The sequence below is a fragment of the Mesocricetus auratus genome, unplaced genomic scaffold (assembly GCF_017639785.1).
Source record: "Mesocricetus auratus isolate SY011 unplaced genomic scaffold, BCM_Maur_2.0 Super-Scaffold_100013, whole genome shotgun sequence".
Classification (NCBI taxonomy): Eukaryota; Metazoa; Chordata; class Mammalia; order Rodentia; family Cricetidae; genus Mesocricetus; species Mesocricetus auratus.
The window spans coordinates 82,116,365-82,188,453 of record NW_024429196.1 but is presented as its reverse complement, the minus strand read 5'-3'; the positions used below and the strand labels follow the sequence as shown (position 1 = coordinate 82,188,453).

The 72,089-nt window shown below is 46.1% G+C and overlaps 2 long non-coding RNA genes across 2 annotated transcripts; both read right to left on the bottom strand.

Moving 5' to 3' along the window:
- Positions 1-31,564: 31,564 nt before the first annotated feature.
- LOC110342475 lies at positions 31,565-34,505 on the bottom strand. Its single transcript, XR_002384556.2, has 2 exons — positions 34,403-34,505; positions 31,565-31,855 (listed from the first exon to the last, which is right to left on the bottom strand). It is a non-coding gene; the product is annotated as an uncharacterized LOC110342475 (long non-coding RNA).
- Positions 34,506-40,634: 6,129 nt separating this feature from the next.
- LOC110342497 lies at positions 40,635-63,279 on the bottom strand. The gene is made up of 5 exons (XR_005881035.1): positions 63,247-63,279; positions 58,248-58,347; positions 58,019-58,154; positions 43,777-43,867; positions 40,635-42,612 (listed from the first exon to the last, which is right to left on the bottom strand). It is a non-coding gene; the product is annotated as an uncharacterized LOC110342497 (long non-coding RNA).
- Positions 63,280-72,089: the final 8,810 nt, after the last annotated feature.

Below are 72,089 nucleotides of genomic sequence, written 5' to 3'. Positions count from 1 at the left end.
ACCCCTGGGTACCATTCCATGAAAGACCAAGCCTTCCTGATAGAATCAGTCTGCAGAAGACAGCTTCCCCTCTCTGTAACCCCACATCAATAGTTTCATATTCTTGTTGTGATTTACATGAAGAAATCAATTTACACCACAAGCCAGCATGCAAATCAGCATAAACAAAGCAGAGTTATTGTGTTTGTTTTAATTGTGAAACTAAGTCCTGATGTTTTCAAGTCTCTTCTCCTTCTAAATGCCAGTCACAACCCTGCACTGATCTCAGAGCCGGTGTGGAGAAGGATCAGAGTCTTGGGGAAGTCAGGAGTGCTGGCATGTTGATGTGAAGTTAGTACCCAGGGGGACTGTCTCCAGTCCCCCTGCTATTGTCTTAATCAGGTGAGGAAGGCTTGGGGTTCTTGGTTATTCATAAAGCACCAACCATAATCTGCTAAGTATTGCTTCCCAGGGGAGAGTAAGCAAGTGGGGGGGCTGGGGAGATGGCTTACTGAGTAAGAACGATGGTCATGCAAGTATGAGGTCCTGAGTTCAAATCCCCAGCTCCCACATAAGATGCTGGTCATTGTCGTGTACATCTTTAATTCTAGTACAGGGACAGGAGGATTGCTGGCTTCCAGGAGGGCTCTAGGCTCTAGGCTCAGTAAGAGACACTGTCCTATGTGAACAAAGCAGAGTGACACAACAGGACACAGTTAGCGCCCTCCTCTGGTCTCCTTACACACACAGGGCTCATGTACCTGCACACATGGGCACATGGACCATAGACAGGGGGGGTGGGTGGGAGAAGTGTGTGAGTTCAGGAGAGGAAAGGCCTTTTGAAAACCTCGAGCTTTCCCAAACAAAGCCTCCAGGGAAGAGAAGGGAAACACAAAGGATGCAGTGAATACCAAGGGTTCTTTGGAAAGGGAAGCCCCATCCCATTGCAGCCTTTGGGAAGACACACACACACACACACACACACACACACACACACACACACACACACACACACACACAATCAGGGCTTGCTGGCCTCAGGGACATCTAGAGAGACTCTTTCTTGTTCCCAGAGAACTGGTAGGATGGCAGTTAGGAGCTAAGCGTGGACGGCATAAACTTTTTTTTAATGAAACAAGTCCCCAAGTATTTTTTTTCTCCCCGCTCTTGGGAAAGTAGGAGGAAATAAATTAGAGAGGCGCATGCTGGGACCTTCAACCTTCCCGCCTCCCGCCAACTTCTAGAACAACTAAACATCAAGCGTCCCTTAGTGGTTTCCTCTTTGTGTGAACATGCATGAGCGATGAGAAAGAGATATACTCAAGGCCAGTGCATTTTTAACTCCCTGGGAAGTATTTTTTTTTATAATCTAAACATGCCTTCATTTGGGCCTTCAAAGATGAAATAATGAAGCGGCTATACCCGAGTGCCAAATCTCATTCTATCATCAGCTTTTTATAGCCCCCAGGACTACGTCAGTTTAACACCTTTCAACCCAGGACCAGAGCCCTCCTCCTTCAGGACTATTTCTACCTGAAGGAAAACCAGATATGAAAAGCTGTAGCATCGCCCTGGATTCAAATGCTATTTATTGCCTAACCCAAAACAACAGCAATCAATCATATATGATGTGGCCATTGGAAGAGGCTAGTTTCAAAGGTGTGCAACACACACACACACACACACACACACCTTATTTATTTTTTAAGTGTGAAACTTAATTTCTTTTTTGAAACAGGGTTTCTCTGTATTGTTTTGGAGGCTGTCCTGGAACTCACTCTGTAGACCAGGCTGGCCTCGAACTCACAGAGATCCTCCTGCCTCTGCCTCCCGAGTGCTGAGATTGAAGGCGTGCGCCACCAACGCCCAACCTGAAACTTACTTTCTATTTGAAGTACCTTTTCCCACCAGATGTTAGAAGCTTCACTTTAATTAGTTAAGAGGAGTTGGGGCCAGTGGGTCCACCCCACTCCTCCATCTCATGTCTCCCCTGTCTGTATCTTCACTCTGGAGGCCATCCCCCTCCCTCCTGACGGACAGTGGCTGTCCCCTGCCGTCCCAGGAAGTGCAGACTCTCCTGACTCAGGCTGGGTGGTCCACACTACCTACCCTGTGATATTCCTCTCAGAACAATGAGTCCTTGGCAGTCCTGTCCTCCAACTTCGCCGTCTCCTTGGTTACGTTACGACTTCCCAGAATTCTGCCCGTGAGTGGAAAGAAATTCTCATAGGTCCCAGGGAAGCATATCGGAACCCCCGGACGCTGACGTCCAAAAGCCTACTCTAATGCATGAAACCAGAGGGTGGGAGATGGCTCAGCCAGTGAGAGTGCTTGCTGCGCAAGCACAAGGCCTGTGTTCAAATCTCTAGCATTCATGTAAAAATCCAGGTGTGGCTGCAGGTGCTTGTACCCCACCCCCCAAGAGCTGTGGAGGGCAGAGACAAGAGGATCACTGTGTTTTCTAGTCACCAGTATACCTTAAAGTTCAGTAAAAGACCCATACCACATGCACAAAACCTACAAACCTACAAAAAAGAGAAGAAGAAAAAGAAGGAGGAGGAGGAGGAGAAGAAGAAGAAGAAGAAGAAGAAGAAGAAGAAGAAGAAGAAGAAGAAGAAGAAGAAGAAGAAAGAGAAGGAGGAAGAGGAGGAGGAGGAAGAGGAAGAGGAGGAAAAGAAGAAATAAAGAAAACTTCTGTACTCTGATTCGGTCACTGTGCTGTATACCTGTATTGAAATGTTCTACTGTGCCGCCCAAATGTATGTGTTATTTCAGGTAGTTAATTTTGAACAATCTAGCTCTTGGGTTATCCAAAGCAGCTTGTGGGCGAGGTAGGTTGCCAGCCAGGCATCCCGAGCTGCTTCCCCTGGGTCCTTTTTAATCTTCATCACAGTCAGGAGCCCAGCCTCTTCAGTGGTTCCCCCAGATACCTGGCCTCTGACTCCCGTTCCTGCAGCAGGGTCATTGGCAGAAGATCAGAGGGCAGGGCGAGGGGGTGGAGATGCAGATCTTCCTGGCTCCTTCATTCTGAGTCACAGGTGGGCAGAGGCTACGATCCTTTATAGAAAGCTACATGCTCTTGGTGTGTAGGGGGGAGCAGGGGGAGGGCGGTCTCCCACACACACCTCTCAGGGATGGCCACCACTGTCTCTGGGCTCCAGGGACCATGCTCTACCTACCCTCTACCCTCTAAGCCCAGGGATAGTAAGGCTTACCAATGCAGTTGGTTCAAGGTGTGTCACCAGTCCTGGTGGCTTCCCTTCCCTGACAGCCACTTGCTGAAGATGAAACAGGCCTATCACACCTTCCTTCAAAAACGAAAGAGAACAGAGTCTGAAGTGCCTGACTCTGAAGTGGGCGGTGACCAGAACAGGAGCCTCAGACACAACCGAGTCTACGTGTTCGAAAGCAGGAGCCTGGGTCAGCAGAAGCTGCACATCAGAAGGCCAGCATATCGTGGTGAGGGGAGATCTGGAAACAACAGTGTGACCTAAACTAGACAGAGAACCCCCTATGTTGGAACATCCAGATGTGTGCTTGGAAGAGGCAGGGTGGCCCTCTTTACTGATTGCGCCGAGACTGTTGCAGTTGCTTAGATGTTGTACCTGCCTAGAACATCCTGGAAGACACTGATAGATGCTATGCTTGGCCCTGGGTGTGGTCCCTGAGAACCCCACATTCTTCCTGCTCCCGAAGCCCTGGGCCCTGTCTGAACAGCGTTCCCCGTTCCTGGATTCCTGGGAGATTGCCAAGCGGGGTCCTTAGGAGCCAGACTGTCTGGATTTCCCTTCCTGGGTTTCCTGCTATTTAACTATGTGGCCTCTGGGCAAATTCCTAACCCTGGAGCCTCAGTTTGTTCATCTATAAAATGGGGATGATAATTGTGTCGTCCTCACAGAATTGCTGTGGGAATTAAATGAGTTGACCTGCTGTACTTCCTAAAGTTAACACAACTGATACTCGTAACTAGACCTACTCCCCTGGGTATTTCAAAAGCAATGGGGGAGGGGACATCAGCATCTGTGTCAAGCCACCAAGTATCAACCATTAGCTTTTCAGCAGGGATGTGACTTTTTGGAGCTTACGGCGTTTTCAGTTTTTCTGTCTGCAAAACTGAAGAAGCAGAGCCCGTCTTTCAAATTCCCGGAAGTAAAGAGCCCCATGGTAAGATGGGGTAAGTCAGGTGTTTGTGGAGGGGACCAGGAGAGGCCTGGCTTGGGGTTTTGTCGCTCCTCCTTTCTAACACCCTGTAACCGGGTGGTGATAACACAGCTGAAGTTCAAAGACACCTATAGCAGCGGCACTAAGAATGGAAGCCCTCTGGCCCCTTCCTCAGGCTGAGCCTTTGGTCCATTCAGCCTAGTATTATCCAGTGTTCCCTGAATGCCTTCTTCTGAGCATCTGGGCCAGCTATGGGAAAAGGGAGGAAAAGCTTTTGACAGTGGGAAAGCCGTCAGAAGGGAGTCGACAGCAAGGTAAGGTGGCTTGCAGCACACCAGAAACCAGCCTGACAAGCCATAGCAGTCTTCCAGAGAGGCCCATGAATGACCACCAGAAAGCCCACAAGGAAAGGGAAAAAATCTCAGAGGCCTGCCTGAGTGCAGAGTACAACTGCATCTCTGTACCAGATGCTGCCCAGTAGGGCCTGACCTTCCTTCCTTCCTCCCTCCCTCCCTCCATTCCTTCCTTCCCTTCCTTTCCTTCCTTCCCTTCCTTTCCTTCCTTCCTTCCTCCCTCCCTCCCTTCCATCCTTCCTTTCCCTTCCTTCCTTCCTTCCTCCCTGCCTCCCTTCCATCCTTCCCTTTCTTCCTTCCTTCCTTCTTTCCTATCTTCCTGCCTTCTTTCCTGATTTCCTTCCTTTTTATCCTATTTCTTTTCCTTTTCTCGTGCGTGCGTGCGTGTGCGTGCGTGCGTGTGTGTGTGCATGTGTGCGTGCGTGTGTGTGCATGTGTGCGTGCGTGTGTGTGTGTGTGTGTGTGTGTGTGTGTGTGTGTGTGTGTGTACATGCTCATGCTCTTGTATGCAGTGTATGTGGATGCCAGAGGGAAACCTCTTGAGTGTCACTGCCCGGGTTCCATCTGTCTCCTTATTTTTGAGGAGAGTCTCTCACTATCTGGGGGACTGACCAAGTAGGTGAGGCTGACAAAACCCTGGGATCCGCCCCATTTCCACCTTCTGAGTGCTGAGATTATAACCTGGGGAGCAAACCCGGGTCTCCATGCTACAGCTAAGCTATTTCCCGAGTCCTCCTTTCTTTTCTGTCGTTTTGACCATATCACAGGAAACCCGCGAAACCCCCACACCATCATTCACTGGTAAAAAGATGACCGGCATTGTGACGTTATGTTTATAAAGTCAGACACGGGGTGCTGCTGCATTCGCCATGGCAACCTCACTCCAAAACCCCAGAGGCCCTACAGGCCTGTCTCTGTGTGTGTCTATTTACCAGCTTTGACTCTGAGACCCACTACTATGTCAGCCCCTGAGTCCTGAGCTCCAAACAGTGCTTTCAAACAGGAACAGCCTATGTCTAGCAAAACAGGCCTCCCAGTTTAGCTCCATGCCTCTCACCAGAGGCTGCACATGGGTACCACACACACATCTGCATCCCCATATCACAGCTGCATCAACAGAAAAGCACAGTTGAGGGACAGCCCTGGATCCCCCAGTGAGCCCCGTCCCAGCCAAGAATAAGATCTGGGCCTCAGACTCTGCTCCCTTAATGCTCTCTGCCCTTATAAGGTGATTAAATGGTTCTTTTTCTCCTTAAAAAGGGGTGGGGGTGGGAAAGTGGGGGGTAGGAGAGTGGAAGGGGCAAAATGAGCTTGAATGCAACTGTTTTTGCCGGAGACTTGGAGCACTGTAGTCCTTTTATTCGTTTGGAACGAGTGGGTATACAGAACAGCTTTGTTTTTCAATTCATTAACTTCCCCAGGAAAAAAAAAAAGGCCATCTTTTCTGTTTATACTAAGGAGCTGAATGTGGAGCCATTGCCATGTGTGTGGCGTAAATAAGAAAGGCCACCAATGGAGATCCGTCCCTTTCATGATGAGAAAGAGAAGAGTCACTTCCTTGGGTTGCAGGGGGACATTTCTTGCCAGATGTCAGCCCTTCGCTTTCATTATGAAGAAGTAAGGTAAATAGCTGTGGTTTTAAATTAGTGTCCTTTAATTTGCAGAGAGCCCAGGCGGGCCCTAAAAAAAAACGCTTCTCAGGATGTAAATTCTTTCACGGAGAAGCATGGCATTCAGGAAACTGGATGAGATGAGAGCCATTCCCAGAAGAAAGTGGGCTAGGTTATCACAGCTCCAGCACACCCATGGAGCCCTGAGCTCAGAGTTGGGTGTCAGCAGTTTACTGACCACAGGAACCGCGGCCCCCAGAGAGCGCCATTACTGCCACTGTAATATTTCAACGGCAAAAGAATGTGGTATTTGGATTCCTTCTGTTGTATACTAGCTGGCAGTGACAGGGATATGAGTAGCTTCCCCCAGGGATTTCAGACGTCCCCCTCTACAAGGTCACTTCTTTCCATGCTGGGTAGCCCCTCTTCCCCTGAAAACAGTTTTTGGCAAGGGTTTGCAATATGACAAATGTCCTGATCATTGCATTCATCTAGAACATTCCCGAAAACAACTTTTCACGATGATGTGTTTGTCTTTCATCCCCCAGTTACACTTACATAATTAAAATATACAGCACGAAAAAAATTTCTGTAATGTCGGTGGTAACCTTTGAACTTGCGCCTCATCCATCAGTGCTGCTTGATTTACAAGGAAGTGACAGTTGGTTTCTCCAAGCCTGTAATTTTCACCTAGATCTATCAGTGACCTTAAAGGCACAGGCCAAGTTCTAAGAATGAGGGCTGGAGGGGAGGGTCAGAGAAGAGGTTTCATGTCCAAGGGGGAGCTCAGGAAGCTTCCATGAGTTTATTTTTTTCTTCCTATTAAAAAGGTTTAACATTTTAACTGTGTGTGTGTGTGTGTGTGTGTGTGTGTGTGTGTGTGAGCACGCGTGTGTGCAGGTGCCTACAGAAGCCAGAAAAGGGTATCCCATGTGTCTTTGGGACCTGCCAGTTGTTAAGACCAGAAATGTGTCAGAGGTATCCTGCATGAAGGCCTTTGCATGAAGTTGTGAAGGTGAAGCCTGGATTGCCTTGGCGACTCCAAGATGTTGGAGATAGCAGAGCCCGTGGGATACCTGCCAAGGAGAGCTACTAGCAGGGAGTAGAACCAGCCCAAGAGAAAGAGAGATGTGTTTCAGACAATAAAGACAAAGGAGTTGGAGATCTGAAGAACATTTTGACATTAGATATGAAGATACAGGAGCTGATGTTTGCCCATCTGGTTTAAGTCTTGCTTTGGTCCAGTATTTCCTCACTATGCTCCCTTCCTTCCTTTTGGAATTGTTATGCATTTCCTGTGCCATTATGAGTTGGAAGCATGTGATCCGCTCTGTTTTGTTTTGTTTTTTAATTTTACAGGGATTTCAGAGATTGCCATGAGTCTCAGAAGAAACTTTGGATTTTTATACAATGTTGAGATGGTAATGGACTATGGGGACTTTTGAAGTTGGACTGAATGCAGTTTTGTGTTATGGTCTGGCTACAAGCCTATGTGGACCAGGGAATGGAATGTAGTGGTTTAAATAAGAATGGCCCCCATAGACTCATAGATTTGAATGCTTGGTCATCAGGGAGTAACACTATTAGGAGGTGTGACCTTGTTGGAGGAAATGTGTCATGGAGATGGGTTTCAAATGCTCAAGCCAGGCCCAATGTCACTCTCTCTTCCCGCTGCCTGCTAATCTGTACATAGACCTTTCCAGTACATGTTTGTCTGGGTGCTGCCGTGCTTCCTGTCGTGATGATAGTGGACTAAAACCTCCGGACTGTGAGCCCCAATTAAATGTTTTCTTTTATAAGAGTTGCTGTGCCCACTGGTGTCTCCTCACAGCAATTGAACACTGACTAAGATGCCAACTTCTCCTGTTGTAAGAACTGCTCATCATGCACATCTATCCCCAAGTCTTTCCCCCATCAACTCCAAGAAAAATAGAATTCCATTTCTCCCTGACTGAAACAGCTTTCAGACTGGTTTGAAGAATAAAGTCAAGCCAACAGACACCAGGCCAATCATGCCATCCACCAACCTCGGCCAGGAGCAGTTGTTCAGAAGCTAGCCTCAACTGTGCACCCAAATTATGATGGACACAAGAAAGAAATAGCTCAGAACAAATGAGCTTTTGGTGGCTCCAGTTTTCCAATGCTTATGTCATTAGTAAGTGCCGATGTTTTCAAGTTAGACTTCACGAGGGATGGTCCAACAGTACATGGCTGCTGCAAGGAGTCCTAGGAGAGTTCGGCACAGTGCATTTCCAGCTGATATGCCAGTGTGGATGAACCAAATCTCACTGGGGACCCCCCCACCTCTAGATGAATAGCTGAGAGAAAGGGAGAGCTGGTCTTCTCCAGGGCTGAGCTCCCTGATAGGAGTTATCCAATCGCAGGGGGTCAGTCCTAGACACATGTACACACATGTGACTCTAAATGGACTCAGCGGGTTGTATTTATAAATATGCATGTATGCAACCATAACAGAAAAGAAGGCCTCATGCATTTGAAAGGGAATGGGGGCACAGGGAGAGTTGGAGGGCAGAAATGATGAGACTATGGTATTTGTATATGAAATTCTCAAGAAGAATTTAAACTTTAGAAAAAGTTAAGTCTAACTGGTAGAGAAAGGAGAAAGATGAGAATAATTGAGTGGAGGGGGCAAAGGAATGGGAAAGGGAGAGAGGGGGAAGGAAATAGAGGTACCAGTCTTCCCTGATGCTATAGAGCTGAGCTTTGGTGACACTCTATCTTAAGATCTTAAACTCTTCTGAGACAGCTTGTTCTGTAACACTATACCCCTCACACCTCAGACCCGACAGTGTTGACATCATCTGGGACTTACCTAAAATGTATACTCTCACTCAGGCTTTCTCCAAACTGGTGGGTCAGAGTCAGTAAAAATACCTCAGGCTGTGTGTGTGTGTGTGTGTGTGTGTGTGTGTGTGTGTGTGTGTGTGTTAGAAGCTCTGCCTGGCCTATTGTCCAATGGTCTGGAATTATATAATCTGAATCTCTCTCTAGTGACCCCTAGTGGGAAAGCAAAAGGGCACCAAATTCTACGTAGAGACAACAATGTTTGTTCCTGACATTGAACTACCAACTCTCCACCCTTTGGTCAGTTGAGTCCATCAAGGTCCCAAGTGCTTGGAAGGTGAGACTCATACTGGACGTCTTCCTCTGAAGGGTCAGGTGTTTTCACATACTGATGCTGTTGAGATCAAAGTCAACATCCCTGAATGGAGTCATTCCATGCACAACTAATTTTACGTCCCTGGAACAGAGACACATCAAGGTGGTCCACAAGTCACATTGCCATAGTCCTCCTCTTGGATGAGCCCTTGCTATGAAGACTATTGTTTTAAGTTGTTCTTTCAGGGGGAAAATCAGTATTCCGATCTATAGTGTGGTTGGAGTTTTATGTGAAAACAGGGAAAGTTCAGGGTGTTCTATGCGGGGGAAAAAATTCTGTAAGCATCACCTTTGTTGTAGGACTTCTAGGCCTTTGTTGGCCTCATAGTGCATCTGCACACATACTTACACACAGGCACACACACATGTCTGTGCACATCGGCATATACCCACAGACACATACACACAAATATACAAAGGCACACACACACACGTACATACTCACACACAGACACACATACATACTCACACACAGGTACACACTCACACACAGGCATACACATAGGCGCACACAAACACATACTCACACATGAGCATACACACGCACACACACACACACACACACACACACTATAAATGTAGGAAGAGCTGGGAAGTATTCCACATTAGTCACTGTCCTCGGAGGAACATCCACACCCTCTAATTCTCAGGGTATTGCTTTGGTATGGGATAGTGTTTTTTTATTTTCTGTCATTTGGCTTTGTTGTTGCTGCTTTTGTGGTGAGACATGGTGTTGCTATATAGCCCAGGCTAGCCTCGTATTCTTGATCCTCCTGTCCCAATCTCCCAAGCGTTGTCACTAGGTACTCTGTTGCTGTATGTTGACTGTATGTTGCAGCTGAGCCCACTCTTAACAACCATGACCATATCCATTGACTCGGCTACCATTCTGCACTCTGCAGATCAATATTAAAACTGTAAAGGGGTGAAGAGCAGGAATAAAAGAAGAGGAAATCAAATAAGAGGAAAAAGGAGAGGTTGCAATACAAACTTGGCATGGTTTGGAAACTGGGCCTTGGAAACAGACAACCAAACAGAGGGCTGGAAATGTAACTCATTTGGAAGGGCGCTTGTCCAGCATGCACCAAGTCCTAAATTCAACTCCCAGTGCCATGAAAACTGGGTGACTCATGCCTGGAATCCCAGAACCTGAGGGGTGGAGACAGAAGGATCAGAAGTTCGGGGTATCTTCTGTTAGGAATAATGCAGCATGGGTTGGGACCACAGGTGGCAGGTCCCCAGTCGCTGGAACTTCTAGAATCGGGGTCCCCGGGCAGGTGATGGACAGCGGGAGGCTGGGGAAACAGAGACTTGTAGACTCATATTGAAAGTTTTATTGAGGGGGAGGCAAGAAAAGAGGTAAAGAGACATAGAGAGGACAGAAGAGAAGAAGGACACAGGAAAAGTCCTGTCTGCCCCAGGGGAACAACAGGATAGAGAGCGCGTAAGTTGGGGGGGGGGGCTTCTTGTAAAGGAGTCCTTTGCACCTGTGTGCAGACTTAGCCATGGAACCCTGGGCTGACCAGGGTACTGCCTGAATGCATTCTTCCAGGTGACAGGGGCAGGCCAGCATAATACCTGAATCCTTACACCTTCAACTACATAGCAAGTTCAATTCCAGCCTAGGCTAGAGGCCTCGTCTCAAAGAAATAGGAAAGGCCACAGCAGAACAACCAAGAGACTCTCTCATCTCAAGCAGTGAGCTTCTGTGAACTCGTAAACCACTAGGGCCCTCTCACAGAGTCCACAAGGACAGGCACAAAGCATCCTTCAGTTCCTGGCAGGCTGCAGTCACAACGTCTGTACCTGGCAATGCTCAGCCCTTAGGGACTCCTCAAGGTGATGACATCTGGTAGGCACTGTTGAACGCAAGCTTGAGGGTTGAAAACGTCATGCTGTCTGGTATGCAAGGCGTTTTATTTCTCATTAGATGATTCTGCAGCTTTGTATTGGGGTATTTCATTGTCAGGGACATCTGTCGTCCTTTCCTTTCCTATGTGAGTTCAAGTTGAAGTTAGCCAAAGCCACGCTGTTCAAGACTCTGGGGACCAAAGAGAAACCATAGCCACCCTACCCTGAAGGTTGTTATTGCACGTGATGAGAGGTGCCAGTGGATTCTGTTTGCTGTCCTCCTTCCCACTTTATATCCGCCTGCCCTTCCTCTCTGCCAGCCCTACACCAGGGGCACTGCTGTGAACTCACAGGGGTAGTAGCTCCAGAGAACCAAGAACCCATGGACTAAGGCCAACCCTGTCACCATTCCAAGACAAGATCACCAGGGTGTCCAGGCAAAATTTCCTATAAACTCTGCTTCACTCACTGGCACCAAGAATGGGGAGTGACTTTTATCTGCTACTTCAGTTTCCATTTTCTGCCAGCACTAACAACCACGTAATAAAGTACTAGAGTCTGGTAGTATTTCAGATTCCTTGGGTCTGTCGATTTGGGCCCATGGTGGCACAGTTCATCCTATGGTAGGGAACTCTTCTCCCCTCTTGTTGGCCAGGAAGTAAGGGAGAGAGAAAAAGGAGCCAGGGTCCCAACGTCTCCTTCAAGGGCACAACTGCAGTGAGCTGACTTTCTCCCACTAAGCTTCACCTTCTGAAGGTTCTGCTGCCTTCAGACAGTGGCTCCAGGCTAGTGACCAATCCTTTAACACATGATCCAAACATTATCAGGGGACATCTGGCTTCCTCCCCATCTTTCCCTTTGGCTTTGGACCTCCTGCAGATGCTGCCATTAGATATTGCTTCCTTACATAGTTTAGGTTCACTCTATTTTGTAGTCTTACTTTAAGTGGTGTGTGTGTATGTGTGTGTGTGTGTGTGTGTGTGTGTGCACACGCGCGCGCGCGCGTGTGTTGGGGCTGGGGGACCTGGGACCTGAAGGCCCTTTGGAAGAGTAGCAAGCACTCTTAACTGCAGAGCCATCTCTCTAGCCCCCTCTCTCTCTTTTAATTAAGGAAGCTGGTAACCGCCGGTACATTCATGCTACCTCAGGACTTAAAGGCCACAATGAGGAAGGCTTTACTTTCTGTAACTGGAACTTAGAATCAGGGGCCTGTAGTAGAAATAAAGATAATAAAATGTGGTTCAAAGAGCAGCGATCTCTCTAATTGTGGCTGTTGGGGGTGCCTAATTACAGGCTACAGCTGACCTTGCTTGAGGTGAGACCCTCCGGCTCTAAGCAGGACTCTTCAGTCCTGTGCGCTGGCCGAGGGCTGGGCTCTACACATCACCCTGGCATGATCACATGGTAGCGGGCTTCTTGGGAGTAAACGGGGGCCCTATTCTCTAGGAAGAACGCAGGACACATCGGGGGCTGGCAAGGCGGATGGGTGGGTGAGGGTGTTCACAGAAAAGCCCTGGTGACCTGAGTCTGATCCCTGAGGTCTATGTGATGGGAGGTGAGAGAGGCTTTCTTCAGCTGTCTCCTGACCTCAGCTGTGCGGTGGGGCTCACGCAGAGTCTCCTGTACCCTCACCTCCCCACCCCTGCACACACAAAGGGGAGGAATGACGGGATTTTACTAGGCAATGCTTCTGGGGAAACTCTGAAGTGGGTGCTAACTTGGGGAAACCCACTAGCAAGTCAAAGGAATTCTTGTTTGAAAAAAAAATGATTTTTATCTCCTAGAAATCCAGTTTGCCTTCATTTAAGTGACTATCCATAAACAGTTCCAAATACTACAGTGTACCAGAGAAAATTTGCATCTAACAGCAAGTTTTCACCAGTATTCCTTTGTTTGGGTGACTAAACGATTTCTGCTCTACAATTCCCTTTTGAGTGAGTCTACAATTTCCCTTTTGAGGGAACAGATAGAATTTAACATTAACAAATAATTTATAGTTTTGACAGGTATACAAGCATGTGTTTGTGTGGAAGTTACATTTATAACTTTTTTGGGGGGTGCAGGGTCTCTCTACGAAGCCCTGGCTAGCCTGGAACTTACTGTGTAGACCAGGCTGGCCCCTGTCTCACAGAGATCTGTCTGCCTCTGCCTCTGCCTCTGCCTCTGCCTCTGCCTCTGCCTCTGCCTCTGCCTCTGCCTCTGCCTCATGAGTACTGGGATTGAAGGTGTGTGCCACAGCACACACAGCCTACTTCATAACTTTTGAAAAGTGTGTTATATTCACAGCCTACACAACCATCATTCCACTGTTGCTTCAAAGCCCCTATCGCTCTGTGATAACGTCTGTGGGCAGCTTCCTACCCACAATAAGCGATGTCTCTCAACTATCCTAGAGCGACACACACCCGATGCCCACCTGTCTTGCCCTGCACTCCTCGCACACATGAGAAAAGGGACGGATTCCTAGGGCTGGCTGGAAACCCTGAGTTTCTCTGGCCTTCCTTTCATCTGGTGTGCTAAGGGAGGAGACCTACAACAACCAGCCCAGTAAAGGGGGGTGAGTTAAGAAGTGTAACAGCCCTCGTTTTTTTTGTTTGTTTGTTTTTGTTTTTTTAATCAAAACAGACGCAGGAAACAAGGAAACCAAGCACGCACTTACACAATGGGATCCATCAAAAACAAAGTGCAGGCAACAACCATTCTCCACTCTTTGCCACAAATCCCTCGAGGCTGGGGGGAACATCTACCATAATGCCTTGCATTCTATCTCTCTGTATTCTCCGCTCTTTTCCTTCTGTACCCTGGGTGCCTTCTGAGGCCTTGAAGGTGAAATGCTCTTTTTCCTTCTTCCGGAAGGTTCTGTGCACGTGCGCACATTCGGTCTCCCTCTCCGTGATTCCTGTTGTCCTCCAGGACAGACAGCACTCTTCAAGGACACGTCTGTGGCCTCCAGGCCCGAGCACTCTTCTGCTAGACACTCACACATCCTCGGCTTTTTCATCTGGAGCCCAAGTATGCCATTGCTTCCCAACTCCCTCTCTCCATTGTCAATAAAATCTAGGACCATTGTCTGCTCACTGCACCCCCAACCTGGCGCCGTGCCTGGCACATAGAAGGTGTTCCTGAATGAATCACTAAGGACTCAATGCCCATTTGTTGTATGGATGAATAGATGGTTGTTTGGCCTGTTCTAGGCCCCCAAAGCAAAAGAAGCTGTTAAAATCGTGCGGCTCTGGCTTACCATTAATATCCGAATCAAAGAGACCATTCAAATGTTGGACAACGTTCTGTGCTGGGGAGTCACGGGGAGCTATTTGCATGCATTCCTAGGGAGACTGGTAAGCCACTTGGGAGGACAGTTTGACAAGCACTTCAAAGATTACAGATTAATAAACCTTTCCACCCAATAACTTCATTTTATTTACATCTGTGCACCTTGAAATAGGCTATGCTCAGGGGTGTCTGCTGTTGAGTCCTACGTAACATTAACCACTGAAACAACCAAAATGACCAGTGATAGGGGACTGGTGAAATAATGTCGGAAACATTCCAAGTGCCGCAGTGTGAAAAAGAATGAACTGGGTTCGTGCACACTAAGACACAAAAGACAGAACGATTATTATACTATTAAGTGGGAGAGAATGGCTGCATGTGCACTTATATTATGCTTCTGGAAGTGCCAATAATAAACCAGTGACCTTAGTTGCTTTGAGGAAGGGAGTTGTGTACCTGATGGCAGAATAGGAAGGAGGCCTGAATGTTGTCATCAGTACTGTGTGTATTCTCTATTCTAGAACTTAAGAGCCAGGAGTCCAACAAATGCAAAGAGAATTAATAAAACTGCAAATGTGTGTGTATGTGTGTACATATGTCTGCCTGTAGAGTAATTCTTTCCATATTGCATTTTTGTTGTTGTTGTTGTTTTTGTTTTGTTTTGCTTTGGTTTGGTTTGTCAAGACAGGGTTTCTCTGTATTGTTTTGGAGGCTGTCCTGGAACTTGCTCTGTAGACCAAGCTGGTCTCGAACTCACAGAGATCTGCCTGCCTCAGCCTCCCGAGTACTGGGATTAAAGGCATGCACCACCATCGCCCTGCAAAGGATACCCCACTATGGCTGCTTGGAGATGCCGGGGATTGAACCCAGGATCTCACACATGTGAAGCGCATGCTCTACCACTGAGCTACATCTTATTTCTTTGGCCTTTAAAAAAAACCTTATTTTGACGGGTGTTGGTAGCACACACCTTTAAGTCCCAGCACTTGGGAGGCAGAGGCAGACGGATCTCTGTGAGCTGGAGACCAGCCTGGTCTACGAGAGCTAGTTCCAGGACAGCCTCGAAAGCCACAGAGAAACCCTGTCTCAAAAAACCAAAAACCAAAACCAAATCAACCTTACTTCATTTTAATGTATCCAGTGTGTTTGTGTTTGTGTGTGTGTGTGTGTGTGTGTGTGTGTGTGGTATGTGCATATGTGTGTGCCACAGACCGCATGTGGAGGTCAGAGAACAATTCACTGGAGCTGTTTCTCTTCTTCTACTATGTGGGAACCAGGGTGGAGCTCAAGTCACCAGGTTTGGTGGCAGGAGACTTTTATCTGCTGAGCCATCCCACTGCTTCGACCTTTTCAGGACCAATTTTCCACACGTTTTCCCATTGTCACTAACCATTACCAAAGCCTTATCTAGCTTAGAACCAGGGGACCCCAAACCAAGATGAACCCAACCCAAGACTGTGTCTAGGTGATGTGGAAGCTTGTGACAAGTCACCACACCACTCTTGTGTAAACTGTCCAGTCCCTCCTGGCCCACCATATTGTCTTTGGCAATACTCACTGGCCTTGTCATGCCAATAACATTATTGAGATCAAATTGACTGAACATGTGGCCATGTATTCCAAATGTTTTTCAGTACAGTTAGATGGAAGACTGTAGATTAAATTTATTTATTTTGTGACAAACCTGCTATTTATGTTGTTGGTGATCCAATAGTGACCTTCTACAACACCCCTGGACCCAAGTGACAACAAGTTCAATCACTCTCTAATTTACCGTTGGAGACTCTCTACTGCATGTCTCCCAGCGAGCATTTGTGACACAGTTTAAGAAAGGATAAATTATACCCAACAAAAACAGAAAAAGAAACTCTGGGTTTGTCACAGATAATTGCTAGGAAAACGGTTACTTAAATCTCTGTCTTCTCTTCCATTAAAAACAAAAGCAAAAACAAAAAGCCAATCACAATGTTCTTAAAACAAAAGAGACCCAACAAGTTATCAAAACAACTCATTTTCCTCTTATAACTAAAAACATTTGGAGGAAGTACTTTGTTCAAGTTGTGTGTTCAGGACCCGGTACTTATTCCTCTCAGGTATTCCGTGGCTATTTCAGTTCTCACATATGACCAGCGTTGTGAAACTGAAACAGAGAGTACCACAGCATCCTTGATATTTGAACACTAACGCAGTTCTTTGTAACTCAAGACAACATATTCCATATTAGCCTTGAGTACAAGCTTATAAAAAAGTAGTAGATAGGTTAGACTTTCCATACCCCATTCAGGAAAAAAAAAAAAAAAAAAACAGTCATTGTAGACACGGTTTACAAGAGGGCAACAGGAACTTTTGGTCCTGTTGGTGTTCATGCAAAACTATCACGAAACTCAAGGTTGGCTATGCATGCACTCCAGCAAAACTCTGTGAATGAAGTTCCCAGAAAAGGCTTGCCTGCATCAAATATTCTATGAAAGTGATTGGCTGAATAGAGATTCGGTGATTCTGTAAAGGTTGGGATGTTGCAGGTCCAAAGCTAATGAAGTCATCTTTGGCTGTCTTTTTTTTTTTTCTATTCACAAAGAAAAAGCTCCAGTCCATCTTTTAATTTTTTTTGAAAAATTCCTGACATTACAGAACTAAACTGAAATGTATTAATATTCCACTCTTACATTTCCATGACAAACAAAAATTCATGAGCCAAAAAAAAAAATGGAAAAAAGGGGAGAAGCTTATAAAACTAAATATGGATATTTCAGCATAACTGCTGAACAGAGAAAGGAATTAAAACGCTTCGAATTAAAAAATCATGAGTGGATGATAAAGTGTGTAGAAACTTAAAACTTACAAACTATTTAAAACCTGGAATTGCTGACTGTTGAGAAACTACACAGATGGATCGTGGGTGGTGGTGAAGAGCAGGAAGGGATCATGGATGAACCTGCACTGCTCTAGCTGCTCCCCATGCCACCTGTCTCCGAGGAAAGCCTGACATTGATAAGATACTGGGCCAGGCGAATGCTGGCAGCAGACCCAGCGATGGTGACCTGCCTATCAGTAGATCCTTCCACTGGGTTTGCAATTTTGATCTGCGCCCCAGACACCTGACTTCTGTGTCTGGTTTAACATCCTTGTAACTATCAGGAGAAATCTTTTGCAACTGCATTAACTTAGCAGAGCCCTAGTTTCCACCAATATAGAAGCTGAAAGTTTCACCAGACGCACTGGCTGTAGCCTGCCTTTCTTATGTGTATAGCATTGTATTTGAAAACTGTCTTAATATATGACTTTCTCTGCTATGTTACTCTAGAATACTTTTCACATTAAACAGGTTTATGGTATTCTGCTCCTGTCTTAAGTGTTTTTTTGGGGGGGTTATCACTTAATAGTTTAAAATTATCTTTGTAACATCAAAATGTTACCTGATCCATAAGACAGATGCTTTGTTTCTTTTCTTTTCTTTCTTTCTTTTTTTCTTTTCTTTTCTTTTCTTTTTTTTTTTTTTTTTTTTTTTTTTTTTGAGACAGGGTTTCTCTGTGTAACTCTGGCTGTCCTGGGACTCAGAGATTGGTCTGCCCGGCAGATATTTGTATCATTAAGACCCAATATTAGAGTTTAGGCATGGAGCTTGGGTCTATAATTCTAACACTTGGGAAACTGGAGCAGGAGGATTGTTGTACGTAGGTTTACAGTCAGCCCAGACTACACAGTGAGTTTCAGGGCAGCCTAAACTACAGCATGACACCTTATTTTAAAAAACTCAATTCAAAATTAGAATCTGGGGTAAGAAGCCAGGCATTCAAGCATGAGGTTTAGGAGTTATGGTTTTGTTTTTGTTTTGAAGCAAGGTCTTTCTACATAGCCATGTCTGTTCTGGAACTCACTGTATAGATCAGGCTGGCCTTGAACTAAGAGATCCACCTGCCTCTGCCTCCCCAGTGCTAAGATTAAAGGTGTGTGCCACTACTGCCCAACTAGAGACCCGAGTTTATTTATTCCTCAGCATCCACATTTTTTTTAAACAAATCAGACTGGAGAGATGACTTAGAGGTTAAGAGCACTTGCTGCTCTTCCAGAGGCCCGAGATTCAATTCCCAGTAACAACATGGATCTCTGATTCCAGGGGATCTTACACTCTTTTGTAGCCTCTTATGGCACTGCACACAGGTGATGCACACACACACACACACGTAGACAAAACACTCATACACAAAAATAAAGGAAGGAAGAGAGGGAGGGAGGGAACTAACTAACTAACTAACTAACTAACTAAGACATTTGAAGGAAAGAACCAGTACTGGGTAAATAATGATAATTGCTGCCAAGCCTGACACCCTGAGTTTGATTTCTGGAACCCACATGATGCCAGCAGAGAGCAAACTCTTGCAGTTTGTTCCTTGACAATTGTATACAAACATACACTGCATTAATCAATTAATTAAATTTTATGAAGAACTGATGGGGAAGTCCTGTGTATATGTCAATAAAGCACTGTTAGCCAATAGGGAAGCAAGATAGGTGGGACTAGGAGTCGAGGAGGAACCTGGGAAGGAGAAACACAGGGAGTCACCGTGTCGCTGCCATAGGGGTATGACCCTTTCTCTGGTAAGAGAAATACTTAGATTAACAATTATGGAGTAAATACTTAAGTCAGAGATAGCCAGTAAGAAACCAAACAAACTGCTAACAGCTTCATAATATAGCCTTCTGTGTGTTTATTTGGGACTGATGCGGCTCTGGAACCAGGCTGGCGGAAAGGCTTCTCTCTACAAAGAACTACTACTGAGTTGAAATTTTCAGAAACAATGATTTTTAAATCTAACTTGTCTTTGAAAACTGAACAGCACTATTTTTAAGTTTCTAGAATTTAAGCCACCTATACTGAGTAAACTCTTACAGGGGTTGAGTAACCCATAGATTCTTGCCACAGCTCAGATGCATAAATCTCATCCCTGCAAAGCCAGGCTTACCCAAAGGCAGCGGTTCCAAGATAGCCATACTAAGGTTCTGTAAGCAATCCAAGGGGAACTATGCTGCCTTTCCATTCTTAGGGGTCAAGAACACCATGGCTGCATTTACTGATGTCACATATGGAAAACCCCACTGAGCAATTAGTCCCTCTGACCCTATTTCCACGGGAACATCTGGTATTCCCACTGGAATCTTCATTTCTTTTTTCCAGTAAAGGTCTTGTTTTGTACAGCCTGCCATAAGATGATGAACTGGGCCAATCGAAAATTTTCTTTTGAAAGAACCTAAATTGGAATCTATTTTATGTTGCTACAACAGAATACTATAGTCTGGGTAACGTACATAGAAGAGGAGTTCATTTCTTACAGTCCTAGAAGCCAGAAAGTCTAAGGTCAAAGGGCTACACTGGATGAGAGATCCTTACATGATGGATGGAGCCAAAGTATAAACTCGGGTCTCTTTCCTCCTCCTTCTACAGCTGCTAATGGCACCCTTGTCCTCAAGTTTCATATCCAATGACTTTCCAAAGACCCACCTCTCAACAACATTGGCAAATGGGACTGATAGACTGGGTGGTTAAGTTTCTTATACGTGAAATGTGGGGACATAGCAGGAAAACAGAGAAAGCCAGAGAAAGAATAGGAGTAAACAGCTCCAGGCCAATGGCCAGCCGTCACAGCCACAGGGGCCACACAGGATGGGAAGGGACAGAGTCTCAAAGCCCAGGAAAGGAGGCAAGCTCCTGCAAGAAGAAAGCAGGCCCCTGGCCATGAGATGCCAGCCCTCCCTCCTGCATGTACAGTGTCCTTTCCCCCTCCCAGTATGAAGTTGTTGGCAGGGTAGGGTATTTTTCTTTTAGCCGCACTTACTGCTAGAAGGAAGTTTTGTCCAGGAATAAAACCTGTCCTCACCACCCCCACCCAAACGATTCTAGATGCCAGAGATGCTGGAAAGATTTGGGGACCGCAACTTGTTGTTGCGGGAGGGGAGGTCTTACTGGGCTTTCATCTCAACTGGATTGCCAGCAGGGGCAGCTGTGCATTCTCAGGATTCTCCAGCTTGGACGGAAGGAAACCCATATTATTTCTCTGGCTCCACTACACCGGAGCAACCGCAGACCTACCAGTCTAGGTACACACTGGAGGCTCTCCTAGGTGCTCCAGAAATGACCTTTTGGGACTAGGGGGATGGCTCTGTCGGTGAAATGGCTGCCTTGCCAGCATGAGGACATGATTTTGATCTCTAGAACCCATGTAAGCTGGTAATCGCAGTTCTGGGAAGGTAGAATCAAAAAGATTTCTGGGGCTCACTGTACAGCCTGCCACACCTTTTTTTTTTTTTTCCGAGATAGGGTTTCTCTGTGGCTTTGGAGGCTGTCCTGGAACTAGCTCTTGCAGAGCCTGGCTGGTCTCAGACTCACAGTCTCACAGAGATCTGCCTGCCGCTGCCTCCCAAGTGCTGGGATTAAAGGCGTGCACCACCAATGCCCTGGCTCTGCCTTGCCTTCTTAGCAAGCTTTATGCAAGTAAGAGACCCTACCTCAAAGAAACAAAACAAAACAAGGTAGACATCACCCGAGGAGCCACACACGAGGTTGCCTTCTGGTGTCTACATGCATGCAACCCCCAACACAAATTAATTAGCTGATTAATTCATTAAAATAAATTTAAAAAGCCATCTCCTCCCTGAGACACCCTGGCTCCTATGAGCCAGCAAAAGCCTGAAGTAGACGCAGACCATCATCTGGTTAAGGATCTGACATGCACTAAACTGAATGACCCAAGACAGAGGAGAGCTTGAATGGTGGGACAGAAAAGCTAGGGAAGTGACCAGTGGTGACACATTCTCTTCACTTGGGGACACATACACACACACACACACACACACACACACACACCTCACCTGGCATCAGTGTCTCGCTTTGGGCACAGTCGTTATAATTTATCACAATACAGGGGTCCTCATAATAGTGTTTTTTACCCAAGAACAGTGAGAGGCTGCTTTGCATATTTCTCATCCTTTGTGGGGCCCTAAATTACTTGGTAATGGGAAACACGTCTGCAGAGTGTCTTTGTAGTGTTTGTTCTTCTGGTTTCATGAAAGCACTGAGCAAGAGGAATTTGTTATGAGCAGCTTGCAATTGTTTAATGGGAGAGGGTGGGAGCCAAACACACATACACACACAGAAACCCATAAAGTTGGGTGGGCACCAGTCAGATCTGAGGCCAAACTCAAGCTCTCTTCAAAAGATGGTCAAGGGGATCACCACTCAGTGGGATCTGGCTGCAGACCTGTGTGCAGCCTGACTTAATTTTCAGGGTGTCTGTTTACAAGGCCTCTAGTGTTTGATTGAGTGGCTTGGAACCATGGGTGAGTGACACCTCCCCAGAGCCCACCCAGAGGGTGGGTCAACATTAGGAAATTTTGGAAGAGAGGTGGGGAAATTTTAAAACTGGGTGAAGGAAATCTTGTGGGTTTCTTCCCCCCCAATCTAATTTCTTTCCTCTGTAATTTCTGGTTCAAATTTTCATGTTGAGAAGTCACAAATTCGATGTGGTTTAGCAAGCTATGTATGCTGTCTGCCCCTTACTTCATCACCAAGAATCTGCTGTTGGAAAGGGACAGTTCGTGTGTGGTGTGGGTGTGTGTGCATGTGCTCATGCGTGCGTGTGAGGGCACATGTGTGGGTGTGTGCCGTATATGAGGCAGAATGTTCTCCTGGGATTCCATTACTGTGACATTTCTGGACAGCAAGCAAGGAAAATCTTGACTTGTGTGTTTTGTAAGCTATGGTGACAGAACAGTTGCCAGTGGTGCTTGTTGACTGTTACTAAGGGGGGGGGGCTGGTATAGCCAAACTTTACCATCCACACCACATTTTGAAGAGATTTTTTTAAATATGTGTGTGTGCATGCCTGAATTTATGTGTGTGTGCACTGTGTGCATGCCTGGTGCTCACAGAGACCAGGATAGGGTGTTAAATCCCCTTAAACTTGGGTTACAGATGGTTGTAAAGGTCCCCATGTGGGTGCTGGGAATTGAACCCCTGTCCTCTGCAAGAGCATCCAGTGCTCTTAACCACTGAGCCATCACTTCAGCCCCTACCCATTTTAAAACACTCTTAGTTGATCTACTGTGACATTATCACTGAAATTTGCATGTCATATATCCACGGCTCTACCATTTTGTAAGTAATCGTATGCACTATGAACAAGCTCTATTCCCATTTTTAAAAGAAGATTTCTTTTTTTTTTTTTTTCGAGGCAGGGTTTCTCTGTATTGTTTTGGAGGCTGTCCTGGAACTCACTCTGTAGACCAGGCTGGCCTCGAACTCACAGAGATCCACCTGCCTCTGCCTCCCAAGCGCTAGGAGTAAAGGCATGCACCACCAACGCCCGGCAAAAGATTTCTTTAAATGTGTATTTGTGGTCTGTGAACCATGTGCTTGCAATGCCCATGAAAGCCAGAAGAGGGTGTTGGATTCCCAGGAGCTGGAGTTAAACTGGCTGTTAGCAGTTTGCTGTAGGCGCTGGGAACCGAAGGGATCCTCTGCAAGGGCCACAAGCGGCGGAGCCATCTTGCTAGTCTGCAATTTCCATACTTGTCGTGTGATTTTCCTGATGGATACTGGGAATGTCCCTGGGTACTGATGCTGCCTCCGTGTGGATTTAAGTGGGCTTTTGCTGTGGACGTAGTCACAGGTTTTTCTTTCCACAGATAGGACCTAGGAAAAACTGTCTCTCCTACATTTTTTTTTCTCAAATGGAGCCATTAACGCATGCAGTTTAAATGACATAATTGTGTGCCTGCTGTGTATATTTTAACTAACCCTGAGAATATTGCCCTATTATTCCTTCCCCCACAAAAAAAACCTTTTTGCTACTGCCTCTGTGTTTTGTCAGAGGCCTTTCTGGTTGAGTGAGAAAAACCAGGCAGCTGCATGGAAGGAATATGTGCCTTTTGCTCATGGATGGGAAAAAGGTCTGCCACCCCAAAATGACTTGCAAGAAGACCAGCCGGAGTCTGCACTAAACTGATTTAGACTGTAGCATTGGAAACTGTCTTCTGAAATTCCATCTTCCGTGCCCCCACCATCCATCCACATGGGGACTCTCTCCAAGACAAACATCCCAGCGCCCTCCTCTGCTTCCTGGCCTTGTATGGAAAGGTCTTGTTTGAATAGGGGTGTCTCAGTGTTTCCAGGAGCGGAAGAAGCAAAGTGTGGTGTCAACCTTATGAGCAGTTGATGACAGGTATTTGCAGTCACAGGGAAACGTGTACAGGCGGAGGAGATCAGAGCCCAGACCCAGGATGTTTTCTTTATATCCCCAATACCCATTACACCTAGACCGAGTTACCTTCTCTGCTCCCAGAGCTCTGTACCAAAGCTACAGTTGTGGGACACTTGTATTTTAACAAGACTGTCTTGTCCTCTTAGCTGTGAGCTGATAATTTTAAGGATTCTTGTTCTTTAGTGTTTGGGACTATCAAAACGGGCATGAAATAGATGCCTACTGATGGAGTAGGCATCCTACCCACTTGGGTCTCCTTAGGCTTTGAGGCAACAGCTCTTCAGTCTAGCCATATGCTGAGCTCAGTGGAACTTCAGCAAGTCATTGGCTAACTGAATTTACCACTATCTAACATGTTGGCATAGTAGTATGCTTACATCACAAAGTCAGTCATTTATAAAGACAAAGCAACTCTACAAGAGCTTGAGTACTTTAGGTTTGAACTCCAAGATTAACAAAAGAACCGAGTTTTTCTTAGAAGTATTTCATATAGTCTATATCATCTTATTATTTGTAAATAGTCACCTTAACCATTTATTTTCATTTTTCCATTTTTTAAATTTATTTTATATGTATGGGTATTTTGTCTGTATATATTTCTGGGTACCACTTTTGTGCTCAGTGCCCATGAAAGCCAGAGAGTACATCATATCTCTTGGGACTAGAATTACAGATGGTTGTGAGCTGCCAGGTAGATGCTGGGTAATGAGCTCAGGTCTTCTAGAAGAGCAATCAGTGCTCTTACCTGTTGAGTCATCACTCTGGTGCTGATTTTCTGGTATAAAATGTTCTTTTCAAAGACTAATCTCTTTTGACTAAATAAATAAGTAAATGATTAAAGGGGACTGTAGACCTGGGCTCCTTATACAGTCCTGAAATTATTGAGAACACCATGAGCAAATGAATCCACTCCAAGACACAGAATCTAAGAACTTCTAGGTCTATAGAGAATCAGGTGATTAGTGGTAATGACCAAAGATGGCGGTAGCATGGCGGTTGTGGTTATAGTGGTGGTGGTGGTGGTGGTGGTGGTGGTGGTGATTGTGGGGATGGTGCCGGTTGTGGAGGTCATGGCAGTGATGGTGGAGACTGTGATGGAAGGGATGGATGCTCATGGTGATGATGGTGATGGAGAAGATGGTATTGGAGTAGATGGTAGTGGTCATCATGACAATAATGACAGTGGTAACGGTGGTCATGCTGATGGTAATGATGATGGTTGCTATAATTTACATCTAGACTATTCTCCAAAGGCTAAGGTGTTAAAGGACAAACTCAAGCCTATCACATAATTGGCTAAAACCTTAGCAAGTGGACCACAGTGGGAGATCCTCAAGTCAGGGGATGGGACTCTGGTCTCTTCCTCCCACGTTCCGTCTCCTAGCCGTGAGATGAGGGGTGCCACTCTAGCATGTGCCTACGCCATGTGGTACTACTACCTTGACACAAGCCCAAAAGCCATGGGCCAATTGATCACGAGCTAAAAATAAAACCTCCCTTGTGTCGGGGGAGGGGCTTCTGTTGGCAAAAGCACTAGCTGTGCAAGTGTGACCACCTGAGATTGGTCCCCAGCGCCCACGTGGAAAGCAGGGATAGTCACATATCCCTGTCACACCAGCACTGAGGTGGCATAGACAGAGGAGGATACCAGGAGCTTAAGTGGACAGATAGGCTTAGCAGAAAAAAATAGCTCTGATTCAGTGAGAAACCTTATCTCAAAATTAAGGTGGAGAACAATAGAAGAAGATATCTGACATCTTCCTCTGGCCTCTACACAGACACACATGGTTATGGGCACCTCCCCCATACAAATATACCACACACAACACATATGCACCCTCTCTCTCTCTCTCTCTCTCTCTCTCTCTCTCTCACACACACACACACACACACACACATACACACACTTCTTTTTGTGGTGTATTACATGCATTTGTTGTATACTTGGTTGTCATGTGAGTGCATGGGTACGCACATGCAGAGGCCAGTATCTATCTTGTTCCCTTGAGACAAGATCTCATATTCTCTCTCTCTCTCTCTCTCTCTCTCTCTCTCTCTCTCTCTCTCTCTCTCTCTCTCTCTCTCTCTCTCTCTCTCTCTCTCTCTCTCTCTCTCTCTCTCTCTCTCTCTCTCTCTCTCTCTCTCTCTCTCTCTCTCTCTCTCTCTCTCTCTCTCTCTCTCTCTCTCTCTCTCTCTCTCTCTCTCTCTCTCTCTCTCTCTCTCTCTCTCTCTCTCTCTCTCTCTCTCTCTCTCTCTCTCTCTCTCTCTCTCTCTCTCTCTCTCTCTCTCTCTCTCTCTCTCTCTCTCTCTCTCTCTCTCTCTCTCTCTCTCTCTCTCTCTCTCTCTCTCTCTCTCTCTCTCTCTCTCTCTCTCTCTCTCTCTCTCTCTCTCTCTCTCTCTCTCTCTCTCTCTCTCTCTCTCTCTCTCTCTCTCTCTCTCTCTCTCTCTCTCTCTCTCTCTCTCTCTCTCTCTCTCTCTCTCTCTCTCTCTCTCTCTCTCTCTCTCTCTCTCTCTCTCTCTCTCTCTCTCTCTCCTGAAGCTTGCTATTTAGGCTAGGCTGGCTGTCCAGCCAGTGAGCTCCCTGGACCTGCCTGTCTCTCTGTTCCCCACTTCTGGAATTATTATCAAATGCAGACCAATGCCCGGTTTTTATATAGATGTTCAAACTCAGGTCCTCATACTCACGTGGTAAGTGATCTTACCCCCTGGTCCATCTCCCAGCCCCTAACTCTCCCTTTTCAAGTTGCTTATCTGTGCTCCCAGCTACCATGAAAGAAAGCAGCCACACTTCCAGAACCTGGAATTCAACCAGAAAGTGGCCCTCAGAGATTGGAATTGAATGCACCAGAAGTCTGATTTGGTTTATCAAGTTGCTGCCTTATCTATTGGTTGGTAGACTGTTGTCATTTCTGCTTCTTACTGCTTTTCCCCCACAAATGCTCATTAGTTATTTGTAAAGACACCACACCAGCAGGTGACCACAAATAGTGTGACAATGAGCAGATAGCTCTCAACAACAGGAGTCCTTTGTTTATAGTGAGCTGTGAATCCCTCTCTTTGAGCTCACTACCTTGCAGCTGCCAGCCAGAATTCATGGGCTTGGGGGATGGGAGCAGCCAGGGCGCCACACCCTTTAAATTGGATTTAAGCCAAGTCTTATTGCTGACTACCCTTATGGTGCCTTCTGGGCAAGTTGCTTAATGTCTCTTACCTTATCTTATCTGTTACAGATAAGATAACATTGAGTAAGGCTGCAGGGTTGAGCAGCACCTGGGCAGTCTCCCTCACCCCCCCAACAAGCCTCTGCTGGCCACTGCTCCCTGTTCCAGTAGTGGAAGGATGCTGGTAAGGACAGTGCCTGCCTTCTCACTAGTAAGAGACTTCCTGTGGGGTTCTCTGGGGCTGAGCTTCTAGGCCCTTACTTGCTTTTGTGTTGGGGCTGAGCAGGCGTGGTGGCTCACACCTGAGATTGCAGAACTCTGGGAGGCTGAGGCAAAGTTCTGGGCCAACCTGGGCTACCGATGAGGCTGTCTGAAACACCTGTTCAACTCTAGTCTCAGTTCACTGACTCAAGCATTAATAGCTTTCTTTTTTTTTCCTTTTATGTGGATATGCATACTTGTGTGGGGGTCCCATCTCCCCGCAGCCATGCATAGGTGTAGAGTAAGCAGGGGTTGATGTAGGGATGTCTTAAGCAATTGTTCTCTACCTGGGTTTTTTGTTTTGTTTTGTTTTGTTTTTTGGACACAGGGTCTGCATAGTCAGAGTTCTCTAGAGTAACAGACTTATAGAATGACTCTCTTTCTATGTTAGACCTTCCTGCCTATTAGAACAATGCCTGCCTATGAGTGGAAGGTCTAAAAAAAATCCGGTAGTTGTTCAGTCCACAAGGATGTATGTCTCAGTCTTCAGTATACGCTGGAATTCCAAAGGAGTAGGCTGTAATGTCAGTGAAGGGACAGACTTGCTAGGGAGGGCAAGAGAGAGCACTTGTAAGTGATCTTACCCCCTGGTCCATCTCCCAGCCCCTAACTCTCCCTTTTCAAGTTGCTTATCTGTGCTCCCAGCTACCATGAAAGAAAGCAGCCACACTTCCAGAACCTGGAATTCAACCAGAAAGTGGCCCTCAGAGATTGGAATTGAATGTGTCAGAAGTCTGATTTGGTTTATCAAGTTGCTGTCTTATCTATTGGTTGGTAGACAGTTATCATTTCTGCCTCTTACTGCCTTTCCCCCACAAATCTAGGGGAGAGTGTCCTTTATATAGGCTGCCAGCAGAAAGTGTGGTTCAGATTAAAGTTGTATCTTCCTACCTCAAAAGATCTGTATTAAAGATTTGTTTTACCATCTCAAAGATCCAGATTAGAAGTGGGTCCTCCTACTTGAAATGATTTAACTAAGAAAAACAAATCCCTTGCAGGTGTACCCAGCTGTTTGGGTTTTAGTTAATTCCAAAAACAGTCAAGTTGGCAACCAAGAATAAGCATTAAAGGGTCACTCCCTGAACCTCGAGTCACTACTGATTCAGCTACACTGGCAAGCCACCACGTCCCCAGAATCTGTTTGTCTCTACCTCCCTGGCACTGGGGTTATGGGTGCATTCTGTCACAGGCAACTTTTACATGGGTGTGAGGCGATCCAAACTCAGGTCCGCAGGCTTGGACAGTGAGCACTCTATATTTCATTAATATGCTTACCCTGGCTGTCTGTTCACAGATCTCCATTTTCTGCAACACTGGCTTGGTTATTCGCTATAGTTTTCAGAAAATCTTATCTTCTAACTCAACCACCGATTAGATACCTAGGATTTTCCCTCAGCTGTGTATATTTCCCGACTTTCTTGGTTAAATTTGAAATTGGAGCATCAGTGTGGCACTGGAATTGTAAACTGTCCTGTGTTTCTCCTGCCCAGCATCCTATAAAGGTCTCAGCAACCTGAGAAGAGTAGTTAAAGGCAGGTGTGAGGCTTAAAATTGTGAAAAAAAAACTGGAAATTATTCAAAGGTCCAACCATCAGAGCTGGTTGGTTCCAGTCTATATGAGCATAGGATGTCTGTTACACAACAATTTAAAAAGGTATTGTGGAGTGTTGTTATAGCATGCAGGGCTGGAGAGATGGGTCAGTGGTTACAAGCATGGGCTCCTTTTTCAGATGACCCTGGTTCAATTCCCAGCACCAACATGGCCTTTCACAACCATGTGTCGTAGCTGGAGGTCTCTCTCTCTCTCTCTCTCTCTCTCTCTCTCTCTCTCTCTCTCTCTCTCTCTCTCTCTCTCTCTCTCTCTCTCTCTCTCTCTCTCTCTCTCTCTCTTCTCTCTGTCTCCCCACCCCCCCCACCGGTTCTAGAGTAACCATTCTGAGGCTTAATATTAATGACTATTGTTTGGCCTATTAGCTCAAGATTTTACTAACTAGCTCTTACTACTTAAATTAACCCATTTCTTTTAATTTGTGTGTCACCACTTGGCTGTGGCTTGCTGGTGACGCTCAGACTTCTTTCTCCTTCAGTAACTGGATGGGGTCTCCCAGACACCACCTGGATTTCCCGCCTGGCTCTATCCTGCCTGGATATTGGCCAAATCAGCTTCGTTATTAACCAATAGCAATAAAACATAATCACAGCTGGGTGTTGGTAGCACATGCCTTTAAGTCCCAGCACTCGGGAGGCAGAGGCAGGAGGATCTCTGTGAGTTCGAGACCAGCCTGGTCTACAAGAGCTAGTTCCAGGACAGCCTCCAAAGCCACAGAGAAACCCTGTCTCGTAAAACAAACAAAAACAAAAAACAAACAAAAAGAAGAGCATAAGAACCGAGAAATGCTCTGGCTTGTTCTGTGGCAGGAGCTGTGGACACAGCCATACTTTGCTGGTTGCTTTCCTGTTGCTGTGGCCAATTGCTTGACAAAACATTCTGCTTTGGCTCATGGTTTGAAACAATGTAGTTCATCATGGCCGGGAAGGCATGGGGCGGGAGAGCATGAGGCAGCTGGACACCCGGCATCTACAGTCAGAAAACAATGATGAGTGTCCAAGTTCAGCTCACTTTCTGCTTTTTTTGTTTTAAGATAGATTTCATTTTAAATTATGTGGGTATATGTGGGGGTGGGGGTGTGTGTGTGATTGCAGGTACTCCCAGAAGCCAGACAAGGATGTCAGATTCCCCCTTTGGAGCTGGAATTACAGGTGATCGTGAGCTGCCCAATATGGGTGCTGGGAACTAAACTTGGATCCTCTAGAAGAGAAGCAAGCACTCAACCACTAAGTCATCTATCTTGCCACACTTTCTACTTTTTATTCAACCAGGGACCCCAGCCTGTGGCATGAGCCTGTCTGAAAACAGCCATACAGACACACCCAGAGGCATCTCCCAGGCACCTCTAGTCTAGTCAAGGTGGCAGTAAAGATTATCTGTGTAGGCAGAAGTTTCCAACCAGTCGGGTCCCATCGGCTTTCAGTCCCAAATAGACACACACTTATATTAACTATTAAACTATTCGGCCAATGGCTCAGGCTTCTTATTGGGGCTATCTGTCCCTTAATTATTAACCCATTTCTATTAATTTGTGTGTCTGCACGTGGTTTTGGCTTACTGGCCATGCCTGGGCTTCTTGCTTTCCCAGCAGCTGCATGGTGTCTTTCTGGCAACTCACTCTCTGAGTTCCTCTTCCCAGGACCCTCCTAGTGTGGTTGCCCTACCTAGATATACTTCCTGCCTGGCTACAATCTGCCTGTCTCCTTGGCCAAAACAGATTTATTCATCAACCAGCAAGAGAAACACATATTCAAGGCATACAGAAGGACATCCCCCAGCGTAGCTGTTCCTCCCTTATATGTTGAGAACCACCCGTGTCAGCTCTACACGGACAAGATGCAGAAAGCAAGACCCAAGAGAGTCCTTCCTCCCCACACCTCCATCCTCATCTGGGGATGCCTATTTGATGCAGTGCATTTACTGAGAACACCCACCGCACGCATCTTCTCTCCCATTCCCAGAACAGAAGCTAAGGCATATTCTATTCTTGCTTTACGGGTCAGAAAACAGAGGTGCAGAGAGGATAGCCGTGTCCCCGAGAAGACAGACTACCACAGTGAGAGTGGAGACTGCAAACAACACTCAGTCAGCTTGACCCTAAAGCCAAACTCTCTATCACCCACACTTGGAAAATTATACACTGCCTTCACACTGTTTAAAGCCAAGTGATAAGCATTGATTTAAAAAAATAATGGGGGAGGGGGACACATAGGGGACAGCCTAGGCCCTGGTCCTGATGATATGACAGACTTTGGAGATGCCCCATGGAGGGCCTCACCCTCCCTGGGGAGCGGAGTGGGGATTGGATGGGGGGTTGGGGGATAAACTGGTGGGGGGGGCTGGGGAGGAGAGGAGGGAGAGGGAGCTGGGATTGACATGTGAAGCAAGCTTGTTTCTAATTTAAATTTTAAAAGATTTTTTTTAAAAAAAGTGGGTGAGGGAAGGTTTTGTGAGTAAAATGCTTGCACTTCTGTAATAAGCCAGGCATGGTGCGGTGCTCCCCCAGCACTGAGGGTTGGAAACAGGGTAGCTCTGCTGGCAAGCCAATCTAGACAGTCAGTGAGCTCTCTAGGTTCAGTGAGAGTCCCCTGACTCTGAAAACAAGGTGAAGAGGGGTTGAAAAAGAAATTCTGCTGTCAACCCCACCCATAAAGGTGGGTACTCCTCCCACCATGGTCTAGATGACTAAACCGGTAGAGTGCTTGCTTAGACACACAAAGTAGCAAACAATCAAGGCATGGGTGTCTCTACTCCCAGCACTCAAGAGAAGGCAAGAAGATTAGAAATTCAAGGTCACCTGTAACTGAAAACTCAGGACACCCATAGAACAGGATACACTGTCTCAAAAAACAGATGAATAAACAAGGTATAAAGATCTAAATTTATAGTGATGAAAGTCAAGGTTGGGGATCATTTAAAAGCAGAAATAGCCAGTCACAGCGACGCCCGCTGCAAATCCCGGCTCCCAGGAGGCAGAGGCAGGCATATTATTCCATAAGGAAAGCTCCTGTTGTCTTGAGACCTGCAGGCCCTACAGGGAAAGAACCCTACTGACTGAAGGAGAACTAATCCCTGTGGCTTCAGTGCTCTGAACTGAACGCCTCTGTCTTCTAAATGATGTCGGGCATGTGTTTCATTTCTGTTGCTGTCAATAAATAGCCTGTCAAAAAAAAAAAAAAAAGCAACTTGGTGGAGGTTGAGTTTTTGCTCACATTCTCAGTTCTAGCCCAGTGTTGTGGGGAAGTCACAGCAGCAGACTCCCGCCCCCCAGGAAGCAACGGGTCAGATCGCATCACGGTCAAGAACAGAGAGAAAGAAATGCAATACGAGAGCTTACTTAACAGTAATGCATCCCCAACTGCACTGCCATCTTGAGCTGCCCCCTCGGCCCCCACGCACCCCTGGATCACAGCTTCTATGTGCTGACCCTGAGGAAACACTTCCCAGAAGACTTCCCACTCAGGGATGTTGGTTTATTAACCTCAGCTTATTCCTCAGCGCTGAATTGCCCTAGCAAAGCAAAGGCTCCTCGTCCACATAGTCTTAATTCAAATCATATTTCACAAATGGCCCCCGAGAGAGCCTTTGCTTCCCTTGGAAACTTCACAAGCCAGTCTCCCATCGTCTCCATCTCTCTCAACATTTTTTTTTTAATCTTCCCCTAACAGCTTGTTAAGGGAAGCTCCAAGCACTCAAGAGTCCCGAAAACTTCTACAACCCTCCCAGAAAAGAACATTTCCCAGCAATAGTCTACTCTCTAGGACCAGCTTCTGTCCCGGGTTGCTTTCTCCTGCTGTAGTAACACCATGACCAAAAGCAATGCAAGGAAGAGACAGTTGGTTTGGCTAATCTGTCCTTTCAGATCGCAGTCGGTCTTTGAGGGAAGTCAGGGAGGAAGGAAATATGAAGGAGCTCTGCTTACTGGCTCATGTTCATCTGCTTTTCCCATACCTTACAGACCCACCCGCCCACAGACGCGCCTACAGGCCAGTCAGATGGAAGTGCTTCTCCAATCGAGGTTCCCTCCTCCCAGGTGACTCCAGTTTGTGTCAAGCTAAGAAAACTAGCCAGCATGTTGTTTGTTTTGAGAAAGGGTAACCTAAGCTGTAAATCCTAGATAGCTGATGAGCACATTGGACCTCTGATCATTCTACACACCTGCCCCCCACCCCAGTGCTGGGATTATAGACATGTACCAATATACATACCCAATACATATATAGTTTGACTTTTTAAAAATCACTTTTAATTTGTGTGTGCTGGGGGGGCTGGCACACGTGTGTCTGTATATTGGTTACGTGAATATGGGTGCCTGAGGGTGCCTCAGTAGACACCCTCCCCACCCCCACTCCCCAGAGCTGGAATCACAGGCAGTGAGCTCCCCTGATGTGGGCACTGGGAATCAAGAGCTGTACATGTTCTTAACCACTGAGCCATCTCTCCAGCCCAATCATTTCTTAAAGAAAAAAATAAGGCAAAGTCAATTTCAACCAGAAATGCTCGTGGGCAGGCGTCTATTCTGTGAGCAGAGTTGCAACACAGAAGGAAAATGGTGTCTCTTCCGTGAATAATGTCCAGCGCTTCAAGTTCAATGGGCACAGCTACATTGCATTTGGTCTAAACATTTTCCTAAAAGGAAAATTCCGGCTCGTTTAGATTTTTACAAGAAGAAAGAGAGGGCCTGAGCCCCCCAGAGAGTAAGCTCATCTGCACCCATTGTCTAGATGTCTAAAGTCAGTCCTGTTTCACATTTCAGGGTTATTGTTTTTGAATGCTCAAGGGATAGAGTCTTCCTTTAGCAGAAGCAAAGCATTCCCTTCTGGTGGGAGAAACCAGGCTGTGATGATAACTCATATTCTTGGCCTAAGACTCTGCTCTTCAGCAGGAACTGTCTCCCTGTCTGGCTTTTGTCAAGATACAGGGAAAAGTTTGAGTATCTTGAGACTCTGTCCGGAGCTTGGCCAAGGGGGGATGGCTGTTGCAATATCCACTCACAAATGCTACCTGAACTCTGCAGTGACTGTTACTATGTCCCTGCTTTCTTTCTTTCAGCTCGGGGAAGCGAGGTGTAGCCATGTGAATTGCTTTAGACTACCATCTGAGACCTGGTGTCTGACTCCTGGTTCCTGCCCTGAATCCCTCATCATCTCTCCTCATTACCACCCCTCACCCCAAACCAATTCAGGAGCCTGTGGCGAGATGGCATTGCGGTCCCTCAATAAATTCTGAGGGGGACCTCCGCATGGGGAATGAATGAAGTTTGTTGCCTTAGCTCACAGTGGCTGTTGCCCCAGCAAGCTCTGCATCCAGCCAAGGGCATAAGTAATGTCACCTGCATTGTGACAGGCACTAGGGAAAGAGCCAGTCAAAGGGAGACAGCACACAGCCTCAGGGAAAGGTAAACCCAAGCTCCCGAGAATTCAAAACTGAAGAAATATGGTAAGCCCAAAGAAATACAGTAAGAGACACATTTCATTGAATGGGGGGGTGTAGAATATAGGTGTGGGGGGTGCGGTCATCTCTGTGGAGAGACCAGAGTTTATCCCCAGCTGCTACAACTCAGGGTGCCATACTTATTTTTTTGAGACAGGGTCTCTCACTGGCTGGGAACTTGCCCTGTAGGCTAGGCTGGCTGGCCAGGGAGTCCTAGGCAGTTTTCTGTCTCTACCTCTCTAGCTTTGGGATTATAAATGCCCACAACACCTACCTTTTTAACACAGGTTCTGGGAGTTGAACTCGAGTCCTTGTGCTCACCCTGCAAGTGCTTCGAGAAATGAGCTCTTCCCAGTCCTTCATTGATGGGGGAAATCCTTCTGTGTATATGTCTCTCATTGGTTAACAAATAAAGCACTGTTGGCCAATAGGGAAGCAAGATAGGTGGGACTAGGAGACAAGGAGGATTCTGGGAAACAGAGGCACAGTCAGTCAAGATGCAGGATGTCAGAGGAGTAAGAGGTCCAGACCCTTTCTCTGGTAAAAAGATCATGTGGAAATACTTAGATTACCAGTTACGGGTTAATAATTAAGTCAGAGCTAGCTGATAAGAAATCAAAGCAAACGGCCAATAGCTTCATAATTAATATAGTGTCTCTGTGTTATTTGGGGGCTGAGACAGCAGTGGGACCCAAGCAGCTGGCAGGAAGACTACACATTACACTTCATTTCTTTTCGAATCTGAAGAGGGAAAAATCTAGAATACACTTTCTTACAGAAAAGTGCTAAAATTATTTCTACCCGGTAGGAAGCTTGATCTTCTACTCAACAAGGAAGGGTCTCTGTGGAAATTATAGAAACTCCAGGATGACACATGGGAATTTTACTTTGAATGAGTTCCAGTAGATAATCTCATGGCTGCTGGCATCTTAGAGACAGAGAAAGTTTATTTGTGTTTAGTTTTTGTTGTTGTTTTTTAATCCAAGAGTGGCAGAGGGGTGCATGATGGGTTGTCGATATCTGCCTTGTGTTGAGGAAGGATAGTAGCAATACCATGTCTGAGGAGCTAATCAATGCAATGGAGAAACATATTTTTATTAACAGGAGAAAACACTTATATACAAGCCGGGTGGACTGTATTGTGGGCTCACCCCTACACATGTCTCTGTCAATCCATGCCTTCTAAATCAGAATTAGACAGCTTATCATAAGTTCCCACCTTGAAAGCACATTGTAAGTTATGACATGAAATGTCTACCCTCTCTCTGTAACATGTTCAAGTAATGTGTGCAAAGAGAGTAAGTATCTCCTGGTTGTGGTGCCTTAACTCTAAGTGTCTGGGATGTCAAAATAAGCTACTATGAAAAACAGGCCTCATAAGAATGACTGGCTCTATTGTCTTTCTCTCATGGCTTAGCTGGATACTGAAGGATCTTCTTTAGTTGACTTTGTGCTTATGACTGAGGTGCCTTCAGGAGGAAGTCCAGGGAAAGGGGTTTTACCGCCAGTGAGCCGAAATTCCTCTGCCCCCTCCAACATCATTTAGAACAAGACTGGAATTGTGATGCCTAGCTAGGCAGCCTTTGATCAGCTCAACCTTGGGGTTTTTCATAATTAAAAAGAAGAGATATTCTGAGAATTGCTATCTCATCCATTACAGAAGGGAGAGACCAACATCTTTCTGAAGTGGTCAGAAATCTCTACATGAAAAAAGGAAGAATCAAAATAATCAGAGACTGGAAGAAGTGACTGCCAAGATGGGAGAAGGAGTAACAGGATTTTCTGACATTTTCCCAGCTGGATCACCTGCAATTAATTTAGCAATGCCAGGCGATTTCAGTAGGATGGATAAAGAAACGCACATCTTAAGTCTAACCACCGAAAATACAAGTAAGCCTAAATTGGAGGACCTTTCACAAAGTCATTGGCCATTGCTCTTCAAAAGTGTTATGAAAAATTGAGGGACTGGACAGACTGGAGGGGAGAGAGAGAGAACTAAGCACAGTGTGGGCTGATGAATGGACCTTGAACCAGACAAACAGTAGCAGCGAGAAAATTGAACTCCAGTGAGTTCCACGAGTCAGTGACTCTCCTGTGGACATATCAGGTGTGCAGGGGAAGCTGGGATGCAGCATGGCCTTCCTTCCTAAAAGTCTGAAGTTATTTCACAATGTAAAGCTTTCAAATGCTCATGCCCCTGTGACATCACTTCAGTGTGTTTCCTGTGGATGACGTCACATCAAGTTTGTCTCCTTATTATTCCAGCAGTCATTGTTCTCTGCAGCTGGAATGACCTGTTTTCAGAACAGTTCTATTATCCTACTGCACCACACAGAATGTGGCAGTAGCCCTTCATTCCCTAGAACACCAAACCCACAAGCTCTACGGTGATCTCCCAGTGCCGTCCAACACACTCCCCTTCCCCTCTTCCTGTCCATATTTGACTGGATTAGTTCGCTTTTGCCTTACTATAACAGAATGCGTTAAGACAGGCTACTTTATAAAATATGAGACGTTTATTCTTGTTCATGGCTGTGAAGGTTCAAGGCTGAGGGACACATCTGGAGAAGTCTGCACTCCTGCAGGGTACCACATGACCAATGACAGGTTTGTGTGTTTTATGGTCTCTTATAAAGCCACCAGTGCTCACTCGTGGGAGCTCCACCCGGCTGACCTTGTCTAACCCTAACACCACCCCAAGGCCCCACCTCTGAATGTCATAATAGGATTAAAACTTTACCCTCTTAATACCTCTCAATGGGGATTAAATGTCAGCAAACCCTGGGGATATTCTGCAGTAAGTCCAAACCAGATCAGTGGCTGATCCAAAAACCAGTACATTATTTTCTTATTTTGTCTTATGAAGCTACTTGCCTCGGTCAAGTTTAGACTTACTACCTCGGTCTCAACAGCGAGGCTGCTGTAATTTTCAAGCACACACCCCAGCCGGCTCTTTTCCAGAGATGCTCCTTGCTGTACAGTCAACAACGGGCTCTGCAACCCTGGGGAAGATGCCTGTTTGGAGTGTGCGGGGGAGATACTAAAGGCGTCTTTCCAAGAGTGAGCTGAGAATGTAAACTTTTCCCTCGGAGGTGGGAAAGATGCAGAATTACAATCACAACTGAAGAGTGGATGAATAAAAGTTCCTTGCGCTTTTAAGGCTTGGGTGGGTTGAGCTAGGATGTAGTTCAGTCGGTAGAGTGCCTGCCCCACAGGCACAAAGCCCTGGGTTTGGTCTCCAGGGCCTAAGAGATCAGGTGTGGCAGCTCATGCACACAACCCCAGCACCTGGAAGGTAGAGTTAACGTCAAGATCATCTTTGACTATATAATGAGTTTGAGGACAACCTGAGCTACATGTTGTGCTGAGGATTAAAACTAGGGCCTTGTGCACTGCTGGACAAATGCTTTAGCCCCCCCCCCCGTTTAAGCAATAGACAAAATAAAATTTCCAGTAGATGAAAGAGGCTATGTCCCACTGAGCCTTGATTATTTTTTAAGCTAAACCAAATATTTAATAATTATCCCTTTCAAGGCACATACGTTCTCCAGCTGTTTTAAATACATTATTTTGTATCCTCACTGTGTCAACCAATATGCTTGTTCATTGAGATCATCTCTTGTCCATCATTCATGAAACCAGTGACCTGACCTTTACTCTTGCTCCAAATATTCTACCAGCCAGCCTGCTGGTGAACCTGGGGTCTGGGAAGGGTAGGAATTTATGGGGGCTAGCTCCATATCTCCTGCCCAGTAACAAACCTGTAGTTGACGGGAGATGTCCTTCTGTATATATGTTTCTCTTATTGGTTGATGAATAAAACATCGATTGGCTGATTGGCCAGGCAGGAAGTATAGGCAGGGCTAGGAGATGAGGAGAATTCTGGGAAATATACGCAGCTGGAGTCACCATGTAGCAGATCAAGAAGAAAGGACACACCAGGCATTCTCTAGTAAGATAAGACCACATGGAAATACTTACATTAGTAGAAATGGGTTAATAATTAAGGCAGAGCTAGCCAGTAAGAAGCCCAAGCCATAGGCCAACAATTTTATAAAGGATATAGTATCTGTGTGTTCATTTGGGGTTGAAGGGTAGCAGCACCAGCTGGGACAAAACTTCCCGTAACACGTTGTTCTGAGCACAAAATCTACTTAGATCAAAGGAGGGCATTTGCGCCAAGACAGAAGGGTGACCCTGCCTGAGGTTTACGAAGAGCTTGCTGTTCAAATACCAAAGAGAGCTTATAGCTTTGGCCACGGCTGATGAACCCTAAGACTGGCCAAATGTATCTTCCTTCTTGGAAGCACACCCCATTTCTAAAGATTGAGGCTGCAAATTAAATGAAGGATTCTTAGGTCTTTTCTATTTTCATTCAAATTAAGAAGTCAGGTATCTATTAAAAATGGTATTTTCTAAGAATAACTTTAGCCCCCTTTTAGAATGGGTGAAGAAGACGAGTCATATCAGGACATGGAAACCCAGGATTGATTTTCTTAAACTATCAGGACGGTTGTTACACTATACTCTCTGGAAGACACTGTTTGACAAATTTTCAGATATAACAGGAAGTCCTTTGGGTTGTAATGAGTATGTTGGGTTGTAATCTGAGGGTGTGGACAGATGGGTCAGCAATTACTAGTACTGGCTGCTGTTCCACAGGACCCAGGTTCAGTTCCCAGTACCCACACAGCAGCTCACAACCATCTATGACTCCAGTTCCAGGGGATCCTGCACCCTCTTCTGGCTTCTGCAGGCAGCAGGCACACAGGTGATACACAGACACACACGCCTACCAAACACCTCCACACCGTTCTGCCATGTTCTGCCTAAGTCCACGGGCTCCTCAGACCGTGGTGGTGCTAAGCCCTCTAAAACTGTGAGCCCAAATTGTTGCTCCCTTTAGTCTGTTCCGTCAGGGATTAAGGTCACAGACACACAAAAGAGTGAGTAATGCCTTACACTGTCAGAGAGATCTGCAAAATGCCTTAAAGCCCTGCCAATTAAGACATGGGAGTTGAAAGACATGGGAAGGGGACAGTTACATAAGCAACTCAGTTGCTAGTGGGTCAGAAAAATAGACATGTTGATGTTTTCTTCCACGGAAACTGTGTCATTGGTCACATAGTCACATTAAAATAGCCTTCCCTGCTACATAAAATGTTGGGAGAAAATAGCAATTATGTGACCACCATTGTCTCTTTCTCACAGCAGCCCTTGGGGCAGCACTGTCTCCTTGGGGGGAGGTCTTCCAGGCTCAGAACTTTCTGGCCACAGAAAGTCCATCTGTTTGTTGATCTTTTTCTAGACTGCTCATTACTTGAGCCTGTGATTTTCCGTGGTGAATGGAATGAATGGACAGGCTTCGGGCTGACGCTGCCTCTCAGAACACTGATGGCTTGTTGTAAATGAGGAAATGACCACAATGGCTAAGGCCAAGGTAAAACTCTCACTAAGAAAACACATCTAAAGGCTTAGGCTTGCCTTCACAGTCAGCAACTCAGACTGCAGAAGTGCAGGGCATGCCCTTTGGGTTATTCGGGAAACAAGGATACATTCTCCTCTCAGATGTTTCTGGAAAGCCATCCTTGCAAGTAAGTCTGAGGCAAGTCTGGGTCTTGCCCGGAATCAGGAGCAGGATCAGCCATCAGATTCCCTCTTCTGGCAGGCTTCGGGGTAGGGGGTGGGGGGTTGGGTGGGGGGTGGGTCTGCTTGGAAACTTTGGAATTGCATATCAGATTGGTCCAGAAGGATGCGTGTGAAGCATAGGCTTTTAAAAATATGTTTTCTGGCCGGGCGGTGGTGGCACATGCCTTTAATCCCAGCACTCAGGAGGCAGAGGCAGGTGGATCTCTGTGAGTTCGAGACCAGCCTGGTCTACAAGAGCAAGTTCCAGGACAGGTTCCAAAACAATACAGAGAAACCCTATCTCAAAAAAAAAAAATGTTTTCTGGCAGGGCAGGGTAGTGCACACCTTTAATGCTGGCATTCAGGTGGCAGAGGCAGGCAGAGTTCCATGAGATCCAGGCCAGCCAAGGCTACAGAGTGAGACTTGCAGTTAAGGATGCTTGTGAGCTACCAAATGGGTGTGGGGAACTGAATCCAGGTCCTCTGTAAGAACAGTTGGAGCTCCTGACCAGCGAGCCATCACTCCCCAATATATACAGTCTTATAGCATCGAGGATGGAGCCCAGGGTTTTACACATGCCAGGCAAGGGTTCTACAATTGAGAGACATACTTCACCAAGCATAGCTTCTTTTTTAAAAGAATGACCAAAAATACCTTCATTTTCCCAGTAACCCCAGAAGTGAGTTCTTTGTTCCTATTTTGAAAATTAAAATAATAATAATAATAATAATGGGGCTTAAGAGTTTCCAGTGATTGGTGCTGTAGCCCAGTGGTAAGACACCTGCTTATCTGACTCCCCAGTGCTCCCATAAACAAGGAAAAACAAACCAGTAATTAAACCGAAGGTCATAAATTCAGCACGCATCCGAACCAAATATTGAAACCTGAGATTTTTATTGATGAACTTCCAAGTCTGTTTCCCAAATCCTTAAAGCACACAGAAAGAATAAAAGAAAGACACTTGAAGACAACATGGCTATACACAACAACTGGGGATGCAGTTCGGTTATTATAAAATACCTAAAGCTGGAAGAACACAGACAGACACGTTGAACTCACAGTTTTGGATGCTGAAAGTCCAAGGCTAGACTGCCTCATTTATTCAGCCTTTGGTGATTCCTGGCAGTGCACAGCATGATGGAAGGGTATTACAACTGGAGAGCTCGTAAGCCCGGCAAGTGGGGAGGGGACATCTTGCTCTTTCTCAACGGCAGTTTTGTGTTGGGATAGAGGCAGGAGGCTCTCTGGGCTTACTGCCTGCCGGCCTAGTTCCAGGTTCATTAAGAGACCCTGTCTCAAGGGAATAAGGCACAGGGTGATGGAGCTGGACACTGGATATCCACTACCAGGAATGCGCGCGCACTCGCACTCACGCACATACACACACACACACACACACACACACACACACACGTGCACATGAGTGCATTCATGACAGCAAGTCTTTATTATGCTTATCCATTCCATCTCTATAAAGAAAAAACAGCCGGGCGTTGGTGGTACACGCCTTTAATCCCAGCACTTGGGGAGAGGCAGAGGCAGGTGGATCTCTGTGAGTTCAAGGCCCCCCTGGTCTACAAAGCGAATTCCAAGACAGCCTCCAAAACAATACAGAGAAACCCTGTCTTGAAAAACAAAACAAAACAAAAAACCAATCAGCTCTGGGGGATAGACATAGTCTGTCAGGTGTAAGATCATGAGCTGGGCAGGGCATGCCACCAAGAGAGCCCATGAGAGACAGAGAGACTGGAGCCTCCAACATGCCGTTTTGGCTAAATGATAGTGACTGGACTGGAAGATCAATTTTGCTGAATCAACACATTCTTCTGGAATCTGGTAAACAGAATCACACCAATGTTGTTGGCACATCGTGCGACGTAATCTCCGTGCAAGATTAAATTTAATCTCAAAGCCAAAGCTGTCCCGCAGGCATTTCTGTTATTCCAACCCATGGGCATCAGACACCTCGGAAAAGGAAGCTGCATGCTTGTCCCGATCTCCCATCACATCTACCATAGACATATTGTATACTTTTCAGCTTCTACTCCTCGGTTTGCAAATGAGGCTCCCTGCAACGTTGATGGTAAGATTTTGGAATTTGACCTTTGGGTTCAAATGTCTGGACTCTTAAAGAGGAAGTTCCACATAAATGCTCTGGCATTTGTAAATGACCAGCGGAGTGACTTGGTAGCATCCAGTGCGGAAGTGCTTTAAAGACACTGTGTGAGGTCCATGTCCATTCTCATAACCTTGTCATTCCATTGCCAGTCCCGATGTCACAGCCAGAGAAGGTGCCTAGGGTTGATCTGTCATTCATTTAAGCAGAGTCTCCCAAGAATATACCAGCTCCAGGACCTTGCACCCCCAGACCAAACCGAGGGAAGTCATATGCAGATGCGGAATCCCAGGTGACAGCGGCAGACCTGCCTCTCAAGACCTTGCTGAGAACAAGGAGACACCTTTTGCCTCTTGATAAGGAACGAGCAGAGACCACTACATGCTTCTCCAACTCATTACTGATCTCGGGAGGTAAATTTCCAAGTCCGTGCCTTGGAGGAAATGTTTTCAAAGAGGCCTGCCTCCATCTGATGTCAGGGTGTCCATGTACACCTGTGGTGTGTATATGCATGCATATTGGTGCTCTGGTGTGTGCAGGTGCACGTCTGGGGGAGTACACACATGAGGAAGCCAGAAGCTGACTCTAGGTGTTGTCCTCAGTCATTCGTCACCTTAAGTGTCAAGGCAGGATCTCTCACGTGAACCCTTCAGCTAGCCTAGGTAGTCATCTTGCTCCAGGGGATCCTGTTAATGCCTCCAGCGCACTGGAATTAGAAGTGGATCACGACTCCTGCCTGCTATAAAACACACATCCTCAAATTCAATTTCTACTGAAATAGAGACAGAAGTTTGTTCATTTGTTTCTATTTCACCCTCACATCTAACAGTTGAGCTTCCTGTCTGTGCCCATAAAGATGACTCCACTCCATTTTGGCTTAAGCACAGAGTTTAAAACTGTAAGGTTAAAGGCAGGATCTTGACCTTGGGTGTCTTTATCTAACAACAGATCTGGTCTGAGGCGTGGTTACTCCTGACCCTCACTCAAGCCCAGGTAACTAGAAGTTGAATCTGCCCTCCTGACATCGATTCTGTGTCTCCCTCTTTTCCTTTTAACTCCTTTAGCTAGTCTGCTTTAGTCCTCAATCCCCCTCCGCTGGCTCTGACTGCAACCCTGCAAAGACATCTTCCCCACAGCTTCCTGCTTGAGAAACTGAGAGCAGCCGCAGCTCACTCTCCGCTCTCTGGAAGCTTCGCAGTGCACCGTTCTTTGGGGGCAAAAGCCGGGGGCCTGACTGAACAGCTCCTTAGCTCCTGCTTAGGATGTATTTATGCTAAACAGTCTAACGAATAAGGCGCGTGTGTTCTAAAATCTAGAATGCGCATGCTCCCCAGGCTTCACCCTGAATTAATTCCTGGAAACTCAAGATCTTGCTCCCTGCCACACAGAGCCTTTCCAAAACCCATCATAATTGCAGGCTCGTGGCAATCGCTCAGCTCCGTGGGAGGCCATCCCATCACAGTAGCTGGCTGGTTGCCCCCAGCAGGCAGAACGATGGGTGTGAGGGGAGGAAGGGGCAAGAGTTCCTTCCTGGATGAGGCTTTCTGGAGGGTTGGATCTCCCTGCATGGCTTCTCCTCTGCTAAAGACCCTCTACAGATGGGACGGGACACGCAAAGGCAACAGGAATGAAAACACCCAGTGTCCCGCGGCAACTTGGGGTTAGGTTACAAAGCCAAAGTCAGCCTGGACCTGGCCTTTAGGTGGACTTGATATGGCAGTGACTTCTAGTTTCAGGCCATTAACCCCAAAATCAGGCCAGAAAAATCCATTAGCTGGAGGTTTTGTCACATGGCCAGTTTTCATGAACTGGGAGAAACGGTAGGTTTACCTAAAGCTAAGCACAACTTCCCTTTCACATTTATTTCTTCAACCAACAAATATTTTGTGATAGTCTCACGTACCAGGTCCTGATCCAGGCACGGAGGTTGCTCACAGGGTTCTGGTGGAAGCAGACAGCAGCACAGAGACTTCCAGGACAGCATCTAGCTCAGCCTGTGCAGAGGAGATTGGGGGCAGGCAGTGTAGGTAAAGGGATTAAATCAGGTTCTGAGGCAGGACCAGTAAAAGCCACATATTCCAAAGGGCCAAGATCTTGGAGACCCATGCTCACTCAGATTGTTAATGCCTGTTTTCACTACATTTAATGTGTGTGCATGTATGTACATATGTGAGTGAGTGTGTGAATGTATGTATATGTATGTGAATGTATGCGTGCATGCGTGTGTGTGCGTGCATGTGTGTACACATGTGTGAGTGTGTGAATGTATGTATGAGTATGTGAATGTATGCATGCGTGTGTGTGTGCATGCGTGTATGCATGTGTGTATGTACATGTGTGAGTGAGTGTGTGAATGTATGTGTGAGTGTGTGAATGCGTGCATGTGTGCATGTGTGTGTGTGCGTGCGTGTGTATATGTGTGTATGTACATATGTGTGAGTGAGTGTGTGAATGTATGTGTGAGTATGTAAATGTGTGTGTGTGTGAGTGTGTGTGTGTGTGTGTGTGTGTAGGGCATGTGGTGGTGAGACAGCAACTTGCAGGAGTCAACCATCATGGGTGACAGAAGCCCCTCAACTATAAGAGTGGAATGAACAAACAGGCAAGTGACAAGTTCAGCCATGGGACCCACATGGTAGAATGGAACGAGCAACTCCAGCCCACTGACAGGAGCAGAAACGAAGGAGGATATAGAAATAGCACAGTGTATTCTGTGGCCTTTCATACACCACTCACGACCCCTACAAAGTGCCCACACCCTGTGCCTTTCCCTTCCCCTGAAATAAGGACTGGAATTACTGACTTATTTTAAAAGCAAAAAGCCGAGGGCTCCCAAACCTTCCCACGGGCAGGTGGAGCTCTCTTCCAACGACCACCAGGCTCAGCCTTCAAATGAGACTCCTTGATGACAACCTTACAAAGACGTTAAGCCATGGGCAGCCAGGTAAGTCAAATCTAGATTTCCCCTCACCGCAGAAACCGAGTGGCATGAAATGCCTGCTGTGTTGAGCTGCATCACCCAGAGGCAGTGTGTTTCCCTGAACTAGCTAACACGCAGATACTGCAGATACCGTTTGCGGGTATCACTCCACTCCACCTGCCCTGGGCTTTGACTTGAACTCCTATGGCGTGCAGGGCACAGAGCAGGACCTGCTGGAATGCCTGCCCAGTGGGGCCTGATGAAAACAAAAATGAACAAAACTAACTTCTTGCTGTGATGTTTTTATAGCATCTTTTTGTTTTGGAAAACAATATTTGGAAATTTGTAACCATTATCCACACTCCTTCCTTAAAAAGAAACTCATCTTAACGTGGGAAAGGGGGACTTTTGATTCCTTTTCAAAAAAACTGCTGAAGCAGGTGTGCACAGTATGGAATCTCTCCTCCCTCCCTCTCTCCCTCCCCTCCTCCTCCCTCCCTCCCTCTGTCCCTCCCTCCCTCTGTCCCTCCCTTCCTCTGTCCCTCCCTCCCTCTGCCCCTCCCTTCCTCCCTGTCTCCCTCCCTGTCTCCCTCTCTCCCTGTCTCCCTGGTTCACACCCTCTGCTCACCCTCCATTCCTTCCTTCCTTCCTTCCTTCCTCCCCTCCCCCTCTTTCCTCCTTACTCCCTCCTCCTTTTCTCCATGTTATAGAAGAAACAGAATCTCACCATTGAAGAGCTTCACTAGAGCACCGCATGGATTGCACCCCTCTCTTTACAGACCCTTGTGGAGACAAACATTATTCAGTGCAGGAGGTCGCTTTCCAGGTTTAGCAGTTGCTAAACTTGATTCAAGTCACTGAGTTCCCAAGGACAGCCTTCTCTGCGGCTTTATTTATAAATCTCGGGGGCTCTTCCTAGGTTCTGCTTCAGTAGGGCCGGGAAGGCCTAAGACTTCACATTGTTTGACACACTTCCACGCCAAGGAGCAAGCCTCAGGTGGAGTTGTTACCTATTCTGGCCTTGAGCATCGGCCCAAGTTAAAGTGTTGGATTCAGAGAGCCCTTAACTTAAATTGTGTGGTCACATGGCTCTTACCTCTTTCTTACCTGCCTTTCTTCCTTCTCTGCATTCCCCATGCAGCACACGGCACTGCCGCCTGCCTCCATGTCCCTAAAAACTAGCAAGTTGCCTCCTTTAGCTTCCCACCCGATAATAGCACCTCCACACTGGCTCCGTTCACAAGGACTGGGCTACCTATGTCCGTTGCTCTTTGCCTTAATTCCCAGGCGCTACTTGTAGCTGAGGTAATCTGCTTGCCACACTCTTAGAGCAAACTCCAATACCCATCCATCCTGCCTTTTTCCCTCTGTCTTCCTCCTCTCCCCTCTTCCTCTTTTTTTTTTTCCCCTGCCACGGTTGTTTTGAGATCATCTCCCTACATAACCCAGTGTGTGGCCTTGCGCTGAAGATCCTCCTGCCTCAACCTCGGGAAGTGCGGGATCGTCCTCCAGGGTCCATTGACCAGGCTAAACCCTTCGGTCATTCTTTCAAAGATCCTTTATCTTCTTTCTATCATTTCTTAAAAACATACACAAGGGAAATGTGGAGGTGGTTCAGTCATTCAAATACCGGGCACACAAGCACAAGGATGCGGGAGTTTCGCCTCGGCACCCAAAACAAAAAGCTGGGCTTGGTGCAGAGAGACAGGAGGATCCCTGGAGCTCTCCATCTGGTCAGTTCCGCCAGCCAATCAATGAGCTCCAGATCCAATTGAGAGACAAAAAAAAAAAAAAAAAACCACAGAGAAATGGAGAGTAATATCGAAAGACACCCAACTTCAGCCTTTGTCCTCCACCTGCAATCGTGTGTGTGTGTGTGTGTGTGTGTGTGTGTGTGTGTATACACAAACATAAACACACATATAACAACAAAATGGGACTTTTCTAGTCTCAAAATCCATATCATAGGCAATTTGATAGCCTGGAAATGTTGATCCCTAATCTATCCCCTCGGGGACGTGGTTTACTCCAAAGAAGTTTGGCTTGGCCCTGCATAGGTTAGATTGTCTCACTGGGCACACCTTCAGTGGGCAGAGATTATCATAACCCTGGTCAGGATGAATTAAATACATTTCAGGTAAGCGTCTGGTTTGTGCCTAGCTGACATTTATGTGTATCCTTGGTCAATGGTATATATTCGGTATGTAGTAAGGACAAGGATACTCTGGTATACAACCAAGATCATAGGTGTGTAAACAGAAGTTCTCTGACATCCAGAATTCCTGGAAGATTTCTCTGTATTACAGCTCTAAGATCCCCATGGAAACTCTGGTCTTATATTAGTTTCTAATAAGTGATCAGTGTCCCCATGTTGCCATAACTATGGCAGCAATTTCTTACTAAGAAGGCCATGTGTCCTGGGGGTGGAAGTGTGATAATAATTAGTTTATGGATACAACAGGCATGTGGCTCACGCATTGAAGTTCTAAATAACTGACATCGGAATTCTAAATATTGACACCAAAGACACACAGAAAACACGTGGCTCCCAGGCTTCCCCCTTCAGAACTTTAATCTGCTTTGGTGTATTTTAAGACAATAAATTAGAAAAGTCAATGCTTGTGTATCAAAACCTGGACCCAGGGTCATCAAGATGGCTCAGCAGGTAAAGACTCTGGCTGACAAAATTGATGGCCTGATTTCAATCCCTGAGACCCACACGGTGGAAGGTAAGAAGCCACTTTGGAAAGTTGCCCGCTGAGCTCCACCCACATGGTGGCACAAGCAGGCATGTGCTCACTCACACACACACACACACACACACACACACACACATCAATTTTTAATTTAAAAACTGGGTCAGTGTTAGAAACAGATAAAATGTATAGTCAAGGAGTTTCTGTCTGTGAGAAGAGGGAATGTCCACTGTGCTTTCCTGGGCATCTGAGTGCAATCAGAAGAAACATGTTACTCATTACTGAGGTCTCTGTCTTGCAATATAAACACCCTTTGGGTGGTTGACCATTCCCAGTTTAGAATAAAAAAAAAAAAATCCTTTCCTTGGTAAGAATCAGAGTCCGTGCAAAGAAAAAGGGGGAATGCACCAGGGTCTCCATCCTTGCTGTAAGTGTCTTTCACACTTTTTTATGTGTCTTGAACACATGGTCATATTATAAGAGACTCAAGTTTTGTATAAAGAGACCCAGAAAAAATGTTACGATTTTTACTTTGGATGCGTTCTAGCTCTAAGGACTGAACTTGCTTCATTGGAAGACTCACCTCTTGCTAAACCTTGGAGGTCGGGTTTTGTTTAATGTGAAGTTTTCTGCTAGCTTGCTTTGCAGTTTGGACTGGGGCTTTTGGAAGCAGTGTCCAGTCTCTAATCAATGCGTGAGCGTCCTCCAGCAAGTGGGGATCACCACACCCAGCACTTCGGTTGACATCCACCCAAACGTGTCTAAAATAAACCCAGTGTCAGAGGTGCTGCCTCCTTCCCCTTTCACCAGACCACTCAGCTTCTTGTGTGTTACGGTAATGAGACGCTGAGAGATGAGGCCACAAACCAAAAAAGCTACACCCTTTGGATCTCAAGTTTTGGACAGACACTGGCACTTCTGGAAGACAGGATCTGCTTCCATGAGATGGCAGGGATGGATATTTGCATGCGAAGGCACGTTTTGAAACCACATCTGCAGACCACAATGCAAAATAAAAAGTCTGAAACTCATCAGTAAGAACAAGCAGTAGATGTAGGGCTTTACCTTCAAAAGGAGGACCCAGGAACACTCAGGTCAAAGCTAAGAGGGCCCCCTACCATGGACTCTTCCACAAAGCATGAAAATAAGCCTCTGAGAGTCATTTTCCCTGGATGTCATACCCTGGTAGCATTTCCACCCCATAAGAGGAGATCTCTATGACTACGTAAGAAAAAAATTAATTTCATTCCAGTTTTTAAAACGAGTCCAAACTAAAACAAAGATTTTATGACTCTCAGTCTGCCATGTGGATCTCCGCCTCTGACAGATGCCAAGAATCCCTGTGGCTACTTTAGATGTTCAACCCTTTTATTAAGAAGAACGGGAGAGTGCTATGTCAGTAGCCAGCCTTGGGAAAAGGTGGATGCAGCCACTGCTTGGGACAGGAGCCAGAAGAAGTCTTCTTGGCCTTGAAGCAGGCCATCTCAGGAACTGCAATTTTTTTTTCAACTCTCCTATGCAGTTTCAAAAAATCATTTTCGATGGCAAAGTGAGATGGATCTACAAATTCAGAAAATTGTGCTATGTAGCGCCACTGGTAGAATGCTCACATACCAGGCAGAAAGTCCTGGGTGTGCTCCCCAGGAGTCTATAAAATGAACTGATGTTGCACACTGTAATTCTAGCACTCAGGAAGAGGGGGAAGATTGATGCTGCCCGCCTTATCTACATGGTTTTAAACAACAACAACGTGTTTTGCTGAAAATGAAGGCACAAACCCGGTAAAAGCCCAGTTGCTACCAACCACTGTTCTCAAATAGAGCTAAGAGTGCTTGGTTTAAGCATTATGAGGGCCGAAGGACAGGAGGGATGGACAGAGATGAGTAAACTGCCACAGTGTTAAGGAATACAGACGTCCATTTCTCATTTAACTTGAGGTTGGGCTTTTGGCAGGAGGAGAGGTGTGTGCTTTGCATCTTCAAACAAAGGGAGGGAGGGCAGGTGGTGAGATGATGGGATGGCGAGGACTGAAGGCTGCTGGGATGCATCTGGGAGAAGAGACGAAGTAGGAGAAAAGGAAGTTGATAGTCCCTGGCTACCAGTCAGATGGAGGGAATACCAGAGATGGAACCCTTCTCTATCTAGAAATATACTCGTCGTCGGTCTGTCACAACTCTCAAAGCACACATACATAGAAGACCAAAGCCTCGTTTGGTTAAAAGTAAGGAATCTTTTTTGGGGGGGAGGGAGGGAGGATGCATGTGTATAATCTGATCACCAAATAAAGCCTGCATCTGAGTTAGCTAACTGGGCATTTGTCAGCATGTGTGAGGTCCTGGATGTGATTTCTAACACTACCTGCAGAAAATGGGGGGGGGGGGGAGGTCTCTTGTCAGTTTTCAGGGTCTGACAATGTGCCGTGGTCAGGTAAGATGCTGTGGGGGGACCTGTTGTATAGCTTTTTGAAATGCTGTATTGGCCTTAAACTGTTTCAAAGGGAAAAGTTATCACAGGGGCTGGAGAGATGGCTCAGTGGCTAAGAACACTGTTGTTCTTGAAGAGGACCCAGGTTCGGTTCCCAGATCCCACACGTTGGTTCACAACTGCCTGTAACTCCAGTTCTAGGCTCTCTGGCATTCTCTTCTGGCCTTCATGGTACTGGGCACATACACACATGCACACACACATGCACACACACACACACACACACACACACAATGTATATATATGTATATATATAACTAATACATTTAAAATAAATAAAAGCAAAAGCTTTTAAAATGAATAAAAACAACAAGATGTAATATTGTTGACACATAGCTTGATGGGCATACCGAGTAGGTTCAGCTGTGCCCGCCTGGCCCAGGAGAGGAAGACCGTCATTGACCATCAACTAGTACCATCCTGTCACGTGAGTGAGAAACAAGTGCCCATGCTCTTGGGAGGCTTGCTGCCCTCCCACCACCCTATCTATCCCAGTGAAGAGCTCCCTTCTTCTCCCATCAGCTCGTGAGGTAGCTATATTTAAACTTAGAATTTGCTCTAGTGAAACCATCACTGACCTGTAAGACAAGATAGAAGGTACCAACTGGCAATGCGCCGAGCTGACAAAATGCACAAATAGTAATTTAAAGGACCGTGTTGGGGTTCTGTGTTAGTGACAGGGGTGATGTAAGCACACATTCATCTAGAAACACTATCATTTAAATGCTTCTTTTAGTGGCTTCTTTAAATGCTCGGTGGTCGTGAGCAACTAGAATGCTTAGGCACCTGGATTGAAGACCCTAGGCTGACATAAAACAAAATTAATAACACGGTTTTTAAGGAAAGACAGGAAAACCCTTTAAGAGCAAGATAGAGTAACCTGTCATGTGCCCATAAAGAGTCCACACTTTAATCCCTGTAATGGAGTCCTTTGTTCCCTCGGGATCTGTCTTGTCTCCCCTGGCGTGCAACGGAACAAAGTTATTAGAGCCCCAGGAACCTAGTGATGGGGAAGGGGAAGGAATTCTAGCTCTCTCCTCAGAGTTCCGGCCTCATAGGAACCGCTGGCTTTGGCTTATTCTGACTTAAATCCTGTTGGGCAGAGTACCAGTGCTGTACCGGAGACAAGAAGCGTGTGGCTGGTTCCCGAGATGCACACCAGGCTCTGACCTGTGGCTGAGCATAGGTGGTCCTCCATTCCACTACCCTGGACAACTCCGGGATGGGAGTGTGGCTTATGCCTGTGACCTTGAGGGCTGTGATCATGGAAGACTAGGATGGCACCATGGCTCTGCATCCCTGACACAGTGGACAGTCAAAAAACACCAACTCAGCCACACACAAGAGCAACAAGCTTGGGTAGGACCAACCAGGCCAAGTGGGAAGAGTTGAGTCTCTAGCAAGTACCCACCAAATGCCTCCAGGATCTAGGGGGGATTGCTTGGAAAACACACAGTGAAGGACCTACACATGCTAGAAGCCATGAAAACTGCAAGCAGGGACCTTCAATCTTCCTTCTCAAAGATGTTGTTGATATTCAGGCTCAGCAATGAAATAAATACAGTAAGAAGCACCAGTTGTGCCCCCCAATAGAGCAAGCAAGAAAATGGGGAAATGGTGAATTCCAATCTCTTGATCTGAAGACACCGCAGGCCAATGGTAGAACCAGTTCCTCTCAGCGAACCTGGTGGGGGGATAGTGGCCAAGAGAAAAATAAAACTAATGGTGGTAGAGGTGCAATGTTACTTCAACATCAAGAGGAGAGTAGTTCAGGAGCCTCAGACAAGTGACAAGAGAGAATTACTCAGGGTTGATGAGTGTAGCACAGCAGGTAACTCACTCTCCACACAAGACCTGAGTTCCACGGCCACAGCACAGCGTCAAAGGAGAGAACAGACTACACACACACACACACACACACACACACACACACACACACACACACACGTGCGCGTTTTTAAACGACTAATATATTTAAAGGTCAGAGAAATGGCTGTAGACTTTGGGGGTCTCACAGAGACATGACCCTTACAAGCAAACTACCTGTCCTTTTCTGGGAAGCCTGTTAGATGAATAGCCCAGGGGAATGTGGTTGATGTCAAACAAACACTGGACAAAAGTGGGCATAAAACACAGGCGAGGTGAGGAAGGCAGGTTTGATGTGTGCACCAAACAGTTGCCTCAGATGGTTTGTGATGTGTCACAGGCCTTAGACCTGAGCATTGACCAGTCACCATCGCTTTGCTGATGCCAACGAAAATAAACCACACATCTCCTGAATTTGCTTAACTTGGGCCAAATATCAGAATCAAAAACCATCTCAAGTTGAATTAAAGGACTAACAACACGGAGACGAAAAACCAACTAATTCCCCAGGACACTTAGGTTTTTATTATGATTTTTTTTAGTGTTGATTTTTTTTCCTAATCACAGCCAGGCCCAAGACTACATCTTAAAATCACTTCAAATTATTCAGGTAGGGAGATATCGTCCTCTCTACAGCTGTATATAGCAGGAGGATACATTTTTTAAAAGGCATGTATTACTTAAATATAGATATTTGAATCTCTGAAGACTTGGCTGTGATGTGGTCCCAAGTCCATGCCTTCGTCCAGAGTCAAGCTGTTGTTGTGGGTGTCTTCCAGGTCAGGGATACTTGGTTTAGGTTTTGTGTGTGTACAGGAAAGGGTGTGGAGACAGGGTTTCACCAGGTAGTTCTGTCTGGCCTAGTACTTGCTATATAGGCCAGACTGGCTTTGAACTGACAGAAATCCACCTGCCTCTGCCTCCTAGTGCTGAGATTAAGAGTGTGTGCTACAACACCTCACACACCCAGCAGGGATGCTGTTTTTAACTTGCTCCCAGTGGGTCTTGTGAAAATGACATGGGTCATTCTAGGGGTCAAGGAAGTCAAGATATCTACTTTCTTCCTGCCACAAGAGAATGGAGAAGACACAATCAAACTGTCACCTGAGGGAGAGCTGCCCAGCCACTGGAAACATCCCAGAGAGCTAATAAAAGAGTTGAGAGTAAACTAATAGTGTGACTCCCTTTTGTTGCAGCATCTAATAGTTCTCTGACTGATGCACTGTAGAATGAAGGTCAACCTCTTCAGTGTGGCTTTTCACAGTGTGTGGAAACTGGTCCATGCTCTCTTCTCTATTTGCTCTAGATGTACTGGGGAACGCTAGTGAATGATGGCATGAGTCTCTTTTAGGCTTCAGGTCATTTTCTGCTCCCCATCATGTTGTAAGTTCCAAGAGGAAAGGCACTGTTCCTGTCTGGCTCAAGACTAGTCCTTAACACAGAACAGAGTATGTGGAGAGCAATTGCTGAAAACAGTTGACTTCAGAGGTAGGTCCTAATGTTGAACTATCTTTCGTGTCTCATGCTTCAGGAGCTCCTAGAAATTCACTTTAAAATTGCACTAATAATATTGCTGGGCTAGTAAGGTAGCTCAGCCAGACAGGTCCACACTGCCAGACTTAATGATGTGACTCCAATGGCCTGGGACCAACACAGGTCCCAGGAAAAAGGGGGCCAATGGCTGCAAGTTGTCTATTGACCACCACACATAAGAGTGTCCGTGTGCACATACACACAATCACACACAGTAAGTAAATAAGTAAGTATAATAAAAACTTTAAATAAAAATAATATCTATATATGATCTTTTTTCTCTCCAGGAAACTCACAGACAGAATTACAGCCCATTTTCATAGTGCTTCTGGATGCGACTTTGATCTAGTTGTAGGTAATGAGTCTGTCAGCCTCTCTCTGACTTTATTCTCTTACAAGCTTCTTAGATGCATGTTCTCTACAGAGCAGCATGTAAGAACTTTAAAGATCTGTTCTTAATGACAGGGCTAGCCTATAATTTCTCATGCTTTTACCAATCAAGGAATAGCTACATTTTCACCCCTTATGTTTTATCTTTTGCTTGTAACACTGTACCCTCCATGATAACACTTAGCACTAAACCTCTCAGTCAGACTGAAGCCTCATTATTTACGTCAGTCACCCTGAAGGATGGCAAATGCTTCAGTGGCCGTATGGTTTAGTTCCCCCACATCATGCAGTAGGCTACAGGTTACAGAGGGAAAAGGACCCGCCCAGGACCCCTGCCACCAGGTGCTGTGAGACCTGGGCCTCCAGTTATGGTGGACTTGAGACTAAACCACAGTTTCTATTTTGGTTTTGTTTGCTTTTGTTTTGTTTTATTTTGTTTGCAGTCCTGGCCAGCTTTACACTCTGAGATCTGCCTGGCTTTGCCTCTGAGTTCTGGGATTCTAAGATCGAACTACCGTGCCAGGCTGAGTCAAAGTTTTCACAGCAGCCCAGACTGCCTTTTTGTTACTTTATACAGTTAGACGAATAAAGGATTCCCAAGTTGCACGGCATCTCCCTGCCACCTACAGATGTCACTGTGCTTAGCGCAAAGGACAGTCTGCAAATGTGATTGAGCCGGGTGCCTTGAGAGGGAGAGATACCTGTTCCGCAGGTAACAGATGGGCAGGACTCGGGATCACTGGTGTGTTACAAGGGGCTGGCAAATGACTGGGGGATGTAGTGCAGTTGTTAGGATGCTTGCGTCTGGCCTTCAGGAAGGATTGTTTCCACTGATCCCAGCACTGGGGAGGTGCAGGCACAAGCAACAGGAGTTCAAGGTCATCCTTGGCTACATAATGAGTTTGAGGCTACCCTGGGATACTTGGTGCCCTTAAAAAAAGAGGCAGCAACCTAGAGAGAGGAAGAGGGAAATTTGATTACAGAAGAGAATGGAATGAGCAAAGGAGAGACTGAAGTGATGTGACCACAAACCAAGGAGTATCTGCAGCCTTAGAATCCAGAAATAGCAAGAGATAGACCCCCCCTTTTTTTGTACTTGCAGAGGTAGTACAACTTCTGACTTTTACCTACAGAGTGACTGTAGACCTCTGTCCTGAAGAGAATGAAGAGATGGGCTCTGGGAGGGGGGCAATAACTGTGCTTCTGCAAAACTCTCATCATCAACAAGGGCTGACAAAGTGGCCCCTGACTATAACTGACCTATTGCCTGTTTGTTTTTTTAAATAAAGATTTATTGGAACACAGCCATGCCCTCTCTTATACGCAACACTGGTAGGCTGAGTAATGGCAATGAGTCATTGCCACAGAGACCATATGGCCTGCAAAGCTGAAACTATTTACAACCCTGGCCCTTAACAGAGAGAATATGCTGAGCCCTCTCCAAGATGAGAATTAATTCCACCCTTTCTCACATTTGCTCATGACATTTCAGACTAAAAATAATGCATGTTCATCATATAAAATTAAAGTACTTCAGAATTCCACCACCTACAAAGCAGATATCCCTGTAACCATCATTTAAAAAGCTTGGGGTATATGCCCCAATTTTTTCTTTTCCTCTGCACATATGATAGCATTTACTATTGCTGTTTTTGTTAATCTATGGTTGTTTAAGAATGTTGGTATTTGCTGGTTGGCGGTGGTGCATGCCTTTAATCCCAGCACCCTGGAGGCAGACACAGTAGGATCTCTGAGTTTGAGGCCAGCCTGATCTTTAGAGAGAGTTCCAGGACAGCCAGGACCACACAGAGAAATTCTGTCTCAGAAAAAAAAAAAAAGAAAAGAAAAGAAAAGAAAGAAACCAAAACCCAAAATGTTGCTATTCACAAATTGCATGGCACTGGTGAGATGTTCCAGTGGGCAAAATGCTTGCTTCACAAGCATGGCAAATTGAGTTCAGATCCCTAGGACCCTTGCAAAAAGCCGGATGTGGTGGCATACACCTGTGACCCCAGAGCTGGGGATGTGGAAACAGATGGATCCGGAGAGTTACTGACCAGACAATCCAACCAAAATGGAGAGTTCCAAGTGCAGTAGCAGACCCTGTCTCAAAGAATAAGGCAGATAGTGATTGAAGAAGACACCAAAGTGACCCACTCACACATGTGTATAAGCCTACACACACACGAAGAATATAGGCATTGATGAATTACAGAGGACTCAGTATTTCACAAGGAAATACAGCCGGGGATGGTTTGGAGAGTAAAGAAGATAACTTGAAGCCAACAGATGCCACAGTACTAAGCAATCCTGAGTCCAGTAGGATCAGGGAGCACACAGGCTAATTGGCTTCACCTCAAGCTTTGGTGTCCTTTGGACCAGATGCCCCTTTCCTGAGTGTCGTAGGCAACAGTTTTCAGACCTGTCATCTGTAGTGCTCAAGCATCTGTAGCCAGGGTGAATAAAAATGGCTCCTGGCACTCAAAACCAGCAATGCAACCAGAAGGCAACTTAAAATATATAAAAATAATGGCTTTTAAAAATCAATACACAATTTTTTAAAGTTCCCCCCCCAAAAAATAGGTAAAGCATGGTGGCTACAGATAATTTAAATATTGCTGAAACCGTAAATTAAAAATTAAAATTACATTTTAATCTGGTCACCCTGAGTCACTGTGTTTGCTGCTTTGGTATACACTTCCAGCCTGTCTCTTTGTATATGTGCCTTTACCTATTTATACCGAAAAGTGGAAGCCTGCACATCTTGCTCTTTTAATCAAATCTCCATTTTTCCTGGGCTTGAGAGGGGCCTCAGGGGTAAGGAACACTTGCTGCTCTTGAAAGATCTGGGTTCCATTCCCAGATCCCACACAGCAGCTCATAGTCATCTGTCAGTCCAGTCACTGGCAATCCAGCACCCTTTTCTGGCCTCTGTGAGCACCAAACACATATGGCTTACATGCATACATTCATGCATGCATACATATATGCATGCATACACACATATATGCATACATACATACATGCACAGGCCTATGGCATACATACAGACATACACATAAAGGGGATAAAGATAAACCTTAATATATATATATATTTTTTTTTTAAAGATGGAAAGTGAGAACTCAAACCCTGAACTTGTACTGTGACCTCTACAAAAGTGCTTTGGCATGGGCCTCGCGCTCATAATAATAAATAAACACATTTTAAAAATTGCTTCCCGTGCCATCAAGGAACTTATAATTTTGAAAAAAAATAATGAGTATATTTGTACCTTATGTTACAAGGCAAGCTAAAAAGAGCATAACTTAAGAAAGAAAAAAAACCTTACAATATGTTAAAAAATGTGTCTGGTGCAGGGGTCCTCCCTTCTTTGAATCTCCTTGCCAGCATGTACCAATGTTCCTCTCCTTTCCAGGGTAAAAGCTGGCAAAGAGATATTCTTTACAGAGAGACAGGAACCTTCCTCCAGAGGGGACATGTAGAAAAGGTCTCAGAGGCCCCTTTAAGAGACAGGAAATGAGAGACTGTCTTATCTTGTCTCACCTGGGATAATCGATGCTATATTGGCATCAGGAATTGAAAGCAAATTCTAGAAAAATCTCTCCCAAGTTTCCACGAGGTGATCCAATTAAGATATGACTGGCAGCCATGAAAAGCTTTGGTGCTGCCAAACCACAGAGAAATCCTAGACGCCGAAACACAAGAAATATCTTGCTGGATAACCAAATATTTTTTAAAAGGGCTGTATAGTATAGGCTAAAACTTTCAAGACATGGTTGACTATTTTTCTTGCCCTGAAGCCAAAGATAACCTTAAACAAGGGAAACACTCGCTATCCCACGAAAGCCAGACAAGCAAACAGAAATTTGCAATGAATCTTTCTTAGCCCTCACAAAAGCCAAGCTGAAAATCCATCTTCAGCACGTTGAAATGAAATCTCTTAGGTCAACTAACAAGGCCCGCCCAGCAGGGGTGCTGACTGCTGACCAGACCAGCCTCCAGCTCCCGCAACCTGGGCCTCCGTCTGCCTTTGTAAAGCACTTTGTGAAAGGGACCTCAGATGTTCAGTGTCTCTAAAAGCTGCCAGCTTCTAGAAGAATCAGCCCCCACAGGAACAAGGACTGGCCCATCCGCCGAGCCAGCATGAGGGGTCCCTTGAGTGAATTACTCTACACTGCAGGTCACAGCACCACGGAGGCCAGACCAGTGGGAGTCATGAAGTTCTAGCCCACAAGCTTCTTTTTAATTTTTACCTTATTTGTTTTTGAGGCAGGGTATCATGTAGCTCAGGCTGTCCTTGAACTCATTCTGTAGCTGAGGATGACCTCGAATATCAAATCTTCCTGCTAGGATCACAGGCATATGCTATCATGATCAGGTTATACACTGCTGGGAAATCAAACACAAGACCTTGTGCTTGCTAGGCCTACATCTTCAGCAATCCCCCGTCAAAGGCATTTTATTTAAAGCAAAGACTCCTACCTTAAATGAACCCATTAAAAAGTCAGTCTTCTTCAGGGCTAGGGAGATGGTTCGGTGTTTAAAAGCCACTGGCAGCTCTTCCAGAGGACCTAGGTTCAATCTGAAGCACCCATATGGCATTATTAATTTAATTATAGAGGTCCTTTACCTAGGACTAATGTAAGACCTGTATCAGAAATAAGTGCTGTGAATATTTTCTCCCAGTGTATAGCTCACATTTTTATTTCTCTAGATTTTTTTAAAGGCAAAACACTGAAATTTTGATAGTTTCTAATTTACATACACTATTTAATGATTTATTCTTTCTGTACCCTTTCCAACAAATTCCTGCCTTCCCAAAGCTCATGGACACATTCCCCAGGGGTTCTTCTGGTAGGTTTTATTATTATACACCTCTCACTGATTGGACTTTTAGTTGAATTTTATGTACAGCATGAAGTAGTGTTGAAATTTTATACTCACACACGGATTATGAATGTGTGACCGGCCCATTGGTTCTGTACCATTCACGGAGAGATTTCCCTCTCCCTACTACATTGCTTTGATGCTCTTTATACACACTTACCTCACTGTACATAGGTGGATTCAGATCCAGACATTCCATTCTGCTCTGTGAACCCACATGACCTCATACCAATGCCACACTGGCCTTTACAGTACTAAGCCTGATGAGTTTGTTCTTTTTCAGCATTAATTTAGGATTCTTCAGCTTTCCCAAATAAGCTTTAAAAACTTCCTTATCTGTTTTCGTGTGAAAGCCTTCACACACTAGACAAAATAGGGCAAGTTTTGCCATGAGAAGCATGATAGAAACTTTGGGGTGATTACCCTGGTGAGGTCGTAAACGACCCAACAAGGAGGAGGTACCAGAACAGAGACATCCGCAGCCTGGCTTGTGTCCTCCCACGTTAATAACTTGAAATCCTAAGGCCAGGGTGATGGTGTTTGGAGACAGAACCTTGGGAAGTAGCTGCATGAAGTCCTGAGGGTGGCAACTCTAAGTCTAAGGGAGAGACATCAGGGCCAGGCACAGTGACACTCACCTGTAATCCCAGCACTTGAGGGGGTAGCAACGGGTTAGGGTTAGGGATAGAGTTAGGGTTAGGGCTAGGGCTAGGGCTAGGGCTAGGGCTAGGGTTAGGGTTAGGGTTAGGGTTAGGGTTAGGGTTAGGCTAGGGCTAGGGCTAGGGCTAGGGCTAGGGCTAGGGCTAGGGTTAGGGCTAGGGTTAGGGTTAGGGGGTTAGGGTTAGGGGGTTAGGGTTAGGGGGTTAGGGTTAGGGGGTTAGGGGTTAGGGTTAGGGGGTTAGGGTTAGGGGTTAGGGGGTTAGGGTTAGGGGGTTAGGGTTAGGGGGTTAGGGTTATGGGGTTAGGGTTAGGGGGTTAGGGTTAGGGGTTAGGGGTTAGGGGCTAGGGGCTAGGGTTAGGGTTAGGGTTAGGGTTAGGGTTAGGGTTAGGGTTAGGGTTAGGGTTCAAGGTCATCTTCAACTACTTAGCAAGTTTGAAGGCATCTGGGCTACTTGAACCCAGTCTCTAAAATAGAATGCAATTAAAGTTTTAAAAAAGGGGGGATGATATCAGCAAAGTTGTGTCTCTCTTTCTTCCCCTCTTCCTGTGCTTTTCTACCACATGAAGAAGCAGCAAGCAGTCATCAGAAAGCCAAGGAAGCAGCCCTCACCTGCGAGCACAATCAACCACTTGACCTTGAACTTGCCAGCCTCCTTCAGAACCATGAAAAATAGTTCCTGTTGTTTAAGCCCTATGCTTAGTCCCATCTGCGGTGCCAGCTTATGGCAGAACTCAGGCATGAAAAGGAAATTATCGTGGACCTTAAAGCTGACAATTTAATTTGATTCAGGGACCGTTAGAACTCACCGGTGGCAGATTAATCACGAACATCTATCTCCATTCCTTCACAAAATCCCACCCTCCCCACCAAAAAATGGCAGCAAAGGAAAAGGATTAAAGTCATAAAGCCTCACAAGTTGGAAGTGGGGATTCATCCATCACCTCCTTGAAGGTGGAGGCCAGGTGGATATGATGACCACCTTATACCTAACAGAGAAAGTCAAAGCAGAGAGAAGCTAGCTGGGCCCGGAAAGATAAAACATACAAGCAACAGCTCCCATAGACATGTGGGGCTGACAGGAGCCCCTTCCAGGAGCTGGATCCCCTTCCCCACAACCACAGGGGAACAGCCTCATCAAATAGAAATAGAGTGTCAGTCGTGGGAATAAGAATAACAATAAATTCCCCATGACCTAGTACAGTGTCCTCAAGGGGCTGATCCAGGAATCCCCCATAATATTCCCATAATGTATAAGGCCCTCATATAAAATATTTTGTATCCTGAAGACCTCAAGTCATTGTTATTCACCTAAATAACACAATGCTAAATACTTAAATACTGTTACTACTGTAACACTGCGAATGATTGAACCACTGATACAGAACCTGTGGCTATGCAGAGCTGACTGTAGATTCAACATATTATCTTTTTAACAGGCAGACTCTACTTTTAAATTATTAGTAAAAATCTCCTACCAAACAAAACAAAGAAAATTCGAAGATGAAACAAAAACCACAAGTTTAAATAAAAACCTGGATCCTGAAAAATGCACACTGTAATGTCCTCTACCCCATGCCTGGACACAGAAGGGGTTCACTTGTCTCTCCTAATTTCAGTATGGACACATCCTCTCAAGGACCCAAATGGAAGCTTCAGAAATCGACAGCTCCAAACGAGCTGTGAAGGATACTCCACCCACTATACAACTCCAAGATGATCTAATGACCAAGAAGATGTTTTGGGAGCTAAGGGTATCGCGGCTAAGTATAAAGCTCATGGGAGGGTCTGATAATAAACAGGAAGTAATCTTTTGGCAAGAGAAAGGATTCAAAGGGCAGCTGGGTTAGAAAATCAGGATTGATCGACAGAGCTGGAGTCAAAAGATGTCTCAATAAGATCAGGAAAGACAATGGCCTGAAGTTCACAAGGAAATGCATGAGATTAATTTTCCATTACCAGATACATGGGCCTTTTTTTATTTTTAAAGTTGTAATATATAGAGTTATTTGATAAAAAAAAAAAACTATGGTCTGGGGATGGGGCTCAGCAGTAGAGTGCTTGCCTAGCCATGAACAAGACCATGGGTTTAATTCCCAGTGTGCAGCAAATAAACAAATAAATAAATATCAAGCTTCTTAATAAAAGGAACAAAAAGAAGCAGCTGTTAGATTTTGTCTGGTTGTAAAGGCAGAAATGTTGAGGTTATCAGCCATCTATATGTAAAGGCAAGGATATTATCAGCCATTCCCTTTTTTTTTTTTTTTAAAGACAGGGTCTCAGTATGTATCCCTGGCTGTCCTGGAACTTGCTATGTAGACCAGGCTGGTCTCAAACTCAGAGACCAGTCTACCTCTGCCTTTCCAGTGCTGACATCAAAGGTGTGGACCACCACACCCAGACATCATCCATCCTTATCAAACCTACACCTCACCCATGCTAGGCAAGCACTCCTCCACTATGCTGTATTCCCAACCCAAGTCATCAATGAACACAATTTCTGTTTCTAGAAATGAGTGGAAGCAGCAAAGCTGTCAGACTTTTCTCCTGGCTCCTCATCCGCCATCTGCACCCCCAACACACATAGTCACACACACAACACACGCACAGGCACACACACACACATGAGATCAGATGCTGCAACAACCGGCACGTGGCTAGGATTGCATTACCAAAAACCCCATTTGCATTTCAAGATGTTCTTGTTTAAATTCAGAATCTGTGGTCTAGATGTTCCTAGGAAGTTGTCATCATGGTCCCAGAGAAATGGAACTCAAATGTAAGAGAGACTACGACATGCTGGGAAAGACTCTACCAAGTACATTCTCAGCTTAGCAGGGTGGAGTCTCCGCACAATGCTGACTGGCAGCCAGGGATTTTCAACTGTGACTTGGTGTGGGAACACCAGACCTTGAGCAGAGACCCACTTCCCTTTCTGCCTGGGAGTAGGCAGCCTTAAGACAATGTTTACTAAAAACGTTTACTAAAAACAATACAATGCCCGGGGGCAATAAGTTCCTGGAAAAGGCCTGCCCACAGAAACCACCCTGACCTTGACCTTGTCCAAAGACTAACCGTCTCTTCTGCCATGCCCAGATCAGTTTTTGGTGTCAGAGCAGAACCAGCCAGGATAGAGGAGAGAGCAGAAGCTTCTCTGGAGGGAGCCTTTCTTAGGAAGTTTTCTTGAACCTTTTTGGGGCCTGCTTAAAGTTTTCTTTACATCGTTGAACAAGTCTCTGTGTTGTCAATCCCCGACACCCTCCGCACGGTCTCGGACACAGGCCGCGCAGCAGACTCGACAACTTGGGGTCACAGAGTCCACAGCATTTCCTGTGGCTGTAACAGAATACCTGAGATTGGTCACTCACAGGGAAAAGAGGTTTGTCTGGCTCACAGCTTTGGAGATGAAGGAGGCAATAACCTCCACCCAGCTTCGATGAGGGCTGCTCACAGCTTCAACTCTTGGCAGGAAGGAAAGGAGTGAGAGTTGTGTAGGAAAGAGAGAAAGGGGCTGAGCTTCCACGTGGTTTGTCTAGCCCCACAGGAAAAATACTGATGAAACGTAATTGGGTTTTTTAATTTTTACTCTTTTCTCTTTGGGGCCTACTACGGGACTCCCAAATAAATACAGAGTCTTATTCTGATGAATGCCCTCCCTTAGCTTGGCTTATTTCTTGCCAGCTTTTCTTAAATTATCCTGACTACCTTTTGTGTCTGGACTGTTACCATTCTCTATTCCATTCTTTACTTCTTATTCCTTTTCTGACTGTGAGGCTGGGTGGCTAGCCCCTGGTTTCTTCCTCCTCCTCCCCTCCTCCTTCCCTCCTCCTCCCCTCCTCCTCCCCTCCCCTCCTCCTCTCCTCTCTTCTTCCCCTCCTCTCTCTTCCCTCCCCCTCCCCCTTCTCCCTCCCCTCCCCCCTTTCTCCTTCTCCTTACCTTCTCCACTGGTCCCTTCTCCTCTCCTTATTCTCTCTGCCTGGCAGCCCTGCCTATCCTTTCTCCTACCTAGCTATTGGCTGTTCAGCTCTTTATTAGGCCAATCAGGTATTTTAGGCAGGCAAAGTAACACAGCTTTGCAAAGTTGAATAAATGCAACATGAAATAATGCAACACATCTTTGCTTCATTAAACAAATGTCCCACAGCATAAACAAATTAACACATCTTTAACTAATATTCCACCACAGTGGGATCTCCAGGGCTGCCCCTCTGTGACCTCACAAGCCCCTACTACTCCCACTGCTGCCCCTAAAGGTCTCCTCACTGCTCAACAACAGTACATCAGGGGTTAAATAATACAAGTTTTTTGTTTGTTTTGTTGTTGTAGTTTTATTGTTATTTGTTCAGTTTTTGCAGTACTGGGCATTGAACCTGGAGCTCCTGAGTGCTCAGCACTGTTTTCATGAGTTAGAACCACATTTGGACCTAGCTTGGAGCCTTGTCTTCATGACTGTGACAGACTGTGCCAGAGAGAGATGGCTCAGAGGTTAAGAGAGAGAGCATTGGCTCCTCTTGCAGAGGACCTGGGTTCAATTTGCAGCACCTGTGTTCAGCTCGCAACAACCCACCACACATCCAGTCTCAGGGGATCCAGCACTCTCTTCTGGCCTTCAAAAGACACTGAACACATGTGGCACTCCCACGCATGTGGAGGTGAAATATCCATGCACACAAAACAAACTTAAATGCACAGAAAAGCTTTCTGCCACATTGTAACGCAGGTTCCAGTGGCTCACCCTGCACCTTTGACGCCTCCTCTCAAAGGGAGACCCCTCACCCTCACTCCATCCATACCCCACCCTATGCACACCAAAATTGAATATGCATGCCTGCCTGCAGGAGTGCCACTTAACTGAAGCTCCTGTGGCATGTTGCCCAAATACAAATCTCTAGGGTCCACCTGCAACTGCACTGAACTGGATCAGAGGGAGTTGTTTGGGACTTTTTTTTAAGGTTTATTTTCTTTTAAATTGTTGGCAGTAGTCGTATGTACACATACATGCAGGAGCCCAGGAAATCCAAAGCCTTTGAAGGCCCTGGAGTTGGGGGTTACAGGAGTTACGAGCTGTCTAACAAGGGTGCTTACACCAATCGCGGGTCCCCTACAGGGGCAGTGTGCGCTTTCTTTAGTCCCTGAAGAATTTTGAGGGGGTTCAGAAGGGCTTTTCTGCTTCAGAACCTGGGGGGGGGGTCTGTGGTCCTCAGATTTCTAAATCTCCCAGGAAACATTTGAAGGATGCCACCCCCCAGGTTGTCTTCCCCCTGGGGTAATCTGGAGTGAGGCCAGGCACCAGCAGTTTGGCTCCCCTTGTAATTCTGAGGACTCATTGTTGAAAAACATAGCTTCAGGCTCTGCCATTTACATTAACCTCAAACCTGCACCTCCATGCAGTCAGTCCTTTTAGTGTTCTATCATTTCACCTAGTGCACCTAGTGGGCTTCAAGAATGTTACCTGGGCCAGGCGGTGGTGGCGCACGCCTTTAATCCCAGCACTCAGGAGGCAGAGGCAGGCGGATCGCTGTGAGTTCGAGGCCGGGCTGGACCGACAGCCTCCAAAACAATACAGAGAAACCCTGTCTCATAAAAACCAAAAAAAAAAGAACATTACCTGGGAGTCTGGGTCCAAATATCCAGATAGTTTTATAAGCAGACAGTTGCCTGAATTTGGGGGAGAGGGCGGAATGAGTCTGCCTTAGGTTTAACTTTCAATTCAGTGTCGTTTACTCCATTTCCTTCTTGCTGAGTAAGTAACTTTGGGGCCTCTACTGCTGGGCAGCTATGCTTGTTTAATTCCTGTATTCAAGCCATCTCTGTTAAACTCAGGATCATGATCTGCTTGAGACTCTTCTGGCTCTCTCTCTCTCTCTCTCTCTCTCTCTCTCTCTCTCTCTCTCTCTCTCTCTCTCTCTCTGTGTGTGTGTGTGTGTGTGTGTGTGTGTTATACAAATGTCTCTCATACAGAGCACCAGGGACTGGAGGTGAGCCAAGGGGCAGATACTAATAAGACATTTGATTAAGATCAAGCCCTGCCCACTAATTTGAAGGGCGTGTTAACAGAGAGTGCCAGGTCCCTAAAAACACGTAGGGGCCAGCCTCGGGGTGGTGTGGCAAGTGCAGGAACCGGCTCTGAAGGGAAAGAAGCTGGATGAATGCTAAGGGAGCTCCTACGTCTGCAGAAGCAGCTCTGGGCTCGAGGAAGGCAGGCACCCCTTGGCTTCCCTGGGGACCTTCTACGACTCCACATGGGAAACCGCGAGGGAAAGGAATTAGAAAAATGACTGTAATGAACTCGTTCACAAGGTCTTATAAATAAGACAGCGTTGCCTGTATATGGCAGCTGATGGTGACTCTGTCCCCCGGCAGGGAGGGTGTGCCCAAATCCGGGCCTTCGTTGATCTTTCCGCATCCAATGACGCCCAGCGCTCAGCGTGTGAGTAGCTGGTAAGGATATAAACGGAAGCACTTTCTCCCAGAACGTATTTGGAGTCCGACGAGAAGCAAGGGAGGGTTAGGTGGATCACAGGGGGAGAAAAAGTACTGAGGCCAGAGGGACCCAGCACCTAGAAGAGACGAAGTGCTTTAAGACAGGGGAGATGATGGCAATATCAAATCCAGGTTGCATCAGGGTCCTCCATAATGTGGGGACTTGGGGAAATGGCCGCAACCAGAGTGCTTGCCATCCAAGCATGAGGACTTAGTCTGGATCCCAGAACTCACACGAAAAGCTGCTGTAATCCCAGTGCTGGGAGACTAACGCAGCAAGATCCTAAGGGCTCACGGGCCAGCCAGTCTAGCCAGACAGTGAACATCAGATTCACTGAGACACAAGTCGTGTTTTATGCGTGTGTTTCATTCATCCTTAAACTAACTGTGATGGGATAAAGAGGTGACTCAGTGGTTCAGAGCCCTGACCGATCTTGCAGAAGATCTGGGTTCAGTTCCAAGCACCCACACCACGGCTCACAACCATCTTAACTCCAGTTCTAGGAGATCTGATGCCCTCTTCTGACCTCCACAGGCACTGCACACGTGTACATGGACTTACATACAGACAATCATACATGTAAAAAAAATCGTATTTTTAAAAAAATCACTGTGACATCACCTCTAGTTTACCGATGGAGAACTCAGAGGGGCTAAGTGGCTTGGTAAAGACCATTCTGATAAGAATTAAAACTCAGGACCACCTGTTGATGATACTCACAGTTTTTACTGTCATTCCAGCCATGAGTGAACACTCTGACATTTTAGTTCTGTCATTTCTTTCTGAGGAAAAGAAAGAAAAAGAATAATTAGGACAATTTTGAGAGAAAACTTTGGGGTGTTTAAAGCCTAGAGAAAATGCAGGAAAGAATTCGGATGCAGGAACCAGGGTCTTGTTGGTGAGTGGGGATATTATTACTCAAGCTTCTCTCTTGGGCAGAAGGCAAATTCCTCCGAGTGCTCAGAGCAGCCAGCAGGATGTCTCTTCCCCATGGGCTTGCTCAACCTTCACAACAGACCCCCAAGACAGAGTTTCCTCACAGGAGGTTCACGGAGACCATCACTGGCTGGAACCTCCTCTCCACACGTGAGTGGCAGTCAGCTTCACCAGGTGTCATAAAAGAGCAAACAGGTGCTTTTCCATAACATTTATCAAAGACCATTCATTGCCCCCAACACACACACACACACACACACACACACACACACACACACACACACACACACGCCATTTTTAAGTCAGGATCTCACTGCGTAGCCCTGTCTGGTCTGGAACTCACAGGCCTGCCTCAGCTTCCCAAATCTGGGCTTAAAAATGTATTCCACAGGAAGGCCTCACCCTCCCTGGGGAGCAGGAGGGGGATGGGATAGGATGGGGTGGGAGGGTGGGAGGGAGAGGGAACTGGGAGTAATATGTAAAGTAATATTGTTTCTAATTTAAATGAAATTTATAAAAAAGTGTATTCCACCACACCTGACTCCACCTCTATTTTTTTTTTTTGACAGTCTTTATCTGAACCGGAAGCTCCAAGTCTTCCACGTTGGCTGGCCTGGGAGCTTAGGGGAGTCCTCCTGACTTTACCTCCCCAGAGGTAGGTGACAGGTCTTACCACCACATCCATTCCTACCTGGGTTCTGAGGATCTGAACTCAGATCTTCAGACTTGCACAACAGGCATTTACTGAGCCGTCTCCCCAGCCCTGTCCTCCTCCTCTTTTTGTTATTGCCACTGTTTGGATTAAGATGGGGAATTCTGTGCATGGATTAAGATGGGGAATTCTGTGCATGGATCAGAAGGCCAAATCCTGCTCCCTCTTGCCGACCGGACGACCTCACCTTTGAACTTTCTGCCATCATCACCCCCTTTTGTGAAAGTTCATGCCACGCACTCAGCAAGTGCTGAGATATCTCTCCGGTGAAACACACTTTGGGCTCAGCGTTTCCAACCACCGGACAAATCCATTCCCTTTCTCTGGCATCTTCTCCCGCATCAACGCACTTCTACAGAACACACAGACCTGATCCAACCCATACTATACAACACAGTGATGCCTGGTGAGACTATCGTTCCCTGAAAGGAAAACCTGTTCGAAGAAGACACCGCTTTCCAATTAGTACCATGCTGGAATATGGGCTTAAATGTTGCCATAAATTCTGGTTTTTCAAGTCAAGTTGTAAATATGGATTTTTATATAAGAATCTCAGCACATTTGAATGTGTGCTACTGGTTCGCATTTTCTTCAAAGAATACCGAACAGACCAAAAATGCAGATACATATAAAATGCATACCAGGCACTGGGGACTTGGTTCAGTGGGTAAGAAACCCTGCTGTGCAAGCATGAGGAACTGAGCTCGAATCCCCAGCATCCATGTAGAAGTCAGGCACAGCTATGCACACCTGTAACCACATTACTGGTGCAGGGGATGGAGACAGGAGAATCTCTGGGGCTCTGGAATGTCCAGGTTCAGTGAGAGACCCTACTAAGGTGCCTAAGGCAGAGGGTAAGTACACCTGATGTCCTCTTCCGGCTCTGAGCATGTGTGGGCACACCATACATACAAATGAACGTGGGTCATGGAACTGGCCCGTGGGCCTCCGATTTCAAGACAGCTTAGCCCCATGCTTTCCTCCTGAGCTCAGCCTCCCTTTTAAACCTCCCAGTTCCCCTATGATTTTATTATTCCCTCCTCATTCTCTCATGCTCTTGACTTGGTCCTTGGGAATTGGAACCAGAAGATGGATGGACGGATCTTGGTGTTGTTTTTTTTGTTTTTGTTTTTATTCCCACACACGGAACTCTGAGATTCATTACTGATTCAGATTATAATTGCGAGCTGGGAGGATTTTCCCCCCTCGCCCCATCTTCTTTCTTTAGCTCATACTTCTGTTCTAAATCAGCACACACAAAGAATAAATGTTCCAAGGCCTCCCACAAGATGACAGAACCACCCAGAGGAAATCGCACATTGTCTGTGAGCTAAAAAGCCCCAAGCATGAGTCTGACCAGAAAATTAAGAGGCCAGCAGGACAGCACTGACCTGAAAGGAACTAGGGAGCCTGAGCTGTCTCCCTGCTCAACCCAAGAGTGTTGCTGTGAAGATTTCTTTCTTGACACTCTTCGTTTTTAAGATTTATTTTATGTATGTGAGTGTTTGTTTGCATGGATGTCTGTGCACCGTGTGCTCGCTGGTCAAATCTAGTGTAAACATCATTTGTTTATGCCCATAACACTGTGGCACTATCATACCAGTAGACGGTCAGTGTTATAGCATGGAGGGTTTGTCAACAGGTTATAAATTCCATTGGTGACCTTTCTCTCCCAGTGGCTTGAACAGCACCTCCCAGCACTACGGGAAGCTAGCCATCAGAGAGGCCAGAAAAGGACATTGGATCTCCTGGAACTGAAGCTACAGATGGTTATGACCCACCATGTGAGTTCTGGAATGGAACTCAGGTCCTCTGAATGAATAACGAGTGCTCTTGACTGCTGAACCATCTCTCCAGCTCCCCCCCCCATTTCTGCTACTTCTTGTCGGGGTGCCTATTATTACATGGTGTGGACTCTGGAGCTGGGACACTGTGGGCCCATTTGCAAGGGCCTCTTCATGTGCAACCGTTTAGATTTGGGAACCTGCAAATCAGTCAGATGACAGTGCCACCCCCCAGTCCTGCCTGGGAAGAGGCGACTAGAACTCCCTTCTCTTAGGTCAATATGTTTTGCTGCCTGACCCAATATATCCCTGAGGCGAGTGCAATACCTCTCACCCATCCCGGCCTCACTTTGACCTTGTGTTGAGTAGACTGCAGACTTCCCTAAGGTCTTTGTTACAGACATTTCGCAAGGAAATGAATAGGAATGCTCCCTTCTGTAGAGCTGAAAGATGAAGGTGCTTGGATGTGTTGGGATAACTAATAACTTTACGTTATCCCGGAGCCTTTGTGGCTGGCCAAAGGGTATTAACTGGATTCCTCGTGCTGAGATCAAGTAGGCAACACAAACAACTTAAGGAGAGCTTTTGTTTTCTGTCACAGTTTCAGGAGCATCAGCCCGTGAGCACTCGACTCCTCCAGTGTTCCGGACCCGTGGAAAGTTGGATCGTCACACAGGGAGGGCACAGCACAGGGGTGGGGAGCTGGTTACTCCATGGAAGCCTGGGGGAGCAAAGGAGGAGCCAGGAATAATTTGTGCTCTTGAAGGGTCATGGGTCCAGACATCTACTTCCTTAAAGTTTCTGAGACCTCCCAACCACCTACTAAGATATAAATCCTTCTTAAAATGAAATCTCATGCCAGGCATAGGATAGCTTCCTACACATTATTAATCACTGAAGCCGCAGATCACACCCCCCCCAAAAAAACAACAGAGGCCGTTGCCATAGCTCATGGCCACCTTCTAGCACCAGATGGCAAAGTCCCTATTGCTGAAGAAACATCACACTTTGGTTGCAGGGTATAGAGAAACCAAGACAGAGTTCACCCCAGAACTCCCTCTCTGCTGGATGGCTTTCACAGTGTCGAAAGTTTAGGGCACTGGGAGAGAGGAAGGTCATCCATGGTATTATGCAGTGGCAAACGCTGTATGCTAAGTACCGGGCTGTCAGGCAAGATGTGCCCACTGGTACAATAGGTTACGGAGGTAAGAAAAATACTTTTAGATTTGATTTGAGGCCTGCTCTGGGGGAAAGTAATCCACGTCTGGTACTTAAACCTGGCCCAAAAGCCCATGGCTCAGGAGGTCATAGGTCCTAGGAGTAGGGAACCTAATGCTGCTGTCATGATAGATGGTCATGTTGTCATACACCTTTCTTCTTTAAATTTATTTAATTTAGAAACAATCTTATTTTGCATATCAATCCAGTTCTCTCTCCCATCCTCCCATTACTCCCCACTGACTCACCAGTCCCATCCCCCACCCACTCCCCAGGGAGGGTAAGGCCTTCCATGGGGGGATTATCAGAGTCTGTCACATCATTTGAGGGAGGACCTAGGCCCTCCTCCATGTATCTGGGCTGAGAGAGTATCTCTCCATGGAGAACGGGCTCCCAAAGTCCATTTGTGCACTAGGGATAAATACTGGTTCCATTGTTAGAGGTCCCATAGACTGCCCAGGCCTCCTAGCTGGCACCCACATTCAGAGGGCTTAGTTCGGTCCAATGCTGGTTCCCCAACTTTACACTGGGGTTTTTAATGCTCCTTCTTGCTCAGGTTAGCTGTTTCTGTGGGTTTCTCCAGCACGGTCTTGACCCCTTTGCTCTTCCCTCCTTCTTCTCTACAACTGGATTCCAGGAGTACGGCTCAGTGTTTAGCTGTGGGTGTCTGCTTGTCAAACTCCTTTCTTAACTACCTATGTTTACCCATAGATTAGTGCCACTCTCAGCCTTGACCAAGGAAGTTCCTCTCTACAAGGGTCATCAGTTAACATAGGGACTCATAATTGATCAAAATGCTCAGAGTAAGCCACTACAGAGTACTCAACCTTAAATGGGACATTTATATCAACAAATGCACACACACACACACACACACACACACACACAGCTCAAGGAACGTCACAGAAGAGGTTGGAAAAAATATAAGAGCAGGAAAGTGGGGGAAGAAAGCAGGAAGGGACGATCAGCCAACATTCCAACAGACAGTACCAACTGAACTCTGTGTGTGTGGGGGGAGATGAAGAGAAAGGAAACATGTTGGCAGTGCCTGGAGGCTGGAGTGTAGGAAGACAGAGTTGGAGTGCATGTGATCAAGACCCATTGTTTACATGTATGCAATTGTCATAGAATTTTAAAAAGATATTCTATTGATGCTATGAGTCCCTAAGTGAATTGGTCCATTCATGAGATCAGAGCCCTCATCATCCTATCCCATCCCAAAGCCCCTGCCAGTGACCACTGCTGCACTAGAGACCAAGCCTCAACGTATCACCTGTGGTGAGACGCATAACCCCTAAGCCACAATAACAAGGGAGTAGTATTTTAGTGGAAGTTAGTTACCAGGTGCTTCTTCCATCTTCTCTCTTAGTCCAAGTGACTCTGAAGGCGAAGGCACATAATGATCCCCTGGTCCTTCTCAGCAGACTTAGTACAAATGAGAAATAAACTTGAATCGAGTCATTGAAATTTGGAAGATGCCCTTATAGCTGTGACTGTTGATTGACACACCAACGCGGAAGAAAATTTAAAGCAACTAGCAGGCCTGAATCCTCGGACTCTGTCAGCCACTGACCAAGCTGCAAGAAGAGAATTCAAGGACACCCAGATGAAAAGACCAAAGCCACTGTCACCCCTATGATCTGAG